The sequence below is a fragment of the Varroa jacobsoni genome, unplaced genomic scaffold (assembly GCF_002532875.2).
Source record: "Varroa jacobsoni isolate VJ856 unplaced genomic scaffold, vjacob_1.0 scaffold_433, whole genome shotgun sequence".
NCBI classification, from domain to species: domain Eukaryota; kingdom Metazoa; phylum Arthropoda; class Arachnida; order Mesostigmata; family Varroidae; genus Varroa; species Varroa jacobsoni.
Window position 1 is genome coordinate 373,191 of NW_019213335.1, and position 72,089 is coordinate 445,279.

The window sequence follows — 72,089 nt, forward strand, 5'->3', positions numbered from 1 at the left end:
TTCGAAGGGGAGTGCACCGAACGCCATAACAAGCGGCAATGTAGAACTCTTTTTGGTGATAGCTGGGCCCCATTGAACGGACGTCGAAGACGAGAAAAACAGAAGAGAAAAGAAGTTATAGGTAGTGGACCGTGGAGGGCCAGTGTGAGCAAAGAACTGAATGTGCTAGGAGCCGTGTGCTCACGCAGCATGGCGTGCGCAAATGACATCATCGTCAGAGGTTGGTTGGCTGGCTGGCTGGCTGGCTGGCCAGGGGCCTGCGAGCTGTTCGCTCCTCACGCGTCTTAACGTACAACATCTGTACCACCGTCGCCAGTTGAAATGCGTGCCGCAAAGGTCGCCCGACTTAGCTAAGGTAGAAGGGTTTGCACAGGAGAAGGAATATGGAGAATTGTCCGTCTTGTACGACCAGCGAAATTCGACAACAAGAAAGGCCCGCCAGTGCTGCAGTATTGGAGAGATATAAAGTTGCAGACGGTAGACATAAAGTTAGTCGACCCCGAGACATGTAGCATCGTAGTGACCGCTCGTTTAGGATGATTATACTATATCCGCTAGTGCTGCTGAGTCTAGTGAACACACAGAGAGAAAATTCATGTGGTAAGCCAGTTGATACTAGGCGCATCCTGTATAAACAACTGGTAGGCTTCTATTTGGTGTGGCAAAGTATTATCCCAAAGATATTTGGATCGCCATCAGGTGGAAGGATTTAGATGTACATATTTTTAGCTTTAACTAGCGTGAAAAGCAAACTTGCTACAAAATGAGAAACGAGACTGAAGTGAAGACGCCAGTCAGCGGCATCGATCGCGTAAGAAAAAAAAAACCACTAGTAGTAACCAATAGCTCGATTCATGACAACATGCTATCGAGTGGAATAGTTGCTATAATTGTACTCAATGCAGTTTCCTACATTGAAAATGGTGACTCAAAAAAAGGGGCGCTCTATAACCTCTGCCAGCCCGATTGGTCCTTTAAGGATTCATCGATAAACCGCCTGAAATCGTTACAAAAATCCTCATGTTATTTGTACAGAGTATGGTCGTTCTTTAGGGTATGTACAGACAAATTGAAGTCGTGTGCATTGCTGCTAATAGTAGTTCAGAAACATAGTTTTGATCCTTTAAGAAACGGATGCCACCCTCTGCCCTTCATCTCTTTAACACCATGCGTTTTGGGATTCCTGTTTTAGTGGATCTGAATCTGTTCCTGATAATTAACACCGCTGCAACGGTGCTGCTCCAAAAAGCATAGATCGATACCATTGTTCTTCATAGAGTTTAGAATCTTCACTTGTACAATATATATATATATATAATTTACTTAACATAGAGTACGTAATCCTAATAAAAAAGTTACTAGCATATGTGTCAAAAAACATTTGCCTTGCCCTGTATAATAGAATGGCTGCTAGGTAAGTTCATCTAAGATGGCTGGCCTTGACACTAGATTTTACGTATTTTGGGTATACACCATGTAAATTGTGGCCCCACGTTTCGGTTGGCTGATTTAGCTTGCGCTATGATGAAATATATATTCTATCTGCTCCTTTCATATTAATGTTTTTTAAGCAAGTCAGAACTGTGCCAACCCGAACACTCCGATCCGAATGAGTGAGTCTTCGAGAGATAGCTATAGCAGCAGCGGTAGGTCCAAGATAGCGAGATTCTTGTAGCTATCGTCCACTATCTATAATAATATGTTGAGTTAAAGGTTATTATTAAATTAAAGTAATCTCGATAAGAATTGATTTTAGAAGCGTCATCAATACACATACTTTGCTGTGTAAAAGTTATATTGAAGCGTTAAACCCATTTATTATGACTATTTTGTAATGAAAAAAATGTCCCGCCTGCCCTTGATACCAGGCAATGAATCCAAGCATCAACCCGCATCAAATGGAGATACACTGACTCTAGTTATTACCCAAAGTTATACGCTCATATAAACCACCGCTATGAGTCATAAAACGAACCAACTTTTTTAATCCGACGATCTTCGCGCTGATATCACTTACATCTTCTTCATATGTTTAACATGCGTCAAATATATAATATAACAGTATTTTCCTCCTGATCTTCGACTGGTTTGCCTCTTGAGTTCTTATAAGAAGATTCGACCTCTTTATTTCATTTATAACTGCACATGCGCGTTCATGAGTCATAATGGATGTAGTTTTTGTAAATTAGGTCGAGCTTTTGTAGGTGACAAGCATTTACTAGTTATAGCTATGCGATAAAAACCGTGTGCACGAACTAAAATGGGGATTGTTACCGGAAGGGCATGTCACAACAGACAGATGGGTGGCCACCGAGCGAAAGACAAGCACTGCAGCTTTGCGGGAGCATGTGCAGACGAGTTGGATTAGCTCGGTTACGGGTCGCGAGCAGCGGCGGTCATCCGCGGCGCAGCGTCGGCATCGAGGCTGAAACCTGTGGTCGTCGCGATCCGCCCCTATCTGGGCAGGTCAACACAAAGAGATTTGGGGAAATAAAAAGAGAGCAGACGGTTCACGAACCGCGAAGTCACGTGCGTCCTTTGCTGCTGCTGCTTTGGCCCGCACGCCCGACTCAAAAATCCCCTTAGTCCCTCAGTAGGAGTCGTTTTTCAGGGCGCCGGCTGTAAGGGTAAACTACCCGCAGCTCGTTCTTTTTCGCGCGTTCACCCTACGCGTACATTCAACCGTGTGAGCAATACTCTCGTACCGTTCCTTTCTCTCTCCCTCTCTCGCACTCTCTTTCTCTTGACGTGAATGCCAGAACCGCTCGTCGTCTGCTTGTCCCTATGTTGTTGTACACCAAGAGTTAATCTTGTGGAGATACACAGAGTCGGATTTCTGTCACGGTAGAATATTGCTCGGCAATTCCTATAGACATGAATGAGCGAAGCGAGAGAAGGTCAGGGACTCCGAACCAAGCCCGTACAGGGGTCTAAAGGTGCTGACCATGGTAGTAAAACTTGGCAGCAAAACATTCTCTCTCAGCGTGTGTATGCCTTTGTTTATCTAAATTCGTATAAAAGATTTCGCCTCTGGCGAAGAACCAATGGAAAAATCAGTGGGGATGGTGGTAACCATGGGGTCGCGTCAACGGCAAATCCCCCTAATTTCCGTAGACACGAGTTTGAACGTCAGCAGATGAACTAACAGAATAATCGGCAACAGCAGTTGATTAGTGGCACCACTCTGGAATATTGAGCGTCCTTAAGCAAACGTGGCACCACCGACGATACCAGTCTCTACCAGCGGATTCTCTGGTTGAATTTGTCTCTGAACAGGAGGGGGGGGGTCATCTAAAAGTTTGAATAAAAAAAATTTTAACTTACTCGGGTTATTAACCGCCGAATCTGTAACGTTCTCCCTGCGTATAGTTGCCTCTGTGCCAGCGGCGCTGCTCTGTTGACCCACGATCCGCCGAAAAACCACAAATCACCGTCAGATGTTGGAGTCGATCAGGCTTTCGACAACCTCCTGTCAACGGACGAGCGAAGTATCAATCCTGATAAAGTGATGTTCGCCTACTTGCCAGAATTGCTATCTTTCTGACACAGACCTGGCGTGTCTTTGTGCGTACTCTTTATGGCTGCGGAAATAGTGCACGGTCATAAGGGCTCACTGTCGCCTTACGCTTACCTGCTACGTTGGCTGAATTTCATGACATGTAACGCTCATAGCAACTTGAAGCCGCCACAGAAGCCACAGTGGACGATGCCACAGCCGTGTTGCAAAACGTGATCTACCCGATACATGATCGCACTTCTGTACAGAATCTATTGCAGAGCTTCTTTTTTCGCAAACATATGCTAAACTAAAAAAAAAAAAAAAAAAAAAAAAAAAAAAAAAAAAGAACTATTGCTGTTTTTTCTGTTACGTTTGGATAGATCTTTTGACGTCGCATTTTGAGTCGTGTTATTTTTTAAAAAGACAAGGAGTAGCTTTGTAAAATACAAGCAAAACTTGTACAAGTTTTTGGAATTGTTCATTTATAATACACAAATGCATTGATTTCAATCGTATTGTACTTTTCTATTCGTGTTGGAAACGTGTGATCCTTGGTAGAACTCGATTGCTTTGTGTGATAACATCACTCGGCTTGACTACTAGTGCGCTACGTAAGCCTCTTTCCTTGCTTTCCGAGAAAGAGAAAAGTACAATTAGACATATGCTTCATTTTTTCATGGAAGTGGTCTTACGATGATGCTTAAACGGACAATACTAATGACGTTAGTGTGGACTTGCATACTTTTTTTCGCTCAGATGCTTATTGATATACTCTATAATAACTAATAGGGAAATTTGTAAAAAACGTCCACTTGTATTGTAAAGGAATAGACAGTTGCAATGGATTTTGTACCCTAATCGCGTCAAATTCTAACAGCTGTTTACAATATACCTCCTTGACTGTATACAGGATGGGGTAAAAATTTCGCAACAATTTGAAAAAGGATACTTGACAGCTAGGGAGTCTGCATTTTGCAACTGTTTAAATAGCAAAACTATCAGTATATTGAAAATGAGGGTAAAAAATCAGTGAAAACTCTTAGACCGTCAAAAGAGTTTCGTCTAGCTAGTGTGCGTGTTTCTGGGCGTCGGTTATGTGGGCATGTGCGTGAGTGCACGTGTGCGTATATGTGTATGTGTGTGTGTGTGTGTGTGGGTGGGTCTATATTTTCAGGCAATTTTTTACCGCGTACCCTGCCGATCAATGTAGTAATGACGGTAGATGCAAAATCCTGCTATAGCTTTTTCGAAACGCATCATCTGCTGCCGCTTCCTGCATGTGTTTTCTTAGACCATTGTTTTCATTCCTGTCGACTTTATTGAGGCCCCACTTAAGCGCATGTTAAGCATAAAGGTGGTATTTGCAACTCGGATGACAGTTTTGTCCCAAGGAAATGGATTAATATTACTTTATTCTTTCTATTGATACACGTTTGGTTTTTCTTGCTGCCTAGACACATTCGTGACTGGTGAAAGATAGGTCGATCCATATGTATTGTATATTTGATTATAAAGATAGAGGTGTTCTAGAAAAAATAGCCGCGGATACAAAAAAGCAAACATTGGTCTGTCAGTTAATATTCGAAGCAAACCAGAATAAGGTAAAGACTTTCTAACTGGCTCTTTCGAATAACTACCTATAGGGTACCACAATCGAAAGAAGAGACTGTGTCTGGGTCTATGTGGGAAGCTATTTTTTAATCTTTAATGAATGGCGAACCAGCTATTGAAAACAACGATTCTATCATAACGAACCCCAGGCTATAATAAAGGCAAGCAAAACAGATGATGCATAGCGTTTGCTTTTGCAAAGATATAACCCCGATAATAGCAACGACACATAAAAGACTATTTGTATGAATAAAGGAAACTGCTTCCCCTGTGCCTCATAGGGTCTGGCGGGTGGTGAACACATCGTTTCAATTTGGTCAATAAGCGGTATACAGCTGTGTCCTTAATAAGGGCTGGATACAAAGGAGAAACCGCCGCGTCCGATTGCAATGAAACGGGACCCAAGTCTAATAGGTTATAACGAGTGCTTTGATAATTTGTTCTTTGATTGATCTGAATAGCACTGTAAGACGCTGCCATGCCTAGGAGGTAATAAATCTGAGCAACATATATATAATAGGACAAAGTCAATAACATAAATAAACAAATCAAAGCTGCTTCCGTCACTTTTTGCCTTTAGGCAAAGAATAGGTAAAGCGTTATTGTCATCACGTTCAGCCTATAGAAGATTTGAACACCACTAACCAGGCAAACTTCGCCCTGTTAAAACGCTCTCCCAAATGTCCCATAGCTCTCGCTTCTCCCACGATAACAACAAAGAGGACTCAGTAGTATATGTGAATGAGTACAATTTTGCATATTCCACAACAGATCGATAGCATAGTCCAGTACATGAGCTCAAAAAGGATAATTTCCGAACTTTCTATAGCTGTCGTCAAAGTGCGTGCCATCAGCCGAACACTTACGCGAATTTATAGTTCTCCGTGGGTCGCGTTGATTGTGGCGTCGCCAAAAGCGGCCAGGCACCAACGTGGCTGTCCTTAAGCGAGATGTGATTATCGCCTGGGATATCTCCTCGGCGGTGCGAACCACCCCACTCGCTGATTATGGAATAGTTTTTTATTCTTTAGAGTAGAAAACCCTTTATCAGAGAAAACACATCTGTCCTTGAAAATTGTAGCCCTTCAAAGCAAACGACACATGGTTGTTGGCCTTATTTTACCAGCATTACCCTCCCCGGCTAGCAATAGAATGATTAGCATTAGAGTGACTGTAAGTAGGCCGTCGTATTCAATGAAGCTTTTAGCTGCCGCAGCAGACTACTTCAATTCTCAATATCGGGGTGACTCATCTGATCGCGGCGTTCAATTCTGCCCCTGTACTTTTTTTGCCACTGACAGTCACACCTCCGTCATCTATTTCTGTACCGCTACTAGTTGAGGGCGATGAGCTGGACAAACCTTTACGGGGCAAAGACGAAGTCGACGCTCTGCTTGTGATCAATCGAGGGTCAACCGTTCCAGAAAAATTCGGTTTGTATTCAGCAGGGCACTATTGATCGCGTAGTGTACAGCGTTTCCTAATATCACTACAGATATGTTCTTTTGGATTATTAGGAATTTGCATATTGCGGCAAAAACAATTAAGGCATGATCACGATTGATCTTGGTAACTCGTAGGATTTCATTGCTGGGTGGTGGGGAAGTTGGAACATATTCGTCCGATTGGTCACGAGAATGGCTGCTAGTTCACAGCCACGGCCGCCTCCCTCATCTCTGGACGATGAAGCCTTTGCTAAACGGCTGCGAAGTTCATACGGAGCTGCAGCACTGGGCGCAGCTAGGCGGTATCACGACTTCGGTATTCAGCTAGCAGAGTACCTTGATAAGGTTGCCTTCTTGAGTCGATGTATCAATGTTCGCCTCATACCAAAAAATTATAAGGTAAGTTACAAACTATAGAGATTTCTGTTATTTTAATGGACGGTAAACACAATCCAATGCAAGCTATGTTTTTCGTGATAATCCTATATACACGATGATCGAAATTCTATGCAACTTTACGGCCATTTTCTAAACATTTAGGTTTTGAAGCTAATTTTCCGCGCAAGGCTTTCGTCATTCGACTATTAACACAGATATAGGTAGTAGCATAGGGAAGAGAAAAAATTGATTTTCAGTGGCATGTTCAGTGAAGTTTACTGATTTCAAAAGGTAGTTAACAAAATTTAATATATACTTTATTTACTGCCTAGTTATATACTGGCAGAAGTGTGAGATAACGACACGATTTTTTATTTCCTAAATGTGGACTTTAAGTGAGACGGGTTCATGACCTGTTTCAACATTACACGTATATTTCTATAGATGCGGCTGTATTATGTTGGGAAGAAAGCTTGCTTCTTTACTGAAGGGAAAGAACCATTTTGTTTATTTTTATGACAATGAGTTACAATGTTATGTACTGATTGCAACGTTCTCCTATCTTTCCATCAAACGCTGTTCCTCGTCTCAGAGAAATAGGCATAATGCAAATAAGGCATCGAAGGTATTATCTGAGCGAATATTCCGCCAGTGTAGAGTGTGGAAAATATGCAGGGCACACTTGAAGTTCAGGAGACCAGCTTGGACTACGTCTGCGGTGTATGCTCTCGCATTGTATCAGTAGAATGACTTGACCTAGTCCATTGCGTCTTTTCTGTTGAATAGCCATGTTAACTAAAGTTAATTTACTAAAGTTAGTGGAAGGCGAGGGCTGGTAAATATGGCGCTGTAGTCCCACCGAACGTGAAGTATAACCTTAACTAGATGAAGATTTAGTCAAGCTCTAAGCGTTGGCGTTTCCTCCTGGAGCCACTCATTCCAATCGCTAGTCCATAGATACGTGCGAATACTACTTGTTGTTGTCGGTAACAGTTCTGCCCAAAAATCGTTTAATTGTGACCCCGTGACATTCGATACCGGGCGAAATTTTGAGATTCAGCGTTAACCCAGACTGTCAACTAGAGCGGGAACATCCTCTAGTTCTGGGCCGTTTTTAAGATAAGAGTAACTTAACTGCTCAAGAGTGAACTGCTTTATAGTGATAGCGTCGTTAAAAATATTGCGGGCTGTTTTGGAAACATTTTAGGCTCGACAATATTTATTGTACAGAACATACGAAGACTTCACTTTCTTTCACCTAGAGTTAAAATTGCATTAGAAGAGCATTTCTTAAGAGCATGTAAGAAGTAAACAAGTAAGGAAAAGAAGGAAAGTCGAAAAATGTAAGCAAAAAATTTTCTTTCCAACATAGGTGCGATATTATTATAAAACGCATTAACTTGATTTGTCCTCCAAATGTTTAGAGAACTTTTCGTTCATCGGAAAGGAACTTTTTTGAACAAATTTGGTTCCAGCTTCAAAATGACCAGGTGCAGAATACAGCAAAAGTAACGACAGTTTTGATGAAGTATTCGAAAAAACTGATGAAAGTCGACTTGGATCATAACCGGCTTCGAAAGGAACAGGTAGAAAAAAACCTCGAACGGCTGATGTACAAAATGAAAAAGATCATCAAGTGCCGAGATGACCTCAAGCTAATTCACTCGATTTGCCACAGGTACCGCAGTGTTAATTTCTATTGTGCGAGAGAGCTACATTAGCAGTATATAATTAATCGTTGCGGTTTGCATATCATTGTCTAAATTTTGCCTCTAATGTTCATACCCACGGGTGCAAACGTATTTGTGTGGAAGTGATTTTCATGTCGTCGTCCGCATGGGCCTACATTTTCAGAGACCACGAAACTGAATTGAAGAAGCTGCAGAAGATTAGCCGTGCAGAATTTCGGGAATTGCTTGCTCAATACCGTAAACCAGTGAAGTATACTGACCTGGCATTTAGTGATGAGGAACGCCCGAGGGATCCTGATTCATCGACGACCGATAGCGATTAACTTCTTGAGTTCACCCAGCTGTCTCTAGATCTGTAGCTGTTCAAAAACAGCAGGCACTCTTCAAGAAGACGGATGAACCTTGAGAGGACGCAGGAGAACATCATTGTGTGCTCACGATAAGGTCATGCGATCACCTATATTATTTTTGTTTCGCTATTGACCAATTCGAACTAAATGTAAAATATTATATTTGTTCCGAATAAGTTTTCTTCATGGGTCAGCTTTTTTTATTTCAAGTAAACAAAAAAATGAGGATATTCTCTGTAGAACTTGCGCGTTAATTTTCGTTTTTTTAATGTCGTATATTAGTAAAATTTAGGTTTTTGACATTACTTTTTTTATGAATTGATATTAGATATCATTTCTAGTTACATTTAGTACTCACTGTACAGCAGTACAAAAAAGATGTAATTACAAGTTCTTTTTAACTTAATCTGATGTTAATCAGATATATGCCGCATATTTATCTGAGGATGTAAGATTCAACTTTTTAGACTCGCTGCACTGAGTTCGGCACAAACGACACAAGTAACGAATATAGCAAAGCTAGGCTAGATGGCTTTTCAGATCTCCTAAGCTTATGCTTCCGATAAATTCATTATGTTTGTCGCCTGCTCATAGCAAAATAGTTTTTCTTGCTTTAATGTCGTCTATAGGCACTGCATGTCTCAACGCTTTTCTAAAACATACCCAAAAGTGCAGAAGAGATACAGGGGTTCATAGCAGACGTTAGAACACTGTTTATAGCTATACCGTCAAAACCTAGAAATAAAAAGATTGTGCCGACATTGCTATATACGGCAATGGTATCCTGCTGTAGTACGACCCATCCCGAGGAGAGTTGAGCGCCTGAAAATAGAAATGAGCAGTATCTGTCTTCACTGCATAATTTAAGAATAAACAGCAACTAACTTGCTGTTAGTAGTAATCCCTATTAAAATCAGACGTGATAATAACTTAACGATGAGCTTCCTCTCACCGTTTTATGTCCACAAGATATCCTTTCTCATAGATGAACCCATGTGAATTGAAAGCTGTTAGTTTCAATATGACAGTATTGCAGCGAGCAGATTGGTTCTGTCCTAGCTTCTGCATCAATATTAGGGATCATATGCTGCATTGTATGATAATTCGATATTTTTACTGGGTGACCGATCAGTGACTTATATAGCGCAATAAGCGTCTACTGGACTTTTTCATTCTGTATAAATATACCCCTCATTGTGAACAACTCTCTACAGAAACGACGGGCATCAGATCATGCGGAGCCTTTTAGTCCATCGATAAGCAGGAGGTAGCGGCGGGTATCGCCAATTGAGATTAGAAGGATCCAGGCTATGAAACTTGGAGCACTGAGCAATAAAAAACTCAGGCAGCCCCCATTTAAGCGAACTTATATCAACTTTCAAACCACCCGAGAGTCTGGCTGCAATACACGAGAGACTAGTCGAAAGTTGATGGCTGCCAGAGCCGGAGCTGACGGCTAGCGAGTATGCAGGGATTGCTTTACATGTTCATGGCTGCTAACTACTTCAAACATTGCACTCCTCCTGTCGCTTTTGATGTTGAGGCAAGATTCAACCGCAAGTAGGTTTAATTACAATAGAAATTTCCTCTATGCAGCCATCGAGCCGACTATTCATTTTATAGTACTAGCTATTTCGTCCTTACTGGCTACATTAAGCCTATTTCTCCTATATCTATATATATCCTATAACTCCAATATTCTCCGCTTGCGTAATTACGGTACGCCGAAATGAATATAGACAATTGTAGGGCCACCGCAGCGCGATAAGCTTTCCAATGAAAGCGATATATATTTGTTTATTGGCAGTGATCCCGCTTGCCGAGCGAGGCATCTAGACCAACTTTCTAAAATCATTATATCACAGGCATCTGATTTGTGCGAAGCTGAAGGGAGTCACAGTAGTGCGAGGGGAAGGTGATAAAGCACATGGGCAGAACCACGATCATATCTCGGTTAATTGTATTCCAGCGTGTACTATATATCCAAGACCCTCAAGGACCTGTCGCTTAGCACCACAGCAAAGTGGGAAACACCGCAGATTTACAGCCAGATAGCCAACTAAAAACGCAGCTGATTATCTTTCTACCGCTCTATTTTGTGTACGCCATATGAAATTATGCATAAATATAAACGTGTATGACGATGCATGAGTTTAATTTCTTTATCAGAGAGATAACGTGCACTAGCTTGCCTGAGCCTCAAGTGGTCTTTGAATATGGCTGTTATAATTGAATTGGATGAGTAGCCATTGGAAATTGGCAGTAAAAATGTGTGGTTCTTTCCGAAGTCTCGCTTACGATCATGAGCCTTATAGACAATTGAGGAAACGTGCAGGATGTCAACAAACATAAGAAATGTAGTACGACAGAAAGCGCATTGTTGTTGAATGACAGCGCAGCGCAGAACGGTGAAGATATCCACCCGGAGAGAATATCTGTCACTGATATCGACTTGGATAGCGACGACAGGGTCAAAGGCTCATCAGAAAATCTGCATTTTACTGTATACATATTAGGACCAATTTGGTTAATAGTACGATGGCTATACATTACATGACAGTAATGATATCCATATAAATATAGCTGTTTATATCAATGTGTACACAAGCGTGCATGTATGTAACATGTATGGACTTGCTTTTGATGTACCCTCATCCTCTTACCTATTCACTGTTTGTCTATACCCCACTCCGAAGTGCTCTCTATCCCAGGAATACGATGGTTTGCGGGGCTTTCATACGCTACGAAATACTGTTCCGGAGAAGACAGCGTCGAGTGAGCGAGGCTGTCTGGCAACACCGGCGGCCTAATAGATCTCACAAAATCATTTTTCTCCGCGACAACGCTACGCTGCACATGACAAAGATTGTGAAGCGCTCCCTGCAAAAGCTTAAATGTGAGGTTTTTCTTAACCCCTGTATTCTACATACCTCGCTCCTATAGGTTATCACATTTTCCGATCTCTGACAAATAAATTTAGTAATCGCATATGTTCATAGTTGGAGGCGTCTAACACCCTAACTGGACGAGTTCAATACCGGACATCTAGATTTCCGGGCGGAAAAAGTAGGACAGGCAGGAGAAGGTCATGGAAAGGCATTGTAAATATGTGGTTCACCGCTAGAGTTCAAGAAATTTTAGAAGAACATAGAATCGATTGAATAGGTCTCCGTTTCAGTATTGTCAACTCTGCTTTCGGATGAATGTTATTATGCACGTATTGTTTGTAGCTTGCTTTCGAATGCCGTACGTCATTCGTGTTTGCTGTCTTTGGTGAATTTGACGGAAATGTATAAACCTTCCGTTTACGTACGTTGAATCATTTCGAGGCGGATCATTTCAAAAGTTTTAATATATAACCACATCGAAATTGATCATCAGGTTACTGAACTATTACTACAAGTACGGCGTAAAGTTATACGCAGAAAGTGAGCTGTTACTAATTGTATTTTTCGTCATTTTTTCAGATTATGCTGCCTGCCTTTGACCAAGAGGCAAGCGTTTTGCTAGAATGTATGTGGAAAACTGCAGGTCCTTTAATACGGTTATAGTTTTATAATGCGAGAACTTTGGCTATGGGTCAGGTAAAACTAGTTTTAAGGTACTAAACTGTCTCGACTGAATGACTATACTTTCAAAATACAAATGCGAACATTGAGAATCAGCAAATACGCAAGCAGAGAAATGGGCGTATATTCTAATCACTATTCTTGGTACTTTGTTTTGACATCCCTTAATTGAGCTGCTAGTTTGCTTAAACAGCAATAGAACCTCATTAGGAGGGTATTAGCATAATTATTATACCGTACCACAACAAAGTGACTGGGCACATGCGATGTGAAGCAGCAATTCCGTGTCGTCGTTGCGAACATTCAGGTACGATTGTATGGACATACATGTACGGAACAAAAAGCTCGTATTCCTTATTTTTCATTTTTCGTACGAACGATGTTATCCGCATCCACTAGCAGAGAGGTGATTTTTTTTAAACTATTGCCCAAAATTCGACTTCGTAATTGCCTTCGTTCGAAAGAAACTAACTCATTCCAATGAAGCTAGCTTTTTAAAAATCCCGTCCAAACAGATACGTGTAGCAAAGGCACTTACATTTGTTTTTGTTTCACCATATATTTAAGAATAATAGACCCGATTTTGGCCAGAATTTCTATATTAGCTGAAACTGCACGTGATACTCGAAAGTTTCCCTGAATTCGCATATATAGTATGTGTGTTAATACATTCCTCATTATGACAGCATGCCACATATACTACCAATATATATTCACACAGCAAAGGGTATTGATCACTTCCTTAACTAGTGTCACCCGGTAGCTTGACAAATGTTGGGCCGCCCTTGGATTGTGCTGCTTTAGGTTCTCGTGGCCCAACTCGTCCCACGCGTCGGTGTCGAGGCTTATTTATCACATAGTGATTTCCAAGGTATTTCTGCTCAATTGAGTCCTCTCAGGTGGATAAGGTTGACTTCAAATAATCTTTTTACCGTTCAGTGTTGGCTTAACTGTAGTTTTAACGGCGCACCGTTGTGCTATGAAGTTTTTTTTGTCTATTTCCTGTTTATGTCCGGTTATACGATAGAACAGCGTTGTACCTTAAGTCATAGCATTTAGATCTCGATTGCCTACAAATTTTTTCCTGTTGAATTCTACGGTCGATTTGAACGTTCTCAATCAATTTAGATTAATACGTACGTATATTTAGTGTTTTTACTTATTAATAAGGTAATTAAGTCTAAAGACAAACAAGGCCTATGGCGTTCCTGCTATAAGCCCCCATATTTCCACATCCACCGATTGTACAGCGAATCACGCGACTCCTACTAGCCTTCTACAGTCGTCCACAGTTCTTCGATAAAATGCACGGTATTGGATAGACTCCACCTCGGAATTGATTAACTGGATTAGAGTTATCGTACGACAGACCATACGCTGTTAGGTTGTGCGCGACGGTTGAATTTATCTGTTGTTGTGGGCCATCGATTTTCTCCAATTCGGTACATACACATCCAGTATGGGACTACTAGGCAGCTGGAAACATGGAGTTGAAACACTACCACTGACTCCCATTGAAATGACCCAACAAAGTTATCTGATTATGAGCCTTTTGGTGGATTGCTGTCTCCGTCGATGTCTGGTGCCGAGGGGGCAGAAGTTTATCAGAGAAGCGCCAGAGCTATCCAAACAAATCGATTTCATGCACAGTTCCATGGTGCAGTCCGCTGTGGTTACGTTCCGCTTAATCATATCGCTAGCCCAACGGTTAGTTTGGCAACGATTAAGGCGGCGTAGTTACCCTGACCTTATACTTAGTCGATCCACGCTTTAGCTATGAGATCTAATGGAAGGATCCGCCATAGGTGAATTTCTTCTGCATACAACACGTTGCGACCACAACAGACGGATAGGCGGGTACAAGTGGTGGAGTTCGTGCAGCATCTAACTTCGCCCTTTTCCGATTTCTAGCTATATACAGTGTTGTTCGCGTCGCCTCGATGCCCTCAATCGTCTGCGTAACATCTCCAAGGGCGCCGTTCGCAAACCGTTTGCACGATAAAAGTGGGCTGAAAGATCGTCCATTGTCTTGGATGCACCCGCCTTTTACCTTTAGAAGATTCAGATACACATCATGAATGTCGCCCTTCCACGGCAAATATAGCAAAGAACAAAACAATATTAAATGTTCATTATAATAAGTGATATATAATACACTTGGTCTTGTAATGGTTCTGTGTTCTATGTTGTTATACCTTTAGCACACCATAATGGTATTCACATAGATATATAACAAAAGGTAAAGTTGGGTACGTACGTGCATGTCTGTTACTGAGCCCATTACTCCATCGTATCATATGGGTGGCGATGATAGAGCTCGTTAGCTCTTAGGGTGGAGTTATGATTATAAAAGCATATAAACAAGCTGTTGCACAACACGGTAAACAAGGTACCTCGTTGAGCCTTTCGATGGTCTCGCTCCCGTTCCTGTCCACTCGCGGGTAGTTTAACCTGATTGTGCTCCACATTAAAAGATTTTTGGCAACAGCAGTGCTATAAGAACTCCCACAAAGGCAACCCGTCTACTGCATTTTGACGTTTCCCCCGTTAGGTCCCCAGCCATCGTCAATACCGGATTAATTTTTGCTAGTCAGGCATTTTGTGTCACGTTAGCTCTTACTCCGGCAGTTTTGCCCGACTTTAATATATCAATATATATTTTTTTAATATATAAATAAGCTTTATATTGCACCCTTAATAGATGTAAAATGTTTATTTATGTTCCTTCGCTTTTTTTATCCTGTATATCTATGCATAAATGTAAAAGGCGAGTTATCCTGAAAAGCAAGTTTGTCAGGCGAAAGAAAGACTTCACGTTAGCGTTACTATCTATTTAGAAATGGAGCTCTCTGTATACGCAGGATAACTTGTGCATGATTTGTCTCTGTTTTCAAAATCAAGGATGAATATGGTAAATAGTACAGCTACTTGTACTCTCTTGAAAAACGTTGCTTTTCTACTAATTGTACTAACATCGGCCTGTTGATGCAGCATCGCTCGTTATCGTCGATGGAATTGTTTTAAAATTAGTAAATTCAACCAGGTAATTACGTTTTTACAGAAAAGCACACCGCCTTATAGCGGAAGGGAGTACTTAGATTTTTTTTTGACCCTCGACAACAACCGCGGTGACTTGGATGTACGGCGTGCACGAAACGTATTTTAGAGTCATGGCGTGTTTTCTAGCTAAAAAGCAAGAGTCTTAACCAAGGACCTTAGGTGTTACCAGAGGTGGTGGATATTTTATTAAGTATATTCAGCCATTTTGTGTTTATTCGAGCGAAGCATCACGTCGGACTATTGCCGATACGCAAGCTGCAGAGATCACTGTAATCTGTTATGGGTTTCTTTATACGCGCTAGAGTCAACGCTGATTTTCTAACAACCTATATTTCTCTGACGCTTAGTCAGAAATTGTTCACGGAAATTAGAAAAAGGGTTGTCAAGAATGGAAGTATTTGGAGTCACTGTGCCGGTTCTCTCATGTTATGACAGTTGCATTACTATGAACTATGCGCGTCGTAGGCAAACGCGGATGGCACGAAGAAAACCGAAATTAAATATTGGATTATACGCATTAATTTACATATACTGCAGAGTATTTTTAATAACTGTATTGATACGGCTTTAAATAGGGGGAACAACGATTGCGGTCGTAACTTAAACGCAAACAGATCCCAAAATATATGACCGGGCGAGAGAACAAGCGATAAATATATGAGGTGCAAGTTATTGGCGTACTAAAAACACGGAAGTAGATGAAAGGTACTATTTGAATGCCTACGGCACCGAAATGTCAATTTTTTTATGGAAGGGCGTAGCGTCCTATGAAGTGTAAGTATTAATGCACGCATATGCCATCCCAACTTTGCCAGCAACATTGTTTTAGATCATTTAAAATGAAATTGGCTTATTATCATCCCAATGATGATAACCACAAGCTTGTTACTCTTGTTAGATGTAAGGTATTTAGAAAAAGTAAAAGCAACGTAAGCGTCAAGTTTTTATCAACTGCGTATTATAAAAAAAAACAGATACATGAATACTTATATATTTAAAAAAAGATTTCGTAGTTATCAAAAATCCTTCATAAGGATACGTAAGCCAAAAAATATAAACCCGAAATAATCGTACAGATTATACCAGATGCTCAGGCAAGGAACTGAATTCATGTGCAGGCCTGATTTGCCAAAAAGGGACACATTAGTAATTAGTCCAAAAAATGATGGACAAAAGTATAAGTAGCACCAGAGTAGTCTTCCACTGTTACCCAGTGTAACCTAGTTACTAGTGAAATCTTCATCACCTAAAGAAATACAAGTAGTAATCTCCATAATCTGGTCATACGCATAAGCTCACATAAATAATACAAAACAAATAATAACTAAATAGAAAAAAGGAACCAATAAATGCCCATACAACACTACGGCCCGAAGACTGCATCTAAGCCTTTGAACGAAATCTCTACTGATATTTTCCACGATTTCCAACGAATACCCCGTGTATGTACCTTTTTACATAGGTCCGTAAGCTGTTATACACGAAAAACGACGCGACCTCTGCGTAATAACCAGAGCCACAAATCAGGAAAAACGACATTGGAAAAGGATTAATACTCATTGTATATTGCATTTTATATGGTCTCTGAATTTTTTTTTATACATATGTACTATAATTATTGTTTTTATAATTTCAGTTATCCTACCATGACTTAATGGTCGAGTCAGAAGACCAAAATCACTGAGCAAATTCTGTGATTCACAAATAAGCATCGATGTCGCACCATCAAGTTAATGCATCCGCCAGATATTGAACTAAATAATTAGACGACGCGCCGAAATGAGACGGCCGGATAAACAGTGTTCCGTTAGTCGCACATTTACATACTGTAACACATAACGATAGCGTGTGTTTATCGCTTTAGAATGACACGCAACAATAATTCGCGTTATAAAAAAACGTGTCAGCAAGGTGGAGGTTACCGGGCGGGTCACCAGGCAGGACTGTCTCTTTATCATTCATTACCTGCTTGCTCAAATTTATGAGATACATTTTCATTATTTCATATTAGACTCCGCTCATCTGTTGTCTACCCGAGCGATTTAGCTCAGTGCATTGCTAGAGAATACATTTAGAATTTTCGGGAAGTCTGTTGCCAGATAGTTATGTACAATTCGCAGGAGTAACAATACTGTCGTATAAGCAAAGGTCGTCTTCCTTCACCTATATTAGAAAGCTCTTTTTTTGGTTATACCTCGAAACTGCTACTGTATCAGGACAGACACTAGCAGTCTCCGGTTGTCGCTTTGAAATGGTTTTTTTCTGTCCGTATGTCCCTTCGTTTAAATCGGCTTCAGGCAGCTTTCGTGACCTCTTGTTCACTGAGAGCTATTGACCGTTGGGCCATGGCCATATTCTTGTCTTCAAGATTCGCCCAGAGGTTCCCCCAGGTTTGCCTTCGTTCGCTCGGTCGCTTGGTTGGGCGGGCGCAGATAAGCAGAATGGGGCAAGTATCTGCAGTAAGCCGTAAGCAGCTGCGAGATAATGAGTGAAAAGGAAAGATCGGATTTAGATGAGCTGAGCCGGCTGTTTGTCGGAAGGTGACGGTGAACCCCGAAATTTCCGGGTTCGAATGAGCAACGCTAGTAGCGGCTATAGTAGTTTCTCGCGGTGACTGCACTAAAAGCTCTTGCTTGCTTATAGTAGTAAGGCGAACATTGCGCCTGTTTTTGGCAATGTCAGCGCAGTGTGACGGCGGCCCGAGCGCCGGCTAAGCCGTAGCTGCCGGCCGCGTAGCAGACTTTCCACTGCCAGAGCTAATCCGATCCTTTCATAGCTCCTCTCTGTTCTTTTCTGCTTCTGTTATACGCCTCTCGAAGCCAGTTCCTTTGTTTTCGTCTTTGGTACTTCGAATTGCCGGAGGCCCCGCCAGCTGGTTCTACTGCCCCATACGCAACCTTCTTTCTTCGACTTCGCTATCGACGAACCCTATTGTGACAGCCACACGAAAGCGACCGAATCCTACGTTCTTCTCTGCGACCCACTCTTCTCTGTGCAGAGTCTATTTTATTCGCCAGTGTTTGTGTGGCAAGTGCTGCAGGAGCACGCCAAGGAACTCCTTACCTCATCTCCTTTTTCTTCAAAAGACCGTCTCGCTTCTCTGCGCATCGCTCTTCTACTGGCCCGTTATCCCTCTGTCTTCAGCTTTTCAAGTGCACTGTATCTCTTATCTGCTTCTCGCTGCCTGCTTTAGTACTGAGCCCCCGTCAACCTTCTGAATCTATCCCCCTGCTGCTTCCTTACCCGCACGCTCACTTTCACGACTGATAGCTGCTGGCTGCCGTCGCTGCTGTCGTCTTGATGGCTTCCTTGAAGGTGTCACCCTACCGCCCGAGGCCTCGTACGAGATATTGGCAACTGGCCTATCACCCAACAGACCACCTTCCTTTTGGTCCTCCTCGACAGATCCGATGCCCCTGGCAGTCCAATCCCTACCCGGAGCTTCCCACTTCCGGGCAGCTTAAATTCTGCCTACTTGCTTGCGTCCACGGATAGGCAATGGGCCTGTCTGACTGTCTGAGCCCTGAAGTAAATGTCCCCGACGACGGACGGAGCCGGCGACCCCGAATCTCATACGCAAGCAGCTCTTACAACCAACACCGTTTACCCGACTGCCAAGAGCCCACCAGCAGTGTTGCAGGGCTTTAAGGGTGTCCGGTATTCGCTTACGGTATACGCATCAGCAAAGCACTCCACAGTCGGCTTCACCAGCAGTTGGGTGACCAGCAAGCGAACAGTGAGCAACTGTTCTGAAACTGGAGCAGCGGCTCCAACTCACCTTAGCTTATCTACTATTATCCTCTCCCTATACTAGCTGAAACTTCGGCACAGTTAGGAGAACGGTGCCACGTACATACCCGTTTCGCTGACCCCTTCCCTCGTATACACGTATATAGACTCCTACACACGAACGCTTAGCTGAAACTTTATCAAGTGGCTAGGGTGGTGACCAAAGACGATGTGTTCATTGTATAGCAGTAGCGCCGCCGCCGACTACTTTGCTTCTTCCTACGGAATTTCCATCTGCAAATGTTCGTCTTACCCTTAACACCTATATTGTATATGGTACCTAATACTAGCATATAACTGCATAGCAAGATACTGTGCGCACGTCGGTATATGCAACAATACATTTCCCTATCGGAACGAAGTGAAGTCTCTAAGCCATCCTTTTTTAGATAGCTTCCTTGACTAACATTTCCTCATTCCAGTCGCGGGTCTTCCTGTTTTCAGCCAAAAAGAACGTAGTGATCCACGTCGATATACCTTCATCGCTTAGCGCTGCGGTCGAAAATAACTGACAGGCGCGTCATCGACGTAGCATTGGCACCAGAAGTGTAGCTTCTATCAGCACTTGTTACCAAAGAGCAACGCAAAAGAGACGAGGAGACAAAAGAAACGCGCAGAGGCATTACTTCTGAATCCTTTTCGGAACGGGTGCGAAACATACCAGTCGAGATAATTTACGGCAAAGCCAATCATTAGGGGCCTTGCTTTCTTTAGTTCTAGTTATTTTCATGCCGCCTTCCTTTTCCCCTGCTTTGTTTGTGTCTGTCCCTAAACACGACTGTAGCCTTTCCTGTTCTTCGCTGACCCCATCTTCAATTGCGGGAGCTTCCTTGTTACTTTTGTCTTCATTGCTAAAGCAGAAGCTGCTGACAGTATAAGAAGCCTAGAAGAACAAGGTCCCAACACATGAGCGACAGCTAGTAAAAGCTTTGCATTACTAGCTGTCGCTCAACTCGTCGTTGTTGTCATATTGACACAGTGACTATTACAGGTCTCTCGTCAAATGAGAAATCGTCTTTGGGTTCGAAAAGATGTGACCTTTTGTTTCCCCCAAAAAAAAACTCAAATGGAAACACAATAATAAAAACATGATTCTTCGATCTCGCAAAAATATTGAATACCAAACGACTGTTATTTTCTAAGTTGATTTTTGCGAGATTTGATTGGTTAGTTACGTCAATGTAATTCAGCTAGCCCGCTGATCAAGGCTCGGCTATTTCAGGCCTTGTGTAAAATCCCTTACCTAATACGTAAGCCCATTTTTGGTCAACGATGATGACAACCCGTTCTACCTCTGTATCTTTTTGTTAATAGCTTCCATTAGACAGACAGTCTACGGTCATTAGCGCCACTTAGGCACGCCACGAAAACATGTTTCATGTGCCGATCTCATAGGTAGTGGGTGTGGCTGCGTGGGCGACTGTTCGAAGTGTTGGCATCACGTAAAAACGGCCAGCAAAGACAGCCAAGTAACCAAGGAAGAAAAGCTTGCCCACTCAACGAGTTGGCCAGCTCTTTCCGTGCAGAGCTACCGCATATTGTGTACACATAAAATAGCAATATAACGATAAAGCTCAGCTCGTATTGTTTTATGTAGCGAGCGTCTCCACGATTTTCGATCGCCTTCAGCTCTAGCGTATAAATCCCCTAAAACTCTACTCGGTATAGGTTGTCTCTGGTACATACGTGCCGCAAAATTGAATCCGTTCTTTACTGCGAAAATTTGCGTATCTCGCGCTACTTGACCAGATGTCAGATGGGGACCTCCGGACTGGCCAGAAGATTTCAAGCTGCTCAGAAATCTTTAGTACTCGACGAAAGTAACTTAGATTTTCAAAGACCTATTCGACCATCGACGACTATGGGTTTGATCATCTAAGCGCTGCAGCGTCTTACAGTCGAAAATAGCTTCACACATTCACTACCAGTTACATAGTAACTTGTCCAAAAAAATAAGTGTAAATGAGTTTACGGGGCAGCGATCCTGAGCGTCTACAGATTAGTTGCGAACTAAATTTCAGCGGGTGTTTTTTTTCAATAGCACCGAAGGTCACTTGCAGCTTCAAGCGACTTGATGCTTTGATGTATGCCTTGATAGCGTCGAAATGCATTGGCATAGCACAGTTTTATTAGCTTAAAAGGTAAATATGCAATTTACTTGGCACAACATTGGTAACAATAGAGCGAACGTTATGAAGTTGAGACGCACCATTGGGATACTTAGTTTGCTCTATCATATAGTGTTTCTAACATTCTCTAACTGCAGGTTTATTTCGAGGCGCATTTTGTTGACAACAAGGTCCTTTACTAGAAGCATGAAATTTATACATTGTTACTTGGTTTTACGAATTGCGTATGAAGAAATATGCATAAGCTTAAGAGTGAGCAGAATTTCGCAAACTATGAGGCAAAAGTGGGTCTGGGTCTCAATATTTTATGCTTATATATTATAAATATATATATATATATATATATATATATATATACACATATATATATATATATATATATATATTATATTAATTCGCGTGTGCATTGATATCAAAAGATACTAGCAGGATTACTAGAGAGGAATTTGTGAGTAACGAGACTCAGTCTATTTATAAATCGGAAGATGAGCATGCCATGCTCAAATATAGCGTGACCAGGCATATGTATCGGTATTAGTAGCATATCTAATCAAAAATTGGATTTTCCGCACTTTTATTCAGTCTAGATATTTCCAACGCCCATTTTACGCGATTTATAACGTTTTACGTTCACCTGACGTCGAATAGAACTAGAGGTTGCGAAGTTACTTTTTTCAAGTATAACCTCAACGTTGCGCAGAGTAGAAAAAGCCACAGTTTGTGTGCATTCGAATGCTTTTTCTCATCGAAGTCAAATTATCATATTATGTGACCATCTGTTCCGTACTGGTGGCTTCTGCTATGTTATGGTCTCAGAAGTCTATTATATTGATTCAGTCTTTTTTGGTATTTTTCTAGCATCTCATATTTGTACATCAGTGCAGAACTTGGTAGATCGTTGCTATTCTATTATATTACGATATATTGAAAAGTTTTGCAATCCATTAAACATTTTTCTGAAAAGGAAACAGTCGAAAACAAGGTTGAAGACGTTTCATACCTGACAGGCCACACACTGTCATATCTACGTTCTTGCCATTGAAATCTTTGTTACATTGTACGTATCAACACTCACTCTATCCTCTTTTTTATTTCAACGGTAACCATAGTAACGCGTCATCCTTCCGCTGCATATAACGAGGGCAACCTTGACCTGAAGCTGGACGTTGCTCAAATATTGATCTATTTATCCGTTCTCGTAAAACACACGATTGTGAAGAGACGAGCAAACATAGCTGGCGCTTTCCACCGTATTGTCCCAATCACCTCAGTCTAGAATACAGTTTACCATATATTCAGTCGAAAAGGGCTGCCTCATATAGTGAAACCACTGAAGGGGTTCTTAGACCCCCGACCGGCTCTTGCTGATGATCCAGCGCCTGTCAGCCGCGTTTGCGCCGGTACCATATCACCTGAATGTATAGTAGTTTTGTTGCAGAAAAGCGGGGAGAGCGATAGTAATTCGAATGTATTCTCCCGCTCCTCCCTGGGAAACCGCCCAACTGAAATATTCCTGCTTCACAAACCTTTCTTCCCCTGGGCATTACAGGGTTCGCTGAAGAATTGAAGATGCATTTAAATGTAGTGGTGCAACGCAATGTGATATCATTGTGATGACCATGAGGAGCCGCTGTTGTTATTTTAATGATATTGAAGCCTGAATGACCACTAAGACGAGACGAAAGTGATCTTTCAAGGTGCATCAAGAAATGCCCGCTGAATTTTCTCAGCTTTTTTGGTTATGAACTAGGAATCAACGATTTAGTATTTCAGTTAGTAAAGAGCAAACAGGTGACCGACCTTTAGTATCACTGCATAATTCGACTTTACGTTGACTCAATAACTAAGATAAAGATGGCTTGTCAAGACGACAAGCATGTGTAAATGGAAACAAATCAATTAGAGGCTATGTAGACATAAATTGTTTTCTATCGTGTGAAGAAGCGTTGTTCCCTCATAACCGTTGTAGCCATATCATTAATGTAAATAAACTAGTTGAAAAAGTAGATAGTCCGCTAAGCGTCGTGCGCATGCAAGCACACGTCGCAAAGAAATATTAATAAATGGCGGACGCCTGGTTTTTTTTTATCTGCTTTCACATAATTGCCCTAGACGAGTTTATTTGGATCCATATTAAAATATAATATTAAACCCAAAAAAATGTATCATACTTTTATGAATACGATGTTCTGCGACGTTTCCTGGTCGGGCTATTTGAATAAAGCGATCGCTAATAACTGTTAAGACAATGTTCGCATGTACAAATATTTATTGCCACCTTTAGTAAGGAAAATCTACCATTCATCACAGGACATGCTTACTTAGCTGTTCGAGACATCCGTTACCGATTGATCATCAAAGTTAAAAAAAAATCGATTGTAGTTTGGCTAAGGTAAGTTGCGTTTAAATGTATATGGCATGTTGGCTGTATGGGATGAGCCGGATGCAAATAATTCAACGTCGGCCCAAGGTGTACTTTTTATTTCCTTGTCGATCTCACATTATGCCTATTGGGTATCAATCATACTGGGTTAAGTCCATTCATTAACACAACAATATGTGTTTTGTCACTTTAAGCTTGTACGAAACGTTTATCGCCGCGGAGTGAGTGTCATGATTACGCTGATAGGAAGACTCACTCAGATTACGTTTTTTGTAGAGGCTCACAACGCGCAGCGATTCCTTCGAAACTGCTGCCTTCTTCCGGAACCCTATGTGTATATAACAGGACTACCGACGTCTACATTTTCACATAGAGTATGCAACCCATAGATCCGAGCACATTGGCGTACGCAGTCATGTTTGATACGGCTTAGAACGAAGGGAAAAACGTATGGGATAAAAAATGACTGAACGCCACGGGGAAGCACAAGGACACAAAGCTGAGTCTGGACCCATCGACCCGCTCCGAGTGAAAAAAACATAGGCAGATCTTGTCGTCGGCGCTGAAGAAGTCAAACGCCGTGTACATAGCGAACACGTTGAAGGGGCATTGAGAGAAAAATAAACGAGAGGACCTCTGACATACTTCAGTTAACTCTCAAGGAAAAGGGTTGATAAACCTCAGCTTATCAACAGTTTATCTCAACGCTATTTGCTTGATGCCAGACAGAACTTGCATATGGTGAGCAGCATGGATATTGAGAACAACAGCGAAACGTATCATCAACGATTATAACATCCTTATTGACCGTTGTACTGCCGTCATAGTAGATAAATTTTCGTCATTTAGACATGACTCGCTATGTTATGTAAATTTTCTAACTTTAATTTGCCCTCGTACGATCATTATTTTCTAAATATGTATATATTTTCTTCGAAGATAGATTTCTTGTAAATGGCAATTTCCATCGGTTTTTTAATCCAGTTGCAATTAACTTTTGGTGACAGCGTGGAAACGTCCTGAAGTTTCATTTCACATCCTGTTACTAGGAGCACCAGGTCGCGGAAACAAGTTACTACTGCGAAAACTGGTAGGAAGTCTAGAAGAAAAACACTCGCTTGTATTTTAACGCTAGATGCATTATACGTGAACTACATGTAAAATAAATATATTTTTACTGAAATTGTATAGTGAACCAGAAAATAGAACTTTCATGATGTGGACCGATTTGCAGTATGTGCGATCATTGTCTCTTACCCTACGAATAGTTTCAACTCGACGATTCTGCTAAGCTACAAAATTGTGCCATTTTTCAATCAATAGAAGTTCAACGAAAGTTTGCAGACCACTACGGAAAGTTACTGTTAAACTAATCCTTCCAATAATTTACATTAGTATTAACATGTCTTGTCTGGATTAACGCAATAACTTGCCATCACCCTCGTAGTTTTTTCACCGGTCGAGCATGTCGATTTTTATTCCGGTAAAGACAAAAAGAACCTGGCCAGATGCCAGAGTTTCCGAACGAATGTTTGCAGTACAAATGTTATTTTCAGTCACCAAAACTGTATATATACTGAAGATATAAGAAGCAGCAACGCTTCTTGTCAAACACTTATATATCCCGAATGATTTAAGACTTTTGGGCGGAGTTAGCTATAACCGTTAGCTGTGTGGTAAGCTCCGTTCGATATGTCGCTTCCCCTCACTAACATAGGTTTTCAGGGAAAAACATCAAGAGGAAAAAAAACGTTTCCGGTAACACAACAGTCCAGAGAGGGCAAGACAGCTGCATAATGGCGCTCATAATAGAGATATCGAATTTTTCATTCGACAGGAATCCAAGCGGCAAACCAGGAGCAAATACAGATGTACGAAGAGTGCCCTTTTGTTGCTATATCGAGATTCAACGTAGTTCAATAAGAACCCGTCGCATTCAACCATGCGTCGCGTCATATCTAGAGTTCGCTGCATATATATATGGCACTCTCGAGTGGCTTCTCATTGTCAAGCGCACCCTTCGATCGAAAACAATAATGGTGGGACAATGTCAGCACGTAACAAAAGAATAGTCTGGTTCGTTCGATATTTCAATCATTAGTACCTGCTTTATAACATTGTACTTTGCCAGTGTTTCATCCACTGTACATATATTGCGCCATTGTCGCTATTCAACATGCACAAAAAGATAGCTACGTCTAGAAAGCCAGCTTTTATGTTGCTCATTCACCGATGAGACTTCAGAAGACGGGGAACGCAAGAAAGCAGATATTCAGCGATAAGGCGTAGATTCTAAATAATCAGGTTAGGTATACCACATGTATGAGAGGAACAAACTGTTATATATAGGCTTTGATTTTCAATAGAGAGTTGTTTTTGTGAGAGGCATTAAAATTGAGGAGAAAAATGGTCGGAACAGATTTTTTATGGTCGTTATCACTTTGTCAAAATGAAGTTGGATAATTCTAATCAAAGTCAACTTTCTTCATTTATCGTTTATTCGCTATAATTCTCCCAGCGCGAAGATACACCGTTTCAAACAAAGGCAGGCGAATAGCCTCCGTATCGAATCATTACTTCATATGGCGTACTTCGTACTCCATGCTTCGAACGGCCTCGATTAGTTTTTAGTACTATTAGAATTACTTGGGCCATTCATTGCACGCATAAATCTAACCCCATACACGGGGTGACTTGATCGCGCGTAACCGAAACCATTAAACGCTTTTCATTTGTTACGGGGTGTACCAGACGAATATGTAGAACTATTTCTGTAAATCTCTCTAGCAGACGGCTGCTTCTAGAGCATTTACGACCAACTACACCTCCTATTGTCCTAGCACTCCGCTTTCCGCCTTATTTAGCATACTAATTCTTCACAAAGAGGCAGCTGAACGACATTGGATTTTGCTAGTTAAGCGGTGTATGGAAACAGGACGATTCTAATAAGAATGGAATTAATGAGAACCGCCAGAGATATGTTTCCTAACTAGACAGAAAGTTAGAGTTACAGCGAGTGTCAGGTACGTCCATTATGTAACTATATATCTGTTAAACATGAGTCTTTTTTTTCTAACGGTTAAGTAACAGTTAACCTATGCGGAGCGTTCTCGTGACGGTTTGCACTGGGAAACTTTTGCATCAAAGGTGCAGACGATTGCTCGTAATATCATGCATCTGGAGTTGACTCTTCACAGTATTAACTATTGTATAACTTTATTTTTCACCTAAATAATAAACTATTCAGGTATCACAAAATCTGCTGTTTAACTAAACACGCCAAGCGCTGCCGGATGCGGTTTGCAAGTAAAGGATTATGCAAAGTAAATAATATATACCGAGCTAAGTGTACCTGTAATCTAAGCGCAATAGAGATTAGTTCATTATAAAAATACTAATGAGAGTGCATCTGTAAAAAACATAAGCGAGAGTCTCCTAACTAATATGTCTATAATAATATCTTGAATAACCTCGTCCGGTACTCTCCTTTGAGCCTAATGTTGAGGAAATGTGCCTTAGCGAATGCAATCGTTCACTAAGCTGTCCCTCTAACTGTGCAGTGGTAACGAGCCTGCCGACGAAAATCAAGGACACGTAAGGTATTCTCTCGTCGTTGTGCGTTGGGGAGCAGCAGTATAAAACTATTCTTATCGATAGTCCCACATGTAGAACTCAAAACACCAAAGCCGTCGTCTTGGCTCGTTATGACCAGGGCACTGTAAGCTGAAATTTACTTTGTTTTTAAAAAGAATCAAAATTATTTAGATGGTTGCATGATTAAGGTCCGAACTTCACATATCCCAAGTAACTGAACAGTCGCGGGTGACATACTTTAACGAACTTTTTTCTTAACTTGACATCTTTGCTAATGGACAATATTGCTGTGGCAGGCCACAAATACAGCTCACAGGTAAATGACGGGAGTATTGAATGAAATTTCAACTTTGAAATTAAGGATAATCTTAGCATTAACTTAAATTCGCGTGTTTGCCTCTTAATGATCTCTGCTTTCAGATGGGTTCTACACGTCCACTGTACAGATTCATAACTACTGCTAATTATTCATCACGTCTCCATATACCTATTTGTAAAGCATAAAGATATACGAGGTATGTTGGAGCTTCCATAAACGATCCAGCTCCTTTGATTTAATTTTCCTTCTATAGCTTCCTAGATTTCCTGGTTGGGTCTGCTTTTAGCCGTAAATTTTACTTTTTCCAGCGTTTTCGACTTAGCTCTCGACTGGTACTGTTTTCTACGACTCTGCCTATGCGGTGTGAGGTTGCAATTTCCTGCTTACGTTAGATTGTCTGGGCTGGATGTGGGCCGGCTCGACCAGGTGGCGCCACGGTCGTGTACGGGGAGAGGGCCCAATTGAGGAGAAGGAACAGCTCGGAAGCTGACGACCAACGTGCGGATCCTCGGCGTGAGCGAGTCCGGGCCTGAGTTCATGTCATGCGAGACGTACTGCGATCGCCACAGTCTGCGTCTTACGACGGCCTACGGGGGCCTAAACAACAATAACCATAACGGACACAAAGACCACCGATAGCTATCGTAGTACTTACTGATATTAGCGCAACATTTACAACGGCGTGAAAGCCAATTTCTCCGCTACTGCTCGGATACGGCGCATACATACAACGGGGTACTTGGCAGGAAGCGTTGATGTGACATCCTGCAAGTAGCTGCACAGTCTATTTCGGTTTGTTGTCCAACAAGCGTTATCATTTACTTGCTCCATAGTGCTTTTTCGTAGTGCTGATATATACAGCGATCGGTATATCAGCAAGCAACGCGTATATTACGACCGGCGTCCGGCCTGCTTTTTCTTGCAATCTGAGCAACGCAAAACCTCTTACCTGTGCGAAGGATAGGAGAGCTTCCTTAAACAACCTGCCGTAGTGAAACTCGTTCAGCTAACCCGCTGCTCTGTGCTAACGACCCGCCACGATTGTTTCGCCAACACCGGCAGCATCTGCCGTCAGTACTGCTAGAATTAGTAGCTGCTTTGTTGTTTATTAACCAGCCGTCATCGTTAATACCTCGCCGTGACGTCCGGGCGGCTACTTTCCAAGACTCGGCGCGCCACACGCTAGCGTCCAACGCGATCGCCACTTTCACGTGTGTCTCACCTTAAAAAGTTCGTAAGCGTGTCGACGCCTAGGGCATCAAGACACATGGTTGCCAAACCAACAACTACTGTGGTTAAATACAGCCACTAGCGGCAGCAGTGCTAGTAGCTGCAACGGACTTTAGCTAGGTGCTTCTTTCTATCATATACATATATATCCAGTGCAGCCGCCGACAGGCGCTCTCCGTTGAACCCCGCTGTGACAACGACACTCGGCGACGACACGAGTCATTCGGTGTTCGGTGTCTCGAGGCAGTTCTTTGGTGTCGAGTCGATACGGCCCGCTCAGCCGGCGTCGCTAAGGCTCGTCGTGCCGGCTGTCTTTCGTGTTCTATACTGAGGCGGTCATTTAGCCAGCAACATATTTAGCAGCGGTATCTGCTATGTAGTTTACGAGCACTGTTCTTGATTTGTGTCGTCGTATTTTGGCCGTGTTTTTTTTCGGCTACTAAGCCAACGGTTTTTAATGTGTACGGTCGACGGTGGCGGCAGTGGCGAGGTTAACCTGCGGCCTTGATCGTGGCTGAGTTTGCATACCGTTTGCGGTTGACGTCATTGTTAGTACCGTCAACTGATTTCATGAAACATCGTTCGGTCACATCCGGAGCGGCACATGATCCGAATCGACAGCTGTCCAATCACTAGGTTCTCTATGATGAAGAGCTGATTGGGTTACTGAATCAGCTCGATATGTGCTGGGTCTTCGACCCGCCTCAATGAGAGACGCGTAACAACATTGAGCTGTTGCAACGATCTGCAAGGCGCAACTCAAGGCTTGTGGCAAACCTTCTCAACAACCTAAGACAACGGGGAAGCTCGTTCTACATCGTCCGTTTGAAGTAATCCGTTCTTTTTTGACTTTTCGCGTTGCGTGTTTGTGTAGTAAATGTGTTCCTGTCTTTCTATGTGTTCTCGTTTGCGAGAACGGATCATCTGATCTCTAGCGTTATCGTTAAGGCGCGTACGTACTCTATTTGTATGCGTCCGCAGTCCAGTCGCAGCCGTATTCCAACAGTAAACGCAGAAGCGGCAAAAGCGAACCACCAGCCATTGGTTGATGGCGGCTTGTGGCACTGCGGTTCTCCAGGCAAGCGCGCTTGGTAAAACTAATATGGTATTGTGACCGCGGTGCAAGCAAAGGGAAACCGAGACAAAGAGATATCAAGAGAGAAAAAACAACAGATGTGTGCGCAACATTCGAGAGCAATCGCACACCACCATTGACGCCATTTGCCGAAGCTGCAGGCGTTATGCTTTTATAGCCAGCAGACAGTGAACCACGGCGACGAATAGCGTCAGTTCATAAGGCTTTAAACAAAAGCAGAAGTAGAAAAATCACGAATCATCAGCGAGTCCCAAGAACGAATTCAACAGGGGATCAATATACAAGCGGGCACGCACGTAGCAAAAGTTCGTTATAAATTACTACCTATCATTTTATTACCTTGCTGGTTTCTCGTGCTTGTAATATCCTCATCTACGTGTCCGCAATTGAGCCTTGTTCGCCACTAGAATTTTTGCGTCCAAGTCTGTGACTAAGTTACTGAGCCGTATTGGTCACAGGGTTGGCAATAGGGTAAAGAGTCGTCGCAACAGAGCTCATATACTGCCGCCTACTGAGGGGTAATCGGGAGCCGAGTTAGAGCTCATCGCGTGCGCGAACCCCAATGATCCCGTCATCGGATGAGCGAATGGTTGCGGCTTGTTGCTCTGCAAAATATTCTTCTGCCGTGTTGTCGTAGATCCGATGCCGGTAATTACAGAAATCAGAAAAATAATAACAGCATCGAAAACCATAGTAGCACAGGAACAGTTTCGAAGGTCTCCAGCTTAGATGATGATAGACAGCATCCAAAGCTGTTTGCCCCACGACAACTGTAGGAACAGCTACAGCGACAACTACTATCTTTAGCAAAACTTCTACTGCCGTTTTTACCTATAGGGCCTTCGCACCAAAGTTTCTCGAGAATACTTGCCGCCAGTCGAATTCGAGGTGCAGGCAACAACCGAGAACAGCAAGAGTCAGGAAAGCGATAGGAGGGTGAAAGGAAAAGTCGGAAAGTTCAACGAATAACAGGAAACAGCTTGTTCGTTTGACTCGTCGACGTGATCGGGATCGTCTGGAGAAGAGAAACGCGCAGACGAAAAATCTGTTTGCTTTTTGAACGACAAGCAACAGCAGTGACCAACACGCATTTCTGGAAAAAGTCCACGCTGTGTAATGATGTACCAGATCCTGCAGAGCAGAGCTCGTTGTGTTATATACGGTAAAAAGTTATAGAGGGTGAAGGTGGTCGCAACCGTGGACCTAGCAGGAATAGCATTTCTAAGCAGACTTGTGGCAACTCAAGCGGGTCATCCTGTATTTCTTTAAGCCACCGCAAAGCAAACACGAGATGTGGGGTTGACGCAAAATCCCCTAAAAAAATCGAGACAAACAATGCGTGCATGTGCAATGCTTATCATTGGGCATTGAAAACAACGTAATTTTCGTATTTCGTGGCTTTCCGCAATATAGTGGCGGAATTGTCGTAGTAAAATTATGATAATGATAGTGTTAACTGAGAAATTATCGGAAAAGATAAAGAAGTAAAAAGAACGAAAAAACTGCGAAAAGAATATTCAAGCTTTTCAAAAATTTTAGTGAATTCTTTTTGCGCTGATAGAAGCAGCTTGTTGCTAGCAAAAGGATGGTGGGATGGTTTCGAGGAAAGTGTGCTTAGTAATTGTGGTCAAAGGACGACAGAGAAAAAGTGTCTTTTCCATCAACACAAAAGAAAAGTACCTCATCGACGAATAAAAAAATCAGTGTAATAGTGAGCGATATTGTGCGGTGGCGATACGTCTACAAAAAAAAAAGGAAACGAAAGGAAAGGAAAATCAAGTTAGTTTGTTCCTGTTAGTGAAGTGTATTCGTGATCAGAAAGGAGAGTCAATAATAGTGGTGAAAGTGGAGTGTGAATGTTAGTGTGATTATGTTATGAGGCCATAACGATCGGTGGCCTGTCGACGGAAAGCCGGACTCGCTCGGACCTTCAGATCAGGGCAGTGGCAGGATGCATTTGCCCAGTCCCTGTAGGACTACCGCGTTCTGGATCGTCGTGAGCCTGCCGCTATGCACGGCCGTCTTCCGCGACCACAGACAAAGCAAGTATCGTAAGTACAGCCAAACAAAAAATGAGTAAAGGCGAAACTAAACAGACCTGCATAACTGCAAAGCGCCATAATAAAGCGTGCTCAGTTGTGGCGTGACAATGGAAGGTCATGGTTATAATATAGTCAAATAGGAGAAAAATTCGACCCCCGACGTTCCAGGTATGAAAAGCGCTGTTCGTTATGTCTCAACAATAAATACTTCCGTTGATTAAAATGGGAAACGCTATTTCACGTGAGGGTTGAAACTGCGGGGATTATGCATTATATTGAGGGACGTACGCGGTCAATTTGCGACGTTTGTGTCTGTCACCGCATCCGACCTTATTGTCTAAAAGCTCGTTTTTCGCTCCATTCTGGTCTAATTCGCGTTTTTATATGACTTCACTTTTGCTTAAATAACATACAGTAGTTACAAGCATGTGCTACCCACAATTGACTACCACCATATATCGTGCTTACAATGAGAACAGCGCCCCCATGCTGTTCCAGTCGTGGTTCCTGTTTCGTCCTGCTGGATTCTGTTCATTTGGGTGGCCGATAATGTATTTCTGTTTTTTGTGTCCGCAACGAATAAATAACGGCTATGGGCTACCGTCTATGGACGACGCAACACACTTGCAAGCAAATAATCGCCCAAGTATCAATGTTATCTTCATCGCTACATAACTAGCGAATGATTTCGTTGTATGCTAACAAGTAACAACAGGTGTCGCGAGGTCTCCAAATCCTATAACTATTTCTCCTAGAACAGTTTCGCCGTTGGCGTGTGCACTGCGCCTAACCTTATCGGTACTATAATTCTCTCTGTATCACTACTTGTTGAGGCTGAGACTCCTGTAACTGTTGGCATTGCTGTTGTGAGCGCAAACGTGATATGACGTGAAACACACAGACATACGTGAATTCTCTATTTGTAAAAGGCTAGAGAAAACAGGTGACGGCTGGTTATGGCTACTGCTTGCTTAGATACTTGCTTAAACTGAAATGAAGGGTCTGAAGGGAGAACACTGATAGCGTAGGAATCAATGGCAGGCCGCTGACAATTTTAGAGCATAGCCGTCGTCCTCGTCGCGTCTACGGCCGCGTACATTTAGCAGCATTTGACTAACGTAGCCACTTGTTTCTATGGCAGCTAGAACAGACCGTTCTAACGGCTCAAAAGCGGCAGATGAAAAACTAGATCAAGCGAACAGTAAAATCCTACTTCGTTCGTATTAAATGATGCTGCTAAATGTTGTCAGTCGTCTCACTCTGATTTGCCTAAACCGTGTGAAAAGTAAACCAGCCGCTTGATCATAGCTAGCACGGTGTGTAGAAAGAAGGTCTGGGACGGATACACCATTCTATTTCGTTTCAACTCCTTAGAAGTGTTTAGCCGACTCTGATCGAAGGTAGCCGAATCAGTTCCAACATGCGAAAACGACGTATATTATTGAAAAATCATATTGTATATTCAGCAAGTAGTTGCTTTGTTAGACTGGCGCAGTGGTTTCCCGTAGCCCCTTCTGATTCCCATCTGCCGATCAGGTTTCCACGTATCACCATGGACCGCCATACAAACTCACTATAAGGGAGTTTTTCGACATCAGATCATACCACGATGTTGGCTATGGCGATACAGAAACTTACTGGCTTTGCCCACTATAGGTGAGCGTACAGGTCGATGGCCGTTGCGATGGGGCCTACTAGTTCTCTGCTATAGACTCGCAGGCCTTTTTGAGCTCTCTGCTGCTGACTAGGGTCGCATTACCTTCCGCTTGCTCTGGCTAGAACCGACCAAGCCGATAGTATTGAAAAGTAACGTTGTCGGCAATGAAAATGGAAGACAATATTAGATGCATTTGCCGACAACCAGCGACCGCAACGGAGCCGGTAGCCGGCCGGCAGTACGGTAGCAGCCGAGCTAAGAAGGCGACGAAATAAAGGAGAAACTATTAGTGAAGAATTGCATTGATGACCACGGCGACGACAACATCAAATAAACTCGTCGTGTCAGCGTGTTACAGCAGCGCGGCGTCTTGAACGAAGGAAAGATCGAACTGAAACCGACATGCAACAACGATGAGGGGACGGAAGACGCTGGCGCTAGTGGCAAATACGTCGAACTATAGACCTTAAATGTGGGTAGCTCGAAAGCGGCTGAACTTGAGACGTTAGTGGAAAGAACCTCTCTATCGTTTTAAAGCTATTTGAGATAGAAAAAAAAAAAAGACGAAGTGGTCTTCAATGATAAAAGGAAGGAGAGGCAGGCGAATGAAGAATAGAGCAATATAGGTCATAGACGGAAGTAGACCTAAAGATAAGGAAGGTTGTCGATAAACGAAATTTGTTTTTGAAATTTAGATGTATACGTATATATAAGTAGGAGAACATAGCTCACGCAGGTGACGTATCATCAATTATGCGTTATATCGATGTTGGCGACAGTGCTACAGAGAAAAAAAAGAAATCGCTGGCAGTTCCGAGGCGTGTGCAGATCCTGTAACCTAGAAAAATACGGGAGTGAGGTAGTAATGTTTAATAATTATTTGCACGGGCAATGAACTATTTTGTCGGGTAGGGTAGCGATGTAAGTAAGTTAATTTTCTAGGCACATGACTGATTCGCAAGGTGCTCGAGGCGGGTCCTTAAGATTTTCTGAGTGAACTATAGTGGATTGCTCGCACAGCGTTAATGATTGCTGCCATAGTTAAGCTGCAGAATTTTTGACTTGACCAACCGGACTTCTGTTAAGCTTAACATTATGATGCAAAACATTAGCGCGTCGTAAAAAAACTCAGAGTGATTTAATGTATGTAGCTCGGAGTAATCAGATAACAACCCTAAGTTAGTCTTTCCTGCTCTAGCTTCGGTAGAAACAAAAGTCTGCGCAATAAAGTTTTCCCTAAAAAATCGTCATGCTTTGTGATTTACTTATGATAATTTTACAAAAAAAACTAAACTTATACCAATGGGCTATAAACGATGGGTTATCTCCCTAGCATGGCAAGAGCCATTTGTAGCCGTAATTGGCATGGTATTTATACCGATTAAACTTAGCTGCATGGTGAGCGGATATTAATAACTCAAGCTTAACTTGAAAAACTATTACATTTATCTCGGCTAGCGATCGAACCCAAAAAATCGCCCGACTAGTTCTACTGAAACTCCCGCCTACCCAGCCAGTGCAGCCGTCAAATATTTACAAGACCGTTACTTTCTGATACGAAAATTCGCTGGCGAACCCAGTAATAATCACATACAACAACTTTACGAGGATGCATCATGTTCCAATCAGAAAAATTGGATCAACGTATTGCACGCATGAACTCTCATTGTGGTACGCATTTGTTAACTTTCTTAGTTACAGCCCCTTGCTCGTGTATTCTTGCCGCTTGCGTCGTTTTTATCCAACTTATCCCTAACTCAGTGTATACACTTTTGTAGCCGATGTTTATAACGCGTTGGCTGCCATCGAAGCAACGGTACTATACACACAACAGAAACTGTACGTAACTAACATAGAATCGAGAAGAATTTGTAGTAGCAACGGCACAATAACCACTGATGTTCTTTTACCCTTTTTTTTGTTGCTCGTAAACGGACGTGAAATCGCGCCAGAAAATTTTGACAAAAAAAGGATCTTTGTTTGGGCTTTCCTTTCTTGCCCCGGTGCTTTCGTTCCCGGTGTGAATGTGTGGAGTACGAAGACTGCGCTGTGTAATGTCGCCAAGTATATACAGGTACTGGAAAAATTAAGTGCTTTGAAAGGCTCAGATCCCCTGTTCTCTTTTTCGCTTTCTCTTCATTTTTGACGGGAGTGGTGGTAGTGATGTACATTTGAATTTTTTTTGTCATTTTGGGATTGGTAGCGTTGGTCTCGCACACCCGCTGGCTATCGAAACCGCTGCAGTTACGTCCGAACTAGCAAGCACTTCTTATTCTGAAGCGAACCTGCCGTATCGGAACGCGCTGTGCTGCTCCCGTTCCTTGAGAAGATTTCTGAAAGCGACTTCTCTCTACCTACTCGCAACGGCGCCTGTCAACTGCCCGTTTCTCCTGTCCTGACTCATATAATTCTAACCCCTGGCTCGGCTTCATTTTGAAAAGCTCTAACAACCAAAAACAGCCGGGGCACTCTACGAGCCAAATAGAACCTAACTGAGCTTCGCTCATCTCAAGACATCAATAAACATACACATGGACACGGGTTTACACAATCTGTGACCGCAATCGCTAGTTGGAGTCAGTTTTCATGAAGGCAAAGAAAACATTGCCCTATAATCTTGGCGCCTTATCCCTATAGATGTACAGCAGGGCTTGTAGATACCACTTTGTTGCTAACGACAGCCCGAACGGGTAGAAGTCATAGTAATGTTACGAGGACAAGACGGAGTTCTACTTCAGATTTCACAGAATCAACAACAGCAAAAACGAGAGTCGCAACTGCATCAGTGGAAGCAACATCGCAGCCATAGGAAGCTCTATTGGGCAATTTCGTAATCGTGCTTGTTTCCTGTCTGTACCCGCTATACCGCTTCTGGGTTGGTTGCTAGACTGGTCGTCTTGACAAACAAGCTTCACGTAGCAATAGTAACAGCACTAGCAGTAGCAACCAATTGCCTTTAAGGCTTACAAATGAAGTAAGCTACATCCGAGCAAGCGGCCGCACGTTATCAAGACAGACCAATAACGATCGTTTCTATACGAGAAAATCAACGTGCCTACGTACAAGCCCCCTCAACACCTATCTCGCAAAGTCCCAGGGTAGAGCCCAATCGCGCTGCTGCTGGTAACAGGACTAGTTGAGTAGCTAGTTATACTCTAGCTATTGCGCCCTTAGTACAGCCCACCGTGTGGGCCTGTATGAGTTTACTATATAAGCTGTCAAAAAGGGCTGCCGAGCTGGCTACGTAGAAAACAACTGGAACGTGCGGGCGGGTATGCTGTCATTCGATCCGCTATACCACACAAAATAGATTCCTATCCATATATATATATATATATATGTGTGTCTAGAAACTTAGCCTAAAGCATTGTTGACAACGCTTTACGATGCTTTGCGAAGTGCGGAACCTTTTGGGGGTCGGAGTTTTAGGATCTCACGAGCTGGGCATGATCGGTGTGCGGTGAACCCTCGGGGCGGCAGCAGCAGCAACCTCTGAGTAAAGATAAGGGCTCGAATATAGGAAAAGTTAATTGTTTTGTGCCTTTGTCAACTTTTTATACAACGGCACACCGTGGCCCTCACCAAATGAACGTCATAAGTTCTATTTTCTTCTCCAACATACTGCTCCAATGCTAATATATTTCAAGGTAAGTTATATATGCACAGGGTAACATTACATACACAAATATCTGAACGTATGAATCGTGCAATAAAACTTCGTTCAGGCGTTTAGCAACACCGGGGAGTAATTTCGGTAACATTTGACCTGAATTATTTATATAAATTCGCAATATTGCAAGAGGAATATGCACTTCTAATAATGATTTTCTGGCCGTTTGAAATATGGGAACTAAGAACTGCATGTTCCAGTTTGTTTCCCGGTTTTACTTTCGGATAATCAACATTACCTGTAGAGATTTAGTAGGAACTCTGGACAGACAAAAAAGGCATTGAATGATCATATGCACGACAACCTTGGACTACACAAGTTCAAACTCTGTCGTATGACAATAAAATTCCAAATAAAAGGTAGAAATTTTAACACTTCTTTATGAATACATCGTTTCCATAAATACCCTCTTTATTAGCTTTTTTAGGAAGTTAGCAGCATTTTGGGTGAACCAAAAAAAAGCAAATTAATTTCAAACGAATTATACCCGAAAACGATCAACTCGACAGGAACGCCAGATTTATTTGAAAAAAAAAAAAACAAAAAGAAGATATTTCACTGTATAGTACTTTAATAAGCACTTAATTTACCATGCCCATAGTTAGCTTGTTGTATTTGCCAACCTATTTTGCGCTGTTGGCGGTAATAATTTTAGGCGCGCTTTTCAAACGCGTCATTCGTATATGCCACTGTCGAAAAACAACACTCACTGATTATAAATGCGCAGCCATTGATAGACTACAAATGGCCTCAACATATGATATCAGGCAAGATAGAGTGAGCAATCAACACGTACTGTTGTCAAACGAACTAATCAAGTTCGACCAGTCTATTTGAGATGGTAAGGATCAATGTAATCTCGTTACACATACCACCACCAGCCAAACATCACTGCTATAAAAAAATTGCTATTATTATTTTATTTGTGCATTTTTCGATTTGACGCTTAAATAGAAAAGGCGTTGCTCGACCTACTTTTTTCTAAGTAAATATGTGGCTAGAGCCTCCGCATCCACTCGTTTTTTTTTTTTTTGTAACGGGCAAACCGTAAAGCTGATAAATAAATAAATTGAAAAAAAACGTGTATTATGATAAAGTATAATAATAGAGGCGTGAGCTTTTAACTGTATCTTTCAATTTCGAAATACAATTGCAGTTGTGAGACATATATAAGAAGAAATCTACTACTGATGCTCTACCTTGCCTGCATAATTCTAGTTTTTTGCATTTATTATAGATCACGCATTCTGTACTACCTGATTTTGAACAACTTGCATATTGCCCCCATCGGTTTTAATGTTTAAATGAGTGTAAAATATCGTGTTCTGGAGTACTCACATATTAACTTCATCTTACACTAACCCAAGCTACCGGTTTTGATATAAGATTTGGAGTCAGTGAAAAATCATTTGTTCGTTGTTTAATTGGCGTCCGTCGCGGCTCCTCCATCTCACGCTCTTCCAAAAAAGGCCACTGTATACCACAATTTAACTAAGAAGAATACATGCTGGAAGAGGCAGATATTGAGCATCCAACAGCGAAAAAACCCGAATCATAAGCGAACTGTTCGCAGTTATCTTCTAATGGCTGTACAGAGTTAGCTTCCCAGCGATTAAGCGCTGAAGACGCCGCTTGATTTCTCCACGGCGGCAAACCGACCTCATGAGCTGGGCGTAAGGTCACCTTACGGCTTTGGACTGCCAATGATACATAAAACCATAACGAGTCAAATGAGAAATCGAAGAATAAAGCACGAAGCAAGAAAACAAGTGGTAACCGGCAAAACGAGAAGTGCATTAGTTTTAGTGAAAGTCATTGAAAAGAAATATAGCAGCAGGAAAATAGAGTTGCAGGAAGTAGATGAACAGGCTCGATCAATGTTCCCAAATGGTTCCACATAGGCCGAAGTGGTGGTTGAAGGTGATAGTAACGCTTTAATATAATAGTATTATATAAAAAATGAATCCATGAGCAGTGCGGTGGTACGGAAAGCAAACCGATCGAGTAGCCGTCGAAGCGAAATAACCTGCGCCTACGTCATTGTCTACATTCTTTTGCTTCGTTTCATTTTACCCCATTCGCTCGTTCTGTTTCTTCAACAAACTGTGTCCTATTAAATGGAACTGGCCAACTGCCACTGGCTAGTTCCTAGCTATTTGAGCTCCTCTTATTTCGCAAGGCTGTCCCTTCGTAGTCAATCGTACGAGAGCAAACGCAGGATAGATATGATCAACTCGATTCGATATGATGTTATCTTTCATGATTCAGTCGATTTCCACAGTCCCGTAGACCATTTTCTAGGACTGTGGACCGTTTCACCGGCTGTTTCCCGCCAGTTTTTTCTGCTCGATCACCGCAACTACCTCCAACGCCGGCGTCACCGCAGAGAACGGAATCGTTCCGTTTTGGTCCCGTTACGCCATCCACATCCCATGTTCATGAGAAGAAAAAGGAAGACAGCTAAGAATGTAGCTAGTGCCCCATCCAAGAGGAACGCGGCACTAAACAAGTGGCATATGGGTTCTATAGGCGACCTACGAGTAAGCCGATGCTGATGCTAGCAGCATATGGAAAACGACAATGGAAGAATAAAATGAGTGTACCCAATACACCGAAGATATGGACAATGCCTCGGAGGAGTGCAACGAAAGAGAAACAGCACGTTGCGGTATTGAAAGGGCAAACAAAGGCAAAAGAATATGGAGATTAGTGGAAAGCAAAACGCGCAAATGTAATCCAAATAAAGGATCACTCGTTTTGTTAGTGCAATTTCTTAGTCAACGAAAGCAGAGATATAATGATGAGCATATTCGTGGCCAATTGTATACGATTTTATTCCGTTTTGAGAAAGTGGACGTTGAAATAGAGATAAAGGTCCGACTGATAGTATAATATATCATTAAAGCCAGAACTCTAATGATGGGTAAGACGGTAGTTGAATGCAGCGTCCGACGTTCACAAACGGGCAGAAATAATGATGCATCCTTCAAGTTTCAATAGTTGGCTTGGAGATTTACAAAAGACAATGAACCCAAGGGTCCATTTCTTGTTAAATTAATGACGATTGTTTCGTCTTATAGCCTACCACACAACTAAAGCATATCTGGCAATCTTACTTAAGGAAAACAGAATATCTAGCAAAAAGAACAGCAAAAAGGAATATTGAAAATAAAAAAAAATATTTTGGAGAACAACTTAAAAACCCCGTAGAAGTACTGAAATATAAAACGTAGGTAAAGCGCGTAAGTGCTACAATTATCTATAATAATACCTTATTACTTTGTAGGATATTCCGGGCTATTGTTGGGCTTGAGAAGTAGGATCTACTCTTCTTCTTCTTCTTCTTCTTATTATTAGAACTACAATTCTATGACTTTTTCATTTTGTATTCATATTTTTCTCCTGTTACATACGGCTGGTGTATATCGAAGGAATAGGCGTCGACGAACAGTGGCACATAATACACCTGTGAAAAGAAACCCTTAACTATTTTTTTCGCGCAATTATTGTAGAGCAATGGTTACTTTTACTACTGACATACAATAGGTATGACCCCTATTTTCTTCAGTGCTCACGTCTAAGCCAAAGGTCTTTATAAATGAGGTAGCTATGCTATGACGCATTTTACAAACGTTTCCATCGACCCCAAATGTATGAGACCCACATCGTATACACCGTTTTCATGTAGCTTGCCATCACCGTGCTGTTAGATTATTTCTAGTATAATCGTGGCTGTGGAAAGCTATATCATAAATGCATATCATCATCGAATCAGAGAGTCCTTGTCTGCCTAGGGTACTTCTTTCATTTTCAACTCTCTTTGGTTTGCTTCAAGCCACTATTATAGGCGACTTGATTTGCCCCCTATTAATTGCGTTTCTCAGCAATTTGGTACAGAAAGAGTTTTTAAAACGGAACCGGTTTTTCTAAGGTGCAAGATGACTATATACTCCTTTAGGTGGTAATATAGCACTACACTATCTTCTCTGCTTGTTTCTCTCTGTGGATGCTCTGTTGCGGCGTTGTAGAAGATTCGTAAAAAGGTGGCCACTCAAGAAGACGACAACGAACCCAGCTTGATCTTCCTAGCTTGCCGGTTTTCCTGCGCCAGCATAAGCCTTGTTAGGGACGGTTCGTTGGGAGGCAATAATAAGAATAGGCAATAGGGACATTATTTTGTGGGAAATTCATGAGGTAACGAACCATCCATCACCTTACACTCGCTACTCAGCAAAACGACAGAACCCACGAAGCGATAAACGTGGTGCACCTAACCACCCAATACCATTATCGCAGCTTGACTATGCGGCCAGCGATCACCGTTCGGCGGAGGCCTCAATCGACCTTACGCCACAGCACCAATAGTGTAGCAGGAGTAGTCGTCATAATCGCAGTAACAGCTAACATGGCGATAATTGTAATATGCTCAGTACGCGTGTTTGATTGCGTTGGGGTCACTCAGAAGTAGTTCCTTAAACATAAGCCTTCCAAACCTCTGCATAACGTGAGTGCTCTTCTCACCACGCGAACACAATCTCTACACATACCCCTTTCTTTTCAACTATGTCGCCTTATTTCTCCAACCTGTTCCTCGTCTGTTACTGGTTGCTACGCTGAATATGGCCATGAGTTACGGCAAGGGCTAATATGGACGACGGATGCCGTACGCAACGCTACAAGCTACTCTTTCCCAGCCCAACCATCAGTGCCATTACCGCTACGGTTACCTTCATCGCGGTGGCATTTCACGCACAGTGAGTGCTAACAGAGCACAGCAAACCACACCCCAAACAATAAGGGCTGAAACAACTGGCTGGAGCTGGATGGCTAATACTATCAAATGCTATCTTTTGCCAGGTTAAGTTATATTTATCCAGAGGCTACTATGATAACGCTACAGCGGGGACAAAGGTACCGTTACGGGCGGCTCCAGTATATGATAACTCTACTTATGACTCCACTTGCGGCCCCGTACATGCGTTGCTCGAAGGGGAAAAGGGGCAAATTGCACCGAGAAAAAAGAGACCAAGCGCATGAGGACGGGAGCATTATCCATCGAATAGATCGACAGCTCCCACCCAATCTGAGGAAGCCATCGTGTACAGAGCCTCAAAAATGTTCTAGGTTATCCTTTATACTATTCCAACTGAAGCTTGCTAGTTTTTGACGCAATTACAATTGTTTCGACTATCCAGTACTCCACTGGTTCTATGAGATTCTATGTGGCTGTCATTACATTGCACAGCTCTTGAAAAGTTTTTCGGCTACAGTGTTACTGTAGTTTTTTATGCTAGCCGATTTGTATTCCTTTGATTCCGTTTTTGGCTGTAAGCCCAGAAGAGGTTCCAGGACGAAGATATTAGTCTGGCACAGCGCCGTAACACCTCAACAATTTTTTTGTGACAGTGCAACAATTAAGCATGGATCCAAATAATCAGAAAATCTGTCACAGTCTATTTTTTTATCGACTCTGCCGTCACTGTTGCCTGTGTCGGTAAAATGCGCCGGGAGAAATGCAACGATAGCATAATAACAAAATAATTAGGAACGACCTTTCTTTTAGATAAATACATATATACAAGAATGTGCATGCGTTCACACACATCTTTACTCAGATATATATATATTCAAGGATATGTATGTCATAGAACGTATACGTTTGAGTTACTGTTATATGAGCTTGCTCCTTTTATTCGGTGGCAAGCCTTACAGAAGTCTAAACACTGTAATCCTGTGTCTATACTTGTATTAGGATTGAAGCAGAAGGAGAAACAAGGACAAGGCCGCTCTGAAAATCAACGATTAGCGAACGAGACAAGCGTCTAGATAAAGGCATATTAAGTTATGGAACATACGCTTTGATGGTAACAACCCAATCTGAGCCATTACTATGAATAGGTACACCGAAATATATTGGTTATTATGGCGTGAAACAGGCAGACGTCTTCTGTGTAATGTAAAAACGATCCCTATACACCGTTAATTTTGACAATTGTACGCTGATAAATCTCCGCCAGGAATGATAGCATCCACCTCCATTAATAACTGGCCCAATAGTGTGCCACAGATAATGCTAGAGAACACTTTCCTAAACGGTTATTTCTTTTCCTGACATAATTTACGCTTGCATCTCTTTTACCGTTATAAAACCCGCCTTCGCTCTTCCCGGAATAGTGAAATAGGCCTAGTTTATTTATCGCTCAAAATATCGTTAATAATAATTGTCATAGGCATTATTATCCTCTCCGTTCATTCTTTTCCGTAATCGCATACATATTGATAACATATATACGGTACCTTGCTTCATACGCACAATAAAGTTAGTTTCTTCATGACCTGTAAATAAATGAAGACTATGAACTTTACTATGAGTTATCTCCAACCGATGGCCGGTCGGGGCCTTGTCGTGGCACCTCTGCTGTATTCAAAAGAGAAGGCAGATGAGGGACATTGTCGGCCTGCAACGGAAAGCCGGGTAGACAAACGGGCCCGTTGCATTGACTATCGGTAGTCATAATTAGAGTCTTTTTTAGTTCCTATCGTTTTTTCACGTATACCGGTTCATCATCATCATCTTCTCCTTGAGTCAGGATGCCAGACATGTTGCCACGGGTTCCGAGGGAACCTTTGCGGAAGAGGTAAAGCAGGAGCAAGCAGAAGATTCAATTTGCTAAACAGAAGCGTTTCGAGTTACTGTACGCAGCAATTACCAGCGCAGGGCACTAGACTGATGTCTCTTTTTTGACAATTCCAGAAGACTGCACTGGCCAAAGGACCCCAATAGGTTTGAAAAGTGCGGTGGAAGATCAGCGCCCAGCGCTTGAGATACAGAAGAGCAGAGGAAGTAAGTAAGGCCTGCTGCGAGTCCGCTAGCCAGCGGAAACAAAGCAGCTTCGAGCGATCGGGTTACAGTCACTCGGCTTTTATCGGGGGCTTTCGACTTCGGCGGATCCAAGTTCACTTCCATTAAAATGTGGGAGGCTAGTAGACAGGCAGAAGGAGTTTCTGACGTAGAATTCTAGAGAGCCATTGAGTCTTTTACGTTTTCTGCTACCGAATTTTGCCTACCCTAGCTAGTTCATCCTCTTTAAGTTACTATAGTATAGTATCTGCAACAATATTAATAGGTACCAGCTACTTTACTTTTTCAAAAAAACATTTTCACCGTATCAATACGTACAGCATCCGATGTATGCGGATTTCGATTATTTGTAGCGATAAACTTGGTCTAATATTAGTTCGGTCCAATAGAGGGAGCCAAGACAGGCAGTTCGTTCGAAAAGAAGGGTATTTCGGGGGGATTCACTGGATGGAACCTGCTTCAATCTATTCTTTCTTCGCTTCTTGTTTAATGATAACGTCCTATTTGCTCCACAAGAAAGATCCGTGAATTCGCTATAACTGCGATCTTCGAATGTCAAAAGCAGCAGCCAGCACAACGCTTCCTTCATCAGCTAACCGACGTATGTAGCAAAACCCAAATATACATGTACATACATATAATGTATATAGCGACGTCCTTTAATATAAATACTAGCACGAATAATTGTTTATATGCAAGCAAATGTCTACATTGTTGACTCGATATTCTGAATATTGTGTATTGAATTTCAAAAGAATATGGATTTATTTAAATGTCCATTGCAGTAACACCTCAGATCACTCATTCCTTCTCGAAGCTGTATATTTGGGTGGATAGGGAGAGATTCCTTCTTTTTCGTCGTCCACTTTCCATTTGCGTTATAGACTTTCGAAAAGCGGCGGGCTTTATACTTGCATCGACACGGCATTCCATAGAATACGCGTGACATACACCACTTCGTGCGATCCAGTAATGCTTAGACTTCAGTTCTCAAACCCGTAGCTCTCACCCCACTTCCATTCTCTATTTACTTCCCAACAATGCCCCCTTGGCTGTCTGGTCGCATTCCCTTCGTAGGACGACGACTCTATTCTACGGACGGAGCAGCTCTTGCAGCTTGTTCTGTGCCTGCTGCTAAAGCTCCTGCTCGTCCTGTATATGCCTCATCCGTTGATCTTCCTCTGCTTAAACCCACCGCCTAGTCTGTGTCCGTATCTCTTTATTTCTAGTTCTCTTTTTGCCTTTGTTGCTCGTTCCCTCTTTTCTTTTTTCTCATTCTACCTTCGCGTATACTGAACTCGCATCGTTCTTCGTCCTCCATTTTGCCATCGTAGTAGTCCCATCAGAGGTGGAACCAACAGCGTCGAAGGGGGAACGTTTTTTTCTGCTTTCCATCTTCTCACGACTCCTTACCGTTGGGCTATTGTGCTTTTAGACCGTCTTTCTTCTTTTTCGTGTGTTTTGTTCTGTTTGGTTCCTGTCCGCACACGTGCCCTGAGTCCTGCGATGTCTACTTTTGACCTAGCTCGTTGCTTGTACCCCTTTCGTGATTCTTCCCCACCATCGTCACTTACATAAACTGCCAATATATGCATATACAGAAACTGTCTCTTCTATATTAGCTGCTGGCTTACATGTTATGCGTTACTTGTTTTTAGTTTATTGATTCCATATTGGTATTTTTTGCTTCTCAACAGTTTAGCTGCCAGACTAGCAGTTGAATAACAGCCTGGCAGGCTATTTGTAGAATGTAAACATGTAGTGGTGTTTCTTCATACATGTGAAGAAGATTTTCGTCGTCTTTGCGTGTCAGCGTGAGGCTCCCGTATGTCGTAGGGGATCCATACGATTCCATTTGATCATATCATGAATGGAAAAGAAAAAAATGCCTTGCTGTGCCCACAACATATCCAAGCCCAGTGCGATGTGCGGATTTGTCTTGTTCGAGCTAACCGAAGCAGAAAAGCGCTACACACATAGTTTGACTACGACAAAAAAAAGACTCTACCTATCTATGAATTGATTCGTAAGTGGTAGATGGATAGATTTAGCATTGATTTTGTACTGTTCGAGTAGGACTTAATTGAATCTTCCTTGATGTAGTTACGTGGCGCTTTTGCGCGAAATTGTTCGTACACTTCTTTCGATTTCCAGATTCATATGTGCTTCGGGGTGGCCGTTAGTCAGCGATGCTGCTTGTCTAGTTGAATTACCATCAGCAAACTTCTATGAGGCCATTGAAAACCATCAGTAACTGATGCCGTGCCTCTCCGCTATATAGTTTTTCCGGACACAGACGTTTGCTATACATGTATTGTGGACACCGCTATATATACACGCCACTGTAATGTATGAACACTTCCCAAACAGTGCAATTGTTGATATTAGCCATGTGTAGCAATCCCATAAGGTTAGGTACTTTCGGCAATCTGTACAATTTAACATCATTGCTTCCATATATATGTAGCTGTAACGCGATATCGGTCGGATTCTCATAAGACTGCTATGGTGTTTCTAACTGGACAAGAAGAACATTGTGTGCCACCTCAGTCCCGACCTGTGTTTGGCATACATGGCAGCGTTTAGCGAAACAGAAGCTTTTCACCCATTTTTAAACCGTCATGCTTTAAAAACTGTTCCATACATAGATTGAAGGTAACGCCCACATGTTTGTCATCGAGTGATTTTTGTCGATATATCAATATTTGCATCTAGTATTAGCTTCCTTGGGATACCTTGGAATGAATTTTAACGTACAGATAAAGTCCGTATGGAGAATTGAATAGGCTTGTACTTTAGTCTACGTTTACTTTAACCACCATGTCTATAAAGAAAATGACCTTTTGTAACTGTTTTGGTGTTAACATGTGTGTTGTGTAAACTAATATTTAGACAATATGGTACTCCTTCAATTTCAAAGGATTCTATTTCTGTCCTGACACATTTGCTTGTGTATCGCCTTTGTACATATCGCGTCCTTCTCGCCTAACAAGTACATTGTTACCCTAATATATCGTCATTACTGGTTTCCGCGCCTCGAAATATTCAAAGTGAAAACGGCGAAATGAAAGCGTTGTGAGATCTCCCGATTGACTGATTTCTTTTGAACCTCGTAGCACGATGCCAGCCAGCCAGTGCACCATATTCGGCCCCATGTTCTGTCCCAGCGATATTCGAAAATTGGCATCTAACGTAATTACACTCTGCTCCCTGGTCATTCGATTGGCTCCTTTATGTTGACTTGCCCAAGTGGTACAGCGACTCGGCGGGAGGCATACTCATAAGTTTCCACTTATTACATTCATTACCCCCTGTGCGCTTATTGCCTCTGTGTTGTTACTGTCGCTGTTATTTTTGTTATTGTTATTGTTGTCGTTGTTTCTGTTGTTACTGCTTTGTTATAATGTACAGTATACCACCGAGTTGCATAAGGCCGCTCGCTTACCAGGCCTCGCTTACTAGCTCGCGCGCCCAATCAAGCCGGTATCCTCTTGTTCCCTGCTACGCTTCCTGTCCGAAACATCTGCCGAGACGCTACGTCGGCCTTTACATAATGTTCGGCTTTCTAATTTGGCGCTATCGCGCAGTTAAGGCCTCGCACAGATTCACACAGGCGCACATATAGAGTGACAAAACCCAGTTAGATTATATTAATGTTCCATAACTATATCCTACGCGCCTCGCCCAAGAGAATTTGGATAAGCGAAGGGTAAGTCCTAGGCTCAAAATTCGCGTAACGGTAAAAGTCGTCATTGCAATGGCGGTGGTAACTACAGTAGCGATAACGGTTTGCTGGCTGTTATTTAGACTATTCATTTTCGGCGGAGGAGTAGTAAGGAAATGGATACTGCGTAAGTGTAATAGTAATCATAAAAATAGCATTACTATGGGGAGGAGAAAGTTGAAGTAATACCGTTAATTTTTAAGCCTTTTGTGCGGCTGAAAAATTATCCAAAACAAACAAGGAAATATAACTTTTTCTGGGTACAGCTGGGACGCCGTGAAGATGGGTAGATGAACGAAAGTCAAAGATAAAGGGATTTACGCAATTCCTACAGCCTGCTAAAGTCGCCTATACCTGTCTTATACCACGCTAGACAACGGAGTGCCCTAATTACACGTTGATTTATGTTTAGCCATGATCTTTCACCGTATAGAAATATACGTACGTTGTGTATAAGTATGACTTGAGTGCATGCTGCTGGTTTATAAGGCGAAACGCCAAAAACAGGCGCTTTCGGGAACACGTTATAAACTTCTAAATTTGAATATCCATCTATGTTTTTTACTTTTACTATCACAAAAAAGTATTATTGTTCCAACGATTTTGAGTGTATTTTTACTAACATTAAGTAGTAAACTTTTTCTGATCAAGGGTTACACACACACACAACTCCAATGTTCTGTACTCAATTTTTGCATTTTTAAAAAATTATTGCTGTACTCTAATCTACTTACGGAAAGATGGTGAGAAGCTATTTTAGTTTCGGATGTCCACCTTTTGATCCAATGGAACATACGAGTAGCGGCAACCCTTGTGCAATAAAACCTATCCTAATGTGGTAAGATAATGTTAATATAAAACTATCCACAAAATCTCCTGTCCCATGTGACACCGGTGGGTTATAAGCAAACCTGCTTTTTCAACCTAAACCACCTCTGAATTAAAATGGATCTATGTATCAGGGTCTTGCTTGCTCAGCTAGCGCTGGTCAGCCCAACATCAGTGACAAGGAGCTGAGATCTTGACCAGTTTAGGATGTAGGTCAATGGCCTACTTTCAAACATCGCTGGATGGTGACGCTAGTGGTTTGTTGTGAAGACTTTTTGTCCAACGTCTGCCAGGCCAGCTACCATTGCTATTACTACTGAGGATTTTTATATCCCTGCCGAGCTGACGTGTTTTAGATTTTGGCCACGTATAGTTGGATCGTTGCAGTAGGCTTGCCTGTCACATATCGACATGCGGCGCAAAAGTCTAAGGAATAAGAGAAAGCTGAGGTGATGACATCTCTAGTTGATAACTCACTAATATGCATGAAATAACTCAGGCACCGCTAGAACCGCCCTAGGGACGAAAAGAAACTTCTGACCAACAACGCTTTCCTTAAGCTAAATCCCTAACTTTGTAAAATCAAAGCCGAATCACTAACCTCTGGCTTGACAGGGTTCGACAAGCGTGCGTGCAGACAGAGGCCGACAGTGTGTTTACAACAAGGGTCGACTAGTAGCTTTTCCCCGACCACGTGCTTTCCTGAGTCTAGCCATCTTCGCTTCTCGTTGCAGTACCCAGTGGCCCAACTGGGCCAGGTGATTCAGGTTTGTTGAGTTTTTCTGGTTGGTGGCCTACTTAGTTTCTGTCATTCTCCCGCTTTTTCGCAATTGGTAATTCCGTACCTCCTACGATATATGAGCTCAGTGGTAGTTAGCCTGATAGAAAAAGGGAGCCACCTCCATCGTGTACCGCCTATCTTCACCTCGAATTTGGCCAAAGGCCCTCCCGCTGTGCCGGTCGGTTGGCTCCATCAATAACATACAAAAAAGTGTTCCGACCCCTTTCCGCTTTGTTTCGCTAACCAACCGCCTTTCTTGCTGCTTCTGTTGTTCGTCTTCGTGTTTTGCTTGTCTCTCATTCTTTCTAAGACTTTAACTTGATCGAAGCTCACGGAGGGGCAGCTTATCCCGAAGCGGCAAGTCCAAGCTCCCATGAATGACGACAGCGAAACCAAGTCCTCCTTTTTCGTACGAAGCTCTTCGCGCTGTTCGTCGTTATACAAGCTTCACCTATCCTCCCAACCTTTCCTAACTACTTCTCCTGTCTATGCCACGAGCACATCAGTGGAGCTATTATGCAATTCGGTGCGATGCGCAGGCCGCCTACATTCGCACTAAGAGAAGTAGCCTCCGCCGCCGATGCTGGTACTGGCGCTGCCGCAGATTTGATAGCCGAGCCTGTCGCAGATCCACAACAGCAATGGTAGTCAATGTTCTTGCTTACCTGGACCGTCGAAAAAGAACAGCGTTCGCTGTTATTGAAATGTTTATTAGCCGCTTGTCAATCGCTGCCATCATAGCAGAAGAAGAAGAAGAAAGACAATTTACGAAAGGGGCAAAGGCAGCAGCGGAAATAAAGCTAAGGGGCAAAGAGCAATCAGGGAGGCTAAGGAAAGAATATTATTGAAGTTGTCGAAAACGAGGATCACAAGAAGATCTGGTCCGTAGCTAGAAACCGGGCACATTAGTGCATTGCACGACGTCGATGACAGAGAGCAGGAGAAGAACGAGAAAGAGATGCCGAAAACTATGAAGAACATGAAATATACAACAAGCTAAGAAAAGCTAGAGAAATTGCCTCAAGACAAACACCTAGAAGAGATTAGCCACGCTCATTGTTATTTCAATCAAGCGATAATTATGTTTGTGATTTAAGCGCAGGTATTGAAGGTCGATATAAAGTAGGAAAGACGAACAGAAATTCTGGGTAGGTGTTACCGTAAGCCAGCGCAAGGCTGGGAGAGCAAAATTTGTCAAGATTCTGTATCAAGAAACACTGTTATATCGCAGTAGTATACCGCTAATTCATTAGCAAGGCATACGATTTTCCATATACACCTCAAATAACAATACGTCGTAACATTAACATTTATGGCCTTCATAGTTTTTTCTTTTTAATCAAAATCACTCCTTTGTAACCGATCATGAAAACTATCTGCCCGTTAACTTATTCTTCGATCGTTTTCTGGTTGATGATTGTTTAGTTGCGCAGTTATAATAGGCATTGCAGCACAACAGCCATAACAGCTGCCGTCGCTGCGTAGCCAACGCAGAGTGGTTAAGACTGCCCGACCGAAATTCTCGGTATATTAATCAACGACTACGCTTCCTGCCGCTCAGTCTTAGCAAATCGCGCAGCTCCATCTACGCTTTTTAGCTGGGCGATCGACAGCAATCTCGGTAGACTCGGCTGGCTGCAGTCATTTTGGTTCCTGTTATTGCACGGGCATCTTAGTAAACACCTTTTTACGGAGAATGATTTTCTCAAAACAGAAGTTTACATTAGTCTAGATGGGTCTCTATTTGTATGTGCGTCTGTGTTTCGGTGCTCTTCTTCTAATCAGTTCAGGCGTTCTGACACTCAATTCCCACTGCTTGTTTATTAGACTTCTGCGAAGATAGGTCAAGGTGCCATTTTGCACCACCACGAGTAATGCCGCGTATGTGTTCGTGCTCTTTATCTGCCCGATCGGCCTAAACAAATCACTTACAACCTGCCACCGCCAGCACTAATATAGCCTACACAAACAGAGTATTCCAGCTATGAAGAAAGTAGCGCTGGCTGAAGGAATCTTGCTTTCCAATTCGCTTTACACATTCTATGCCTTTCTCAAGCAGAAAGTTGAGTGAGGACATTACAGAGCAACAAAAAAAGTAGAAGAAGCTTATTAGCGATGCATCTTCGCACGTTTCCGGGCTGCCATACATATCTCTACAGAAGGCCTGCAGTAGTAAGTTCGAGTCAATGACACAACGCTCTTCAGTACGACATTGCCACCTACGAATAAAGCTGCTTGTCTACTTAGTTGGCCATTGAGCTTCCGCCGCTTGCAGGCAATGAGGCGCAAACTTCATGGACTATTCTACTTTACACGCTGTAACTCCTATTACCAGGAAGTACTATAATGTTATAGGAAGCAACCATGTTCCCTCTGCCAGCAGCAGATATTACGTACATGTGTGACGAGAAATGGCAAGTAACCGTGGCCGGCTGGCCCGGAGCGGCGCTAGCCAGCATTCTCCGCTGTTGCTGCCGTCGAGGGGGTACCAAGCGAACTCTGCTCGAAGAATGGCGGCATAACGGCTATAGAGGTAACGGAAAAAGTACTGAGGCCTTTTGTCGCATCTCTGCGGATGATGACGCATCACTTATTTAGTGGTTAATCCCGTTCAGCAGTAGCGGCGCTCTCTCCCGTCTAATTTTCTACTCACGCCACAAAAGTTGCTCTATTATACCATGCCATACGATTAACAACACGGTGTGACCGTGGCGATCAGTCTGTCACTCTGTTGCTATGCTATTACGTACTCTAAGCCTGATACGAACAGTGGAATTATAATAAGCTTCATGTCCCAGATCGTATTGTAAATATGAGATAAGGCGCTTGACCTAAGAGCAATTGCATGTCCCAATAAGATGCTACGCTGAAGCTTCCTTTTCAAAGAGTCAAATAAACAAAGTGACAAAAATTGATCATCCAATGTATAAGAATAACCCCCTGTGTCTGGCTTTTGAAAGCCGAGCTGCAGAACCTAATAAGAACCTTAGTTGCTAAAATAGCCTTACAAACACAACTGCGCACTTAGCCTGTTCTGTGGTAAACATGTCATAATTCGACAGTTTTTATCTTGAATTCAATTGAGACAAATTATACTTTATCATTCGCGCTTTAATTTTCAGACACAATGACGATTGCTACTTCAAACAAGTACTGTATACATATTAATACTTTTTTTTACCTTTTTTTAGTTCTTGTCGAAGCATCACTGAACAGAATTTATATTTAGGCACGCGGATATGGTGCGTATCTCACCTAGAATACAGGACAAAAATAGACTAAAAATTCGTTGGTCAAGTGACAAGCATATCATTAACAAGCACCCCAATAAAAGCTCCTGTTCCTAAAAAGCTGCGCAAGAGGTTGTTCTTTCCAAAGAGTAGCGCCAAGGGGAGTCAACTCAAAATTCAGAACATCACAGATAAATCGGCTTTCCCGTGCAGGATTAGTCGGTTTAAGTTTCAGAAAGGAAATTCTTTTTGGAAATGACAGACTCCAAAGGCAAAGCCAAACAGCTGGGTTGGCCCACAGACCCAAAACCCTACAGAACAGCAATAGCCTTATGACCCAACGAAATTCTTTGGGCCCACTTTAGACTCCGATGGGATCTTAGTTTGCCTTTGGTATTCACGAGAAGGCAAAGCTGTCCGTTTGAGCTTAGTCTTTTTTCTACCTCAGTCACTCACAGGACGTGATTAGACCGTTCATTGAAGAGAGAGTATTTTCGATTTGGAAAAGGGACCAGGCGGATGCAATGAGCTTATCTTAACATCAGTGGGAAGAGTCTTAATGGATATTCCTTGATTTTTATAAAAACTAAAACTCCCTCCAGCTTGGATGCATGCCTTACCAACCTACACATTCTATGTATGTGCATGTCTAACGATCAAGACTAACAAAAAAGTATACATATACTAAAATAATGACAATAACAATTGCAGTTACGGAAGGTTAAATTATAAGTACTTACGCAATACGTTATACTAGAACGAACGCGTTTAGTTCTTTTAAGCAGAATTATATTCACTAGACTCTACATTAACAAAAACAATGGTGATCTCTTGCATTATGAGCATTTTTAGAGATTCGATCATAGCCAGTCGGACTTTCGCTTCATCAACTTCAGACCGACCGTAACATCACCTCTGCCAGAATTACTAAGTTCAGATGCAGCTACATTTTTCAACCAGACAAACGGTTTCACTCATTTTTAGTGCAGTCTTATCGAATTCTACTGGCCTTTACCATGCACGTATCTGCTCAGCATGGTCGAATCCCTTTTGGCCTAGTTTTCTGTTTAGCTCATACTGCACGCCATACGGTAGTCGACATAGTTACTAATCGAAATATGGACACATCGACTACTTCCTCTTGGTTGATATAGCCGGCTTCAAATCGGAATAACTGGTTCGTTACTCTTCTTTAAGCATTTTCGCAATGAAGCGTTATTTTATCTTCGTTTCAAATTATTTTGCAGGAAGGCCTCGGGGCATACTTCATTCAAATTCCGTTTTTTTTTTTTTGCTTCATTCTCTGTACCAACCAACCAACCGATTTCCGGCGAGCTTCTATTTTTTTCGTTGAATTGGATTTGGCTACACCTGATTATTATTTTCGTTAAGAGTACCACTAACCGCGCTACGCGCTGATCATTGCGTAGAGGCGCCTCAAAGTGGCTATTACAGCCCCGTAGGTTGAACTTGTACTTTCGAAAATATATAGATGAAACGCTCAAAACTGGTAAAGTGTTTCTTTTTGTTTTTCTTTTTTTCGTTACTCTATCTAGATCAAAAGACCGTACGTTGATAAATAGGCAATGCTACACGTAATTGTTCCTGATAGCGATGACAATACCAATGGTAAATACCTTTGTATATTAGTCGATAAAATAAATTTATCACGGAGCTGTGTTTTTCCATCCTTTGATGTTCGCCTTTCAATCGAAAGACAGTTTTTGGCCCGGCGTCGACTGGGTGCGACGGCATAATTAAGTTTCTTTTAAGTGAGATGGGTTCATTTAGTTTTTGACGCTTAACATGCTACGCACCTGATAGCAGTTAGTAAATGGTGACCGGCTACATTTTCTGTATTAGAAAAAACTGTAATAGTTTCTTGGGAACGCCCTGTCCACGATAATTGCGAAAAATATATAGCTTGCCGTTGAATAATGGGTCAAAATAAAGCGTGGGTCGGCATCTCATAACCGATCCTTAAAAATCAGAATTGGCAAAAGATATTAAATGTCAGTCATTTTTCTCCAATCACTAATGCATATATCGTACACTTAAAACGTTTCTACTGTACCCTCTCCCTACGTAATATTAGGAACATAACATTAAGTACTACAATGTTGGTGGTTTACAACAATGTTGACATTTGGCTTGTGTGCAGATATGCGTGTCTGAATATAGGGAAACAAGCGCGAACGTTCAGCACCATTTTCTGGAGTTTTCGTAGTCAACAGGACGAAAGCGGTTTACCGACATTCATCTTAATAATAGTGCCCTTCATTTCATACTGAAGAGGTTGACATTAGTGGTAGCAAGGCGAGTGCAGATATTGTCGCAAACCTGCCAGCCCCCCAATCTCATGCCACCCCACGACGTGTGCAATTGTGTGCAATAACCCCCTCTGGTATTCACTCAACTTGAAATTGTTAGTCCGATTGTAGACTTCTTTGTCTCTGTGGCTCTCTTGGAAACTCGGCTACAAGAAACAAGCCGATTTTGGTTTTTACCTCCGTTCCCTCTCTACGCCTGGCCTAAGTCTTCCGTCACTAGTGGCGGACTTCTTTTTGAGCTTCATCCGCACACAGATTCGGAAAGGAGCGAACGGTACCATTATACCATCGGCAAGCCGCGCAGGAAAAACATGTATGGAGGGTAGGAATATTGCTGAAACGAAGCTAATCTGGTATTTTTTTGAATAATCGTACCCCACTTCCCGGCGTTTCGTCATTCCTCTAGGCGTCGTTGCATGCTGATGATGTATTTTATAAAAAACGCGCGTAACGTTCCGTTCCTTGCTGTCCCATTCATATCCACCAAAAGCTATCTAAACCAATTTACCGGCGTAAAACGAGAGGCTTGCATCGCTCCGGCCCCCTCCCATTTCTGTTGTTCGTTTCTCTTTTCTCGTGACGCGTCGTAGGAACAGCAGGCTCTGGTATCATTTGCTTCGCCGAATAAGAGCAGCAGCAACGACAAACGAATCATCGTCCCCTGTTCCACCTTCTGCTTTCTCTACACTTTCTTCGTTTTCTGTTCGCGGACGCCATTGCTTAGAGCCGCCCGCGCAGTTGGCGGCGCTCCGTAGACTCGTAGTATGACCCATCAGGCCCCTCTGCCAGCGTCCTGCGCTTCGCTAAAGTCGAAGCGACCCGCTACAATAGCCTTGGCAGCAGTGCCGGTGACGCTACCATTAATAACTTGTATCTGAACAGGAACAGCATTCTATATAACGGGTTACCAGCGGCGCATGTGGATGAAAGAAAGTGGAAGCACAGGAACTCAGCTACGTTCCTTGCTGTTCATCAGCACTTGTACCGGAACAGCCGCCCTACATACTTACAATACAACGTGGCTGAACGAAGTTGTGGAGCTGCCATACGTCCGACTAGACTATCGCCGTCATGAAGGCAGACTGTGACTGTAGTCATTGTTGCTGGAACAGGGCTGTTTCAAAAGGAGAGAAATAGAACGGCATCCAAGGAGTATCTATTGGCGGCGGCTACGGTGGGTGCGTCCAAACTAAGACAGGCAAGGCCAGGTATGAAACTTTGTAGCAGCATAAGCTGAACGAAGCGGAATAAGAATATAGAGACAGACAGCGGACAGAAGGCCGGAGAATACGACGGATATGTTGTCCTTTCGTTGTCGCAGGCGGGTATTTCTTGGTTTACGTCTCTCTCACCGATTTTCTTTAACACACGAATTGCTCATCACATATATGTGCGTCCGGTTCGTACTGCGATGTTATACAAGATACGTACACAGTCTACATAATCCACACATGTCCATGTTGTGGAATAGCTGACTTGACAGATAAAACTTCCTGTAAATTCTCCCATAGTAGCTGGTAGTAGAACACGCTCACTTAGCAGACCTATCCTTGCGGAAGTGACGACGATAGCTCTGGAACTTTATATGTATGTAGAATGGTGTAAACGCGATACGGTGTTGGCGCGAAGACAAGACAGACCTGCGAAGTGAGTTGTAGGGAACACAAAGAGCGCGTGGAAAGGACAAAGATGGCCAGGATCGCACGGAGTAGTTTGGCTTGGCGTGCCGGCCTGGTCCTGATGGCCAAAGCGTGCGTGTGGCGACAACTTTTGTAAGAAGGAAAAGAAAGAGCAGATTGGATACTGAATCTTTGTACTGTTGGACGTCTTTCCGACTTTCCGGTTTCGGGCGAAATCGCCGGAAAAGCACAAGCAGCGACGTCGTTGCGGCAAGGTCCCATAGAATAGTCGTAGACTTTCGGCAAGCATTGCACAAATACCCGGAAGTGTCAACGTTTTACCTTCCGGTTCTAGGAGACGGGATAAGAATTCGCTTTAAGCTTGTACTTCGTATTCGCCGAGGTGTGTTTCTCTGGCCAGACTTTGATTTGACGGTACACGGGAAGGTAAAAGAAACCTAAAGGAGCGGACGCGTAAATTAAGTAGTGTGTATGACTTAAAGCGTATATTAAAGGTCAATATGAAACAGTTTGTTTTATTGACGATAAGCTGATGTTGACTAATAAACAGGATAGCTTGCGTACCACAGTTTCATATACGTGTCACACTGTACCTGGAGTTAGAGTTAGCAAAGATCTGAGATCTCATATAAGGTACGTACATACAATGTAATGTCGTCTAGTTGGCACAGAGTAAGAAATACATACATCCTGTATAAACGTATACACACGAAACATACATATACGAATGCATCAAATATGTACGAAATATGTCTTTGTTACGTGTAATGCTCACTCGTCCTGCAATGATTAGGATAAGAATTTCATTGGAATGATATACGTGAGTAAATAACTTGCGAGCTTTATATCTCTAGACCAGCACACAAACACTATTTATTGTATTTTAAATGGCTATGTTATCTCTCAAGGAAATATACATTCAAAAGCCTAGGTTTGCCTTTTGGCAATGATTCGATTGTACCAACATGGCTACTGCCGCTGTCGCTAAAATGAGCTAACTGTGAATCCAATTTCAACAAACGTAAGTAAGCAGAAATGAGACTTAGGTTGTTTATGCAAAACAGTATTGCAGACCTTACTAAAAACCGTGAGTTCCTTCGTTTTCGTAGACGACAATTCAAACTTGCATTTAATTTGTTTATATATATATACGTAGGAATAATAACCAGTCCTACATATTGAAGTAAGATTTTTCCTTGCACCTGTCTCAGGCCTTATTGGCTGCTGTCCTTTGCGTGGCGCAAAGGTTCATTAAAACGGCTGGCCGCCATTGACGTGAATCAGAACATTCGACGTGCGAAACAGTGCATAGAATGCTAATAAATATCCTAGGACACAACCGAAAATGATTCATTCGATGAAACACGAGTTAATACCGACCTGTATGTGCCACAGTCCCTGTTGAAGACATCCCTAACCGTGACACAGTATAGACTGGCAATGCCTTCTGAAACAGCTAGTTCGATCAGAGACGTAACGTAACCGTGTCGGTGTGCACTTGTGACAATTTTAGCTGAATTCGTAGACGTGGCGGGTAGCTCAAGACAAAATATCTATTGGAGAAAACAGCAGTTTGCAGGCTTTATTTATTATGATTTAGTTGAGACGAGATTCATTGACAATAACAACGTTATGGCAAAAAGGAGACGATGGTTACTGGGTGAGTAGTATCCGGATCAATACAAACCTAACCTCAGTTTTTCGTAAAAAAAAGTTGTTGGAATGAGATAAATGAACTATGAGTAACATTGTCAGCTTGCAGTTTGAAACTTCAGTTCGGTGCTGCTGCTGTAGGCATCGAAGGTTTCTACTCAGAAGAGTAAATTGCAACTTAAGCTTTCTTGCCCTGACCGTCTGATTGGAAACCATCAGCGGCTGTCGCGTTTTTGCGCCATACGGGTCGGCTTCTGGCAGGGTCATTGAGCAACATTGTTCGTTCCAACTAATGCGCCACGTTTGCCGCCTAGCATTGGCCACTTCCGCTCGGGGTTCGACAAAGGAACGAAATGAGAAAATGAGATACTAACTACTTTCGATGTTATGCCTGCTTTGCTTCGATGTAGAAGGTTGCTGATACAGAAGTTTTGCAGAGTCCCATGATTTGCCTATGTAGGCACTTTCCTTCCCATCGTAGCCAACCCTTACAATACCTGGCAGTCAAGCCAGCGAAACCATGATTAAGGGAGGGCATAACGACATACTTTCAAAAATGTTCTAACTAATACATCTTACCCAACGCAAATCAGTAGCAGGATGAAGGCATAAAGGTATAAAGACTTTGGTTAACATAAAAATTAATATTACGCTGTCCATTTCACTAGCCCGATCATCTCATAGCCGGGTAGCATGATCAGATTGCTTCTCATTGGCGCCTACGCTCTTCTGAACAGCCACATACATGGCCATGGACGAGGTGAACCAGGCATATTGAACACACAAAACACAGTCTCTGGTAATGCTGCCATAGCTCGGAAAATCTACCGTTATCCAAATCACCCGCATCCTACGTAGTTGCGGTTCAACCAGAAAATACTAATTTGTGGTAGAAACTACATGAAAGATAAATTAGAAACTGCTGCATTTTTTTTTACCCCCTAGTTACAGATCGAAAACAGGATAGATATCGGCTTATAATACAATACGTAGTACCATTCTGTTCTATCTATATAAACTATCTTCAATACTTTCGGCTAGGATTCAGGGATTGTCTCATTGTAAACGCAGCTTCGAAAGGTCTGAACGACTCAGGCCAATATGACCTTTCTGGTGACCTTGTCTAAAAGACCGCGTGAGACTGGCGCTAGAGTCAGATTACATTTATAGCGCAATTTGTTTCGGCTTATGTCTCCACCGTTGTTCTGTCTCATTCAGATTTCCTTCGGGCGGTTCCGTCAAACAAGCAGTGAGAAAGCAGTCGACGGTAGCATCAGCGACTGTCGCTCGCTCGCTCGCTCGCTCGTTGTACGTCGACTGTTCATTTTGCCATCTAGTTGAAGTCGAAAGGTAAAAAAACATCGGGGAAAAATCGTGTCGAACGAGAAAGAGACGATGGGTCGATTTAGCCAGTGAACGCGCGGCTGCCGCCGCGGCTAGGGTGCACAATAGCAGGGCATCGTCACTGAGCTGCACGCTCGAACAGCGAGAACCGCGTTGCAGCCGCCTCGTTTCGTCTGAAGTGTACTACCCACCCGAAGAATGAGCATGAAATCACAAATGTTATTGACACTCATTACAACAACAGTAATAGGAAAAACGACGACGACGACGACAACAACTAACAGACGGCAAGAGAAAAAATCGTAAGAGCAACAAAATTCCCAACAATAAAAAACAAGAACAATACGAATAGAGACAACGACGACGACGACGGCGACGGCGACGGCGGCGGCGGCGGCTATCAGACGGCAGGGGTCAAAAACCATAACAGGAACACAAATAACAACAGCAATAACAAAAACAAGGACGAAGGTAATGGTAATAAGAACAAATAGCGAAACAAAACAAAGAAGGATTGAGGCGACTGTCGAGGGCAAAGCGATCCACATTTCATGTACAACCAACCAATGACGGTCGTGCGGCTTCTTTTCGAAGGCTATTTACAGGGTCGGGGAACATAGGACAGCGGCAGCGAAAGGGCAGGCGCTGCTCTCATTCACGTATAATATCTGATATTCGATCGTAGCCGAGAGAAAAGATCGACTCTCGTTTCGCTCGCTCCATGGTCCTGTGATTTGCCCCACTTGTTCTGGACTACAATATTTTAAACGAGCTCAAGAGTCTTTTTGATAGATTGCTACAACAAAGCGACTACTCTATGGGTAATACGTGCTTCGCTGAGGCGTGAGTAGGCCCGCTCTGAAAATACTGAGGCGTACCAGGAAAACTATTCACAGGACGCCGTGGTGCCCAACAAACCCCCGGCCCATTGTAATTCGTTCACTAGTTCGAAATATAATCATTGATGTTGACATACGTTGACACGATTACGGTAATAACATATGACATATTGCATGCCCTCCACTGAGTGGGGATATGGTACGTGTTTTTTGGCTGATTTCGATAAAATAACATCAAGCATATGTCTCCTGGCTGAACTAATACTGTTCGATGAGTTATTATTTTTTGTTTTGAGAAGCAGGATATAATGAACAATTTTTTTTTTGTCACTTACAATTTGCTGGGCCTAGTTAGGTTGTGGAGCATAAATCCATCAGTACTAGATCAGTAAATCATCTTGGTTGGTTAATTATTTGCCATATTTCAATGGACTTCAATTTAAAATTAAAATGAGAGAGAAAAACACTTGGCTAAAAGCGATCTAGCTTCGTTCTGACATGTCGCAACGCACCAGTCCCCATTTATGTTTTATGACTTTCTGAGACGATTTTGTGAACTCTATGTGTCTACGCGGATAAAGGGGTCACTTGTTGCCCTGGGCGGATGACCGACAATATCCAATATAACTTGCGTTAAGCAAGTATCTTCTTGTCACCGCGAAATGTCGTCATCAGCCAAAAGGTCGACCATTAGGCTTCTTTGCGCAGGTGTGAGTCGAGGGTCCACGTGATAGCTTAACGGATCGCTTATGTGCCTGCTGAGTTTAGGGACACTTTGTGGTCGAGGTTCGATCCCGGGCACAGACAGTCTCCGTTTCGAGCTAGAAGCCAGCCGTTTGAGGGAACGTTTAAAGGCGCTACCGGACGTGAAACTTGAAACACAGGGCGTTGAAAGCTAGGAACTGAGTTATAATCTATTTATACGCTTCAACGACTTTAACGATTGATATAATTCTCACATATATAGGCTCCGTTTGACGAGAACACACACAAACGAAGTTGATATGCCTAGAGAAATTGATTTATGAAAAAATGGCAGAAAGCTTTCCCACCAAGTGTGATTAAAAGTGTGGGCAGATTTTTTTGGTATGTGTGACAGTGGTTGAGGAAACAAGAAAAGCTTGAACGTGCCCCAATTTCAGATTTTGAAAGTTGTATCTAAGAAGAAATTGTTTGACGTATGTGTAATCCGTGCTCTACAGATCTGATGGAAAGCAACAACACCCATCTAACGCCATTTTAGCTATTACATAATTGCATATGTTTGAACTCTTATTGTTATCTCCGACTCCGACTATTGTATGAACTAGTATTATTAGTGAACTAGAATCTATTCTCATTGCCATTATGTTGCCTTTCTATCTGCGTACCTTTACCCCACTTTGGATCTGAATCAATATATGCAGGACCAGGCATTCGGTAGTGGGGACAAACGTTGGCGGACTGTTTACCGTAGCACACATGCGGTTATACCAATAGAAAGTCAGGCTTTTGTTTTTTTTTTTTTTTTTATTATTAAACTTATCATGGCGAAAAGAGAAACATCATTTTAAGCAAAGATTAGCTATTTTTTTACTGAACGAACCTTCAACGAGAATATAAATGTCCTTTCGCCGGTTCTCAAGCAGCTCCTAAAAATCCATAAAATATTTCCATAAACATACTATGTTAGATTTAACAGGTTCAAAAATGTATCAAAACAGCTTAACGGGCTATTTTTGATAACTTGATTTTATTCTGCATAGAAACTAATGGCGGTTTTCAGAAGAGGACTATCAATCGCTGACTGGGTCATCCAAATAAGCCTCAACGATTAGTGTTTTTATCAACTTTTGCGAGGTTTTCCACTGTTTTTTTGTTAAGTACCGAGACATTAATTTTGATAGATATTTTACGTTGTGTTTTTGGCCGATACTTTCGTGAGTTTATTAATAGAACTTGACGTACAATTATTAGTATTGAAGATTGTTTGCGGAATAAAGGGAAAACTTTTTAAAATCATATATATAGAAAGTTTGCGTTTGAATCGACAGATGGCGCTAAGGTAAGATCGGCTGATCGTATCTAGCCGAAATCCAGGATGACTGTTTCAATTGTCGGGCGTGTGTCCTGCTGGTTTTATCGAACGGTTGTCGTTAGATGTCGCAATTCGATACGTTCAGTCATAAAACTCGAAGAGATGCATATCCGACATTGCCTTTTTTACTATTGTCGTATTGGAAAAAGTGCTACCGAGACGAAAAGAATTGTTTGCGATGGCAAACGTGGAGCAAACGTTACCACTTGCTAGTTTCGATTTAATGGCTTCAGAACCGGAGACTTCAACTTGAAGGGCAAACTACCCTCCGGACAGCCACAAAAAGCAAACTATGACGAACTGCAGACACTCCTTAGGCAAAATGCGATGCAGTCAATTCGAGAGCTCTACAGCTAGAAGTGATTCAGACGTCTGTTATCAATCTTTTATATGCACTAGGAGGGAACGAAAAAGAAACTAGGCCCTCCAAACTCAATAGAGGTACGAAAAAAAAAAATTGTTTGACAATATGCCTTTAGTTCTTTACATGACAGAAAAAAAAAGTAATTTCTATATAATATCGTAGGAGACTGATTATATACGATATTCCTGAGCACAGAACTGGAGTTCTTAAACCACTCGTTGGCGACGTTACGAGAAGATATTCATGCTTAAAAGCTGCACCTATGCATACGGTGGTAGGGGACGAGAATGTTACACTGTGAACTAGTCAGAACCTAATAAAGAACTACAGAACACCGTCACGCAAATCAACTCAACTGTCTGAGCCACGAAGGTGGCAGCAACAGGCCTTGAACATCCTCCTAGCCATCACACGGACATTGCTCCACATAACTGTCATTTGTTTCGGTCAATACGCTATGGACGAGAAGACAAACATTTTGGAACAGAGGCCGAAGTCAACGAAGGGCTTGCCTTCATAAATGAAGCTTTCTACTTCACCGGATGGATCGGCTGCTAGAAAGATACAAGAAATTAAAATGGCTAAAAACAACGACAAATTTCTATTCAATCGAATACACATATCATACATTTTATACAGATCTTCGTACAGTTTTAATTCCTAAACTTCGCGTAACAGGTATTAGGCTGATAGATTGCAGCTCGCTACCTGGTTCGAATCTTTCTTGCATCTTCCTTTGTCTTCCATTGACGACATCTTAAGGGGTACACCTTCCTCACCGCCCTCTGTGTATATATGCTTTTAACACTTTTGGACCGATATGTATGTATGTTTTATCTCTGAGCAATCTAACGAGAAGCAGGCCTGCGGCCGGCTATTTTTGCACGTACGCTCGACTGGATGTTGAGGGGTGGAACTTAGTCACTTTAAAGCTGCTTACATCAACTTGCTATTACACAACCAGCTATACTATCTAGCTTTTCCAACACACATATGTACTACTGAGAGACAAGCAGCGTTAGACACGTTGTCCGATACCATTCTTCTATGCGTGCCTTGGCCGTGTGTAGTAGTGCTTATGCGCGTAAGCAAATCGTCCTTTGCGGACCGGCTTCATCCACGATAGCCGCTGGCCGGTTTTTAGTTAAGACAACCTAGCTTTTGCACTCAGTCCAATTGTATTCTTCGTTAACCACCACTTCCGGCGACAGTACAAACGGTTACATGACTATATGGTACGCGTACAGGCTTTCTTGCGCTACTGCGGATCGACACACTCAAACCTTTCCTTTGGTCTCCACTTCAGTATCCTTCCCGATGCCCCCATCTCTTCCCCCACGGAAATTGCAGACCATCAGAGGCTCGAGCACCTATAGGAGCCGCACAACGCCTGGGGATATTTCGTTTATACCAAGCGAGGAGCTTGCTTCCGACCGATGGTGGTAGTGGTCACAAACGCAGAATAACGGCCATAAACACCAGGCCATTTTGGTAGCAGATTGGCCCACCATTGACGAGAGTTATATGAGTCACTCTACACCAGCCCCAAGAAAGAAAGAAAGGAAGGAAGGATCGCGCTATTGAAAGCATTAATAATGTAGAACCGACAACAGCGTTGGGTCAAAGATGTATACTGTGACAAATAGTTCGGAACAGTCCCCGTGTTGTGGTAACGCGTTGCCTACTAAACTCAAAAACAAGTGATAGTCTAAATGTAAATCTGGGCGCAAAAACATCTAAGCTGCGAGCCAGCCGTCTCGAACGAAACTTGGCGGCAGTACCAAACATAAAGTTCGAAAGATTTATTTGCACTGTTTAACGCAACAGGTTCCTTTCGGCAGCGCATAGTGACGGATCAAAATGTTTAGCTATGTAGTTTATCTAGGTAATATGATTTTGATATTCATGTAAAAGTCTAACAGTAATCAAACATATTGACTACCCACAAGAACTGTATGCGCTGGTCAACAATCAAAATCAGATTAATCTCTGCTTTTTGCAGCAATTGACGTCATGTACCCTAGCCAGAATGGCCGATGAGTCTGCTTAAGTAGGTCTATTTCAGAAAATTGACCCGAGTTGTCACGTAGACCTGTGATCTTTCGTCCTAGCATAGGAACTCAGCGAGCTAGAACTTGGCCGGTTTGGAATAGATAAGAGCGTTTAAAAGCCCATCTGTATTCAGCTATAGCACTAAGTCTGGTCATTTCTCATAAAAGGTTTCTTTTTGCTATCGGTCGAAGACGGCTGCTTCTGGCCGACAACAAGACGGCTGCGAGATGTTTTGCGCTAAAGAAGACAATGTGCTAACATTGCAAATGGTTCAAAGAAAAGGAGTAAAGTCAAAAGTCACGAATTGCAGGAATAAGGCGACATCCGACATAAGCTACCCATGTATCCCATTGGAACTGCGTTCTTCTTACAGCGTACGTGAGTACCATATCAATCGGACAGGTCATGAAGGATAAAAATTGTTTCTGTCAACGCCGTCCCCATTCGACGTGTAGTTCTTTCTTTGGAAAGCTAGGCGTGGGCTTCCTTTTCCGCTAGCGCTCCTTACAATAATCTTTCAAGTATGTATCCAGCTGTTAAAACTTCTTATTCCTGAATCGCTTATAAACCAATCAACTGTACAGGGCAACCGCATACATAATAAGCAACCGCGTAAATACAAGTGAGCCTGAAAAGGTGGACGGCAAACTTCAAATATTGCTCAGAGAGAGTTTGCCCGACATGGCTTTCAATCTAATGTTTTCAACGAAGCGGGAGCGTAATGTTTTCTACAGACCCAAGGCGTACGAGGTCCCTATGCAAGCGGAATTGAAGCAGTGCTAAGGACGAATTAGCGAATCGATGAACGAAGATTGCGCCATTTCAAATATTCATATTCAATGTGCGCTGTTAGCTAGGACAGCGCGTCGGATATCTATCTATCTATCTATTGGTTAGCCACCCACTGATCAGAAGCTTCTGCTCGACACTCACAAGTTTTGTCTCGTACTTGTTCTGCTGCTGTCGTGTGCCTGTCTAGCATCTCAGATATTAGGTCAATAAAAGGAATAATGTAGGAGGTTCATAGCGTAATTCACTAGAATGAGCTATCTAGCAAGCGTTTTCTTCATCATGTCGATTTCCACCTAGATTCTCTATTCACCGGGAAGCGCGACAAAAGTCGGGTCAATCGCGTATTGTTTATATATGCATTTACACAATATAGCATCATATAATAGATCAGGCAGACAGGCAGGCAGGCAGGCAGGCATGTGATGTCAGCTAGTCCATCAACCATAGAGAGGTCGTTGTTTCTCATTTTCTTGACTGAACCAAGGTAGTGTTTCAATATCCCTCACTGCTGCAGATGTTTGGTCTAGCTTCTCTAGCACTAACGTCGTTCGTATTCATCGCGTCGACAGACTCACCAGGTCTCGGGCAGACACGGTTCGCTGTCGATGCCGCTACGGTCGGTCAAGTGGTTGTACACGTCACGTATTGAAGGTAGGAGATAATCGGTACAGCGGAGGGCAAAACTACGAAACAACCTGGCGTGTATGACGAGGTTGATGAAGGGACAATCTGATAAACCTGTGGGCGAGCTATCTGACTTATAGAATGCGACAGAAGCAAAGAGCTGAAGAGTGGCTAATACGTGCCCGCTCGACAAAAAAGAGACGTTCACAACGTCCATTCCACTTTTACAGTGATTGCCGCTGCCACAATTTTTCACCGTCTTTGCTTCTCTCTACCTCTATCCATCACTCGTTCCAAGAGCAGCACCGCCTGGCTCGACTGGACTTTTTTGCTGACGATTCTTACAAGGTTTATTTTTTTACCCACTGTTAGAACACCCAGCATTTGCATGTATAGGGCGTACTGGGTGTGTACGTGAACATGCGGCCGCCACCGCAACTTTCATGTGCTTTAGTGTCGCCCTGCAACGACACGATCGATGTTCTAGCGCTTAGATTATATGTGATACGAAAATAAAACGCGAAGAGAGAAACGCAGAAATAGACCGAGAAGGTTACACTCTTGGCCTGCTGCATGCAATGTACCCTGCTTTAGGAAAATATGCTGACAGACAGACGAACAGATGGGCATAAGCAACACTGCTGCACTTGGGCGCCTTAATACTTCTTTATTTTGAGGGGGCACGTTTAGCCCCTAGAGGGCAAGTTCATCTCCTATTGGTTGTCTTCGCCACTATTGTTTTCACTAGGCTGCAGCTGATATAGCGGCAACAGCATGAGTCCGCTGTTCACATAGGATGACAGCGCTTACTTGGCAGGAGGGCGCGAAATAGCGTTTGAAATGACGTGCACTGAACTGCTCTCACTGTTGTCGATGTATTTTACAATGGCGGCCTTTACCGACGTGAGCGGCTGCCGTTGTGCCCGTGTGCGCGGTCGATAACGAAAGGCTGCCGTGAACAATGCTTCCGGTGCTTTCTTCCAGGTCTCAATTCGCTTTAGCGTATAGTTTAGCGTGTTTGATTACTTTGAGCATAAAGGCAACTGGCAGTTGGTAACAGCCCGGGTTGGCCTTGATCGACTCATAAACATTGGACTGTCCGAGGATTCTGGAGCTTTCGACACCATCGTCGTCGTGTAAATGGTGCTGCGAAAATCCAGCGATCCTCCTTCAACGGCTCCGTAAAACGGATTTTACCCAAATTCAATTACTCAAGAATCCGGAGCAATATCTGACGCTGACTAAGGCGTGAATCTTCCCACGTCCGTCTCGTTGTCACACGACTTAAAACTCTGACAACACCTGTGAGCAAGAGAGCTCGGCGGCAGTTCGATATTAACTTGATTACTCGTTCGCATGTACGAGCAGCCTATTGGGTCCGGGTAGGGGGTAAACAATAGCATATTGCACGGGCTGCCCCGTATGTCTCGGCAGTTGATCAGGGAACAATGGAAACGGAACTTAGCATTCTACGTATACGTAACATGCGATAGATCGCTTGAAAGATTGTTAGCTATGAACAGACTAATTTCCTTATAAAGGGCTGTACGTAGCCGATCGTAAGCTAGCCATTGCATCCGAAATTTTATCCGAAAATCCCAAGCGCCGGATAGACTATGTATAGGGTTCGGCCTACATAATGTCTGTCCATGCGTCCACAGTACTGATGATTATGTCAAGCGCTTTCAATAGTAAGTTCATTTGGCAGCCAACTAACTCAAGTAACTTTCCCTGACCGTAGCAACGCAGCTCACCAAACAACAAGAAGGAAAAGTTTTTCGCACTAAACTAGCGACAACTTCTATAAAACCCATCTATGTCGATTGTGTTGTACATTTACTAGATACACATCGCTTAGTACGAATCATTAGCTGTTGTAGAGCTTCATTTTGCCCACGTCGCCTCGTAGCGTTACTAGTCCACGGCAGGCCATCCAACTAAATGGGAGTATAGACATAGAAAACCAAAAGCATCTCGGAACATAAGCAAGTCATATATGTACAGGCTGATTGTGAACATATCAAACAGAAGAAGAGAGCATTTTGATGTCATCGCAATCTAGTAAACGCTTTAGCAGCTCCTGCATGAATCGGAAGAGTGCGTACGGCACCGTCTAACAACAATAGTACCATAACTAACTCGATGTAATATATCTTGATAAAGAGCAGCCCCAGAAAGTGACAGACAATCCAAACCACCCGTTCAGTTGAAATCTACCGCCGGAAAATTTTGAGCCCGCATTCCGTTTACTAGGAAATGATTCATCGTGCGACTATATATGGATGGCGTATGATACACCAATAATATGCCATAACATATCTGGAACGACAGGACGGTCGCAAACAACATTTATGTCACCGCCACCCGTAGTGTTATTTTGAAGCTGTAAACAGTTTTTCTTTAAGTAACCTTTACGCGCATCCATATTGCGGTGACTTTGAATTCTATTCGGATATGGGTGTTTTATTACCAGGTTGACAGCAAAATGTGGTGCTTTGGAATAACTGAGCACAAACGAAAAGGCCACTATTTACTTAGGGTCGCCGCGTACCGTGTCTACTATGCTCGTTTCTAGTTAAAAAAATATGGCCTCGAGAATCATTCATAATCAATACGCTTTACAGATGTAATCAGAATCCGACGGCCATTCTGTCCCTGTAACATGATGGTAGATTATTGCCATGTGTTGAAACAACAACAATAACCGAACAGAGCAACTGTAGGGCAGCGCATCAACTGTGCGACCGGAGGTTCATGGATTGCGCGTATTTTCCATTGTTTAATTCAGGAAATTGTCACCCACGTATCTCTAATACAGAAAATTGTTCGTCACGCAATCGATATCGGGTTTTTGTACCTCGCTAGGGAGTACTGAAAGAACGTAGTTGACTGAAACAAATAGACAGGCATAACATTACGTCGAAAGGGTGCTTTAGCTTGATTAAATGAACGTAAGCCGTTACGAGTTTACATGCAAGTTGGGAATGGCTCGCCATTAGCGCCGGATTACGCGAGACGTTTGAATATGGTCTTATGTTATGGTGAACAACTTTAACGTTTTTAAAATCGACACTCCAATAATAGACTTTAAGCCTGAGTCAGAGAGTATGCGTCATTGATCAAGAACGGAAAAGGGAGGTAGACACTCAACCGAACTACTACTGCACTCCTTGACTGATTTCCGAATCGATATATATATATATATATATACCGTATTAAAAATCGACTATTGTCTTTTCGTAGCAAATCTTCGTTCAATTTCGAATCGTTTGGAGGGAAAATCGCATGGTTGGGCTTGTGTAGCTTCACCTGCAACTCATTCGGCACTACTTCTATCGCATTTGCTGTTTGGACCACTCGATAGAGTTTGCCATCTGCTTAGTCGTCTACCCAAATATTTCGTCTTCTTCAGAAGGGCACAAGCAGCTAGCAAGCGGCGCGTGAGTCGACCTGGCCTCGACATTATCAATGTGACGGAACCGTCGAGAACACTGTGCCTCTCCCCGACGCGACACCTGGCCGAAAAGGCGCCGGCGCAGAATGTCTGAGGTAATCGGCTAATGTACGACAAATCTATTGCTAGTTGCAGTAGTGGTGAGAAGACTGCTTAAAGGGAGTGCCGGAAAGATTCAACGCCCTAGGGATCAGACGCGCAAAGAGGTACATGCTAGATAGTTGGTAGTCTCAGATCAGGTGCCCACTTCCACGTACAAATTGAGGGACCTAGCCAGCTTTTAAAAGGAGGCTAGGTCCGAAAGAGGTAGGGAGGGAGAGAGTGAGGCGACATAGCTCTCGGGGTTGTTCTAGGGAAAAGCAGGGGGTTGAGAATTTGGCCAGATACCACTCGCCGGACCACCACAGTCGGCATATGAGTCTGCCTTTCTCTCGAGTACAGCAAATCAAGCATACGTTCCACCGCTACTGAGTGCGACGGGACGAGAACAAACTAAATAACTGAGTTAGGCAGGGCCGAGTTGCTGGCCTCTGGTCTCTCGCCGATTCCTTGCTGCTTATGCTGTTTGCTGGTTCTTTGTGCGGCTGGCTATCAGCCGTGCCGTTGGTCGATAGCCAGTCAGTACGTAAACCTGCCAAAGAGAATAGGGAACAGGGGTAAACCTCGCTGCTGAGCGAGAGCCGCTGAGTTTGCTGCGGGTTAGCGTGACCAATGACCCTCCTTTTCGAGCAACTATCTTCTTCAGTCGCTCGTTTACTTGCTGACCTGCTTTCTACTGCCGTACACAATCCATCCTAGAAGACGCCGTCGAAGGCACAAAGAGCAGATATCAACCAGCGATCTGAGGTCCAGAGCCCTGTGGGTGGCTACGCAATATCAGCCACACATTCCATGTCGTCGCCACAACGCAGGGCATCGTGGGGCTTATGTACAGCATTATAATACTATATCACATGTAAGGCTGTTTTGTCGACCGCACTCGCCGACGCCGTCTCTGTCGTGGACATGGCCGAGATGATCATCGACGAAATCGTCGCAGAGGTCGTAGCAACTGCGTAGATAACATAATTACAGAAAAAAGCGCGCCAGATGCGGGAACGGAAGGCAATATTTTTACTTATCTCCCCGTTCATTTGCTATAGTTGACAAGGTGTAATAAAAAAAAAATAAGCAGATAAGGCCAGCAGTTAGGTGCTGGCAGAATTCAGCAAAAGTTCTGTAGAGAGCATATGAGCGGCGATGCACCGATATAAAAGTTTCCGGTTTCTAAATTACAATTACATTACTTAAATATATATCTAACATTGCATTAACTTTGTTTTTCTTAATTACAGGTAAGTCAACGTAACACAATTGTCGTCGCTCTTCAATCCAAGGATATTTGCCATTTCAGTTGTACTACTAGGAATGGGCAGGGTGAATAATCTATGATATTATGAGTACGAATGGCTTGAGAAGCCACTACAAATTAAATATTTGCAATACTTCCGGAATGAGTTATTGGACAGACTAAGGCTATGCGTTTTTCCTATGAGGTTTTGTTTGTCATTTTTACACTAATAACTATTCTTACGAAGACAACACTCTAGCCCCATTGCATACATACAGCCAGCGTGTCACGAGTAATTCATTGCAAATGTCACTTATGATCGTACGTATTGATAGCACATTGTTATACTTCTCAATCTTTGTCCAAGTATCGCTGATTAACACTTCGTTCATCGGCGTTTGCTCGCCTCGCCGTATGGAAGCTTTGAAGCACCTTCCCTCCCTGTACCGTAGTGGTTGATAGCATTCACACTTCGTGCTTTTTCTCTCGGATGGCATTCATTCCTTCCTTGCATGAGAATCCTAAGCCAAGCAACCGGGGGCGTACATGGTCCGGCTGGTCGCTAGTTGACCAGCTATAAGCCGAGTCAGGTGATGCTGGCAGAAAGAGTAATGTTTGGGAGGTAAAGTGTCTCATTGACGTGCCGAGCGATG

General features: G+C 42.7%; 1 protein-coding gene and 1 long non-coding RNA gene across 3 annotated transcripts; one reads left to right on the forward strand and one right to left on the reverse strand.

The window, feature by feature from the left end:
* Window positions 1–3,475: 3,475 nt before the first annotated feature.
* Window positions 3,476–32,205, reverse strand: LOC147753506 (uncharacterized). The gene is made up of 5 exons (XR_015311047.1): window positions 28,767–32,205; window positions 28,205–28,414; window positions 9,638–9,796; window positions 8,885–9,025; window positions 3,476–3,806 (listed from the first exon to the last, which is right to left on the reverse strand). It is a non-coding gene; the product is annotated as an uncharacterized LOC147753506 (long non-coding RNA).
* Window positions 6,461–10,597, forward strand: LOC111260388 (uncharacterized). 2 transcript variants are annotated; one of them, XR_015311046.1, is made up of 5 exons: window positions 6,461–6,543; window positions 6,691–6,954; window positions 8,409–8,611; window positions 8,788–9,068; window positions 10,189–10,597. XR_015311046.1 is itself a non-coding variant. In XM_022833096.2 (4 exons), exons 2-4 carry the CDS (start codon window positions 6,748–6,750, stop codon window positions 8,945–8,947), a joined length of 570 nt encoding a protein of 189 aa, XP_022688831.1. In that variant the 5' UTR covers window positions 6,461–6,543; window positions 6,691–6,747; the 3' UTR covers window positions 8,948–9,160. The 2 variants fall into 2 exon arrangements, 1 of the variants encoding a protein (XP_022688831.1); XM_022833096.2 differs by lacking the exon at window positions 10,189–10,597 and having other exon boundaries at window positions 8,788–9,160.
* Window positions 32,206–72,089: the final 39,884 nt, after the last annotated feature.

Bases quoted from the DNA above. Each gene is read 5' to 3' on its own strand.
- LOC111260388 (XM_022833096.2), top strand. From the start codon at position 6,748: ATGGCTGCTAGTTCACAGCCACGGCCGCCTCCCTCATCTCTGGACGAT. The intron at 6,955-8,408 runs GTAAGTTACAAA...ATTTGGTTCCAG, and splicing joins TCATACCAAAAAATTATAAG to CTTCAAAATGACCAGGTGCA. The intron at 8,612-8,787 runs GTACCGCAGTGT...CTACATTTTCAG, and splicing joins ATTCACTCGATTTGCCACAG to AGACCACGAAACTGAATTGA.